The following is a 61,050-nucleotide window of genomic DNA, read 5'->3' as shown; positions in this document are numbered from 1 at the left end:
TACCCTAATTTTAAAATAAAGATTAAGTGGCAAGTTGTAATTAATTTTATCTAGACCCACAATTTACATCATTTTTTTACATATTTTTAACAACTTGTCACCTAGATTTTGTTGTGAAGGTATTGTTGTTGGAAAAATACATGTTTGTATCGTATACAAAACATACACAGTGAAAAATTAACGGACCTACTTCATTCGCAATTGATAACATGTACTATATAAATTTTAGAATATAAGAGCAAAAAATTGTGCCTTAGTGCTGTGAAATTCAAAACTAAAGATTAGAAGTAATTGGTAACATGTTTAATCTTCACTCCAATTCCACTTGTGCCCAAGAAGTGCGGTCTCTCAATCCATTTATATGTATGTGTTCAAGGGAGAATGAGAGAGTGTCCTACACTCACATACAAACCATTTCATTCTCTTTTTCAAAATTTTGTATGTTTCTCTCCTTATAACTGATTATCTAATTGGGCTAGCTTTTTGGAACATTCCAATTGGGTTTTAGTATGCAGCTTTGAATGTGACCAAAAGGGAATAAATAAAGCACCAACTCCAATGAGCCTTGGGATTTTTTGTCAACTATTAACAAGTCCAAAGTTACCATTAATTATATTTAATACCACTATATAAATATAGTTACACTCTAGGCCTTATTAATAAATTATATCTCAAGATTTTATTATACATACAACTCCTTCATAAAATATTTGTAGTAATACAAAGTTATAGATGTTAATTGCCACTTTGAAGATTACTACATCTTAATCCCTGAGTACTCGGTTTAATCCTTTAAGTTATTCATCAGATATTTATGAAATTCAATTTCATAAATATATACTTTAGTAATTCCCTACTAAGGTAGTTAGGCCTAACATTCTGAATAACCAAACCTATTAAACTTATCTCAAGGGAATATTTTATATCTCCATTAAGAGATTATGAATTCCATCTTATAAATATATGTTTCATCAACACTAAATATAGCTGTCCAACATACTGAGATTTTTATTGTAACATTAGATCTCTCTCTTGATATATCAAAGCCACATACACTTTATGATCAAGTCCATTATTCTCTCAGGATTAAGAGTTCATGTTAATAGAAGTCGTGAGATTTATTATTCATTTGATAGTCGTTAGAAGAATAATAAATCTCACAGCAATCTAATTCAATATGTCTTAACTTTTAATATATATTAACATATCAACTAGAAGTCTCCACTTCCATGATTAAGAAAAATTATCTTAGTTGATATATTATAGTCTTTACAGATGAAATGTCCAATTTCATCACCGACTACGAACTAAAATTCTGAGTTTACAAAGAACTTGTGATTTATATCTTCTCTAACTAAATCACATACTATACATTTCATGGACTATATGATAATATCCAAATATTTAATATTACCATTATTTTAGATAATAATAAAACAACTTTATTAATCACTGCATTAAGTCATACATAGCATTATATAATAGGATTTAAGGGCACTAATCCTAACAATTATGCAGTAACACTACTCTTAAAATTGCTCATTCATTTTAAAATAAATAAAACTTATCTAACTCTAGCTTACTTTACTGTTGATGGTGGAATGAAACTATTTTTCCTTGCACTTTCCTTCTTCATTAGCAAAAAATTACACCACCTCTACAACAAACTTATTTGTATCTACATTTATGATTTTTTCCTCATTTTCTCAATCTCTCTTTCTCCCTTCTATGTTTTCTTTCGGTCTAATCAAGTAGGTTGATAAATACCTTATAGATTTCCAAGTCCAAGAAGTCTTTTAGTGCTTGCTTCAATTCCAAGAGAATGACAATGTGTTTGGTTAAAAAGTCATACACTTCAAAAGCAAAAACTTATATCAATTACTATTTTTTTTCTTCTTAGTTTCACATTTACTCCTAGACCAAATCTTATGTGTGTTACTATTCTTATTTATCATTTTTTCAAATTGTTAGTACATATAAATATAATGAAATTATTGTTAATTTGACAAATTTTTTTAATTAGTTATTTAATTATATTTATTTATGCATTCAATGATTATTTTCTTCGATCTTTAAACTATTAATAATTTTTTAGAGTATTATACAATACAGTTTGTATACTAAATTGTATTTAGAATACTATTTTAGATTATTTTATATAATATAAAAGTTGTACATACAAAATAATAATAATCATTTTATTTTTTACTCCTCTCACAACAAATTTCTAGCTTCGACACTATTGACCCGCTTAGGAAAAAAAAAAAATTGGAGCCGCCATTGACTAGATAATGCTATATTTTGACGTTTTCTAACGAGGATAGAGCATGCTATAGGAATGGTTACTTTTTTTTTTTTTTTTTTTTTAGAGGGAGTTTCAACTTATGGTGTCCGTTCCTGATAATACATCAAATTAAACTCCAATTAATTCATCAAATTAAGACACCAATCAGTTTTTGGTGTAGGGAGAGATTAAACTCCAGATCTCTTATAAAACTATCAAAGATTTTACCAGTTAAACTAACTGAAACCCACGTAAAAATGGTTACTTGAATTTGGAAAATATGTATAAATGTATAATGTAAGACTTTAAAAAATATTGAATAGTCAGTATCCAGTCGAAATATTCCACTCGTGGGTGGAGCAACGCAACTTGTTAATTTTATTAATGACTTTTGTGCTTCTCGAGAGTTATCATTGCCATGATTTAAATTTATTTATTTATTGTGTGGCTAAGCCATCATGATGAATGGACTCCACTTCAAATGGATAAAAGCTTGCAGTTCTGAGTCAGAGAAACAAGCAGAATCGAACATTTGAAAGTTCTGGATTGATTCCTATTCTTGATAATAATAGAGCTCCAATGAATGTCTCTGTTTGTGGCTATTAACTCAAATGTGGAAAAAACAAAGCTAAGGTTGAAGATGAGGGCACTAGGTACCTTAGTGTGGGAGTCTCTAATTTTAGTTTTTAAATGGCGATGGATGGTTGATAATTTTTATTACGTGGGATCCTCTCATAGTTCCTAACGGCATAGTTTTATAATATTGGACATCACTTGGAAGAACTGCATAGCTTATTGTTGGGTTCCTTATCAAATTTGCTAAATCGGTTGGAGTATTTGTATTCATATTGTATAGAACTCGTTAGAAACATGATTTCAGATTACAAATTCATGTTATACATAAATTACGTTTTATAATTATTCATATTAGTTTGAATATCATACATCCAAACCTATAAAGGGTTGGACATCTCTAAGGTGAAGGAAATATGGCTTATTTCATGTTATACATAAAACATGCTTTAAAAACACGATTTCAATTATGCATAATAGACATCCAAACCTTCAGATATCTATGGTTAGTTTGGATATCTCTAAGGTAGGAATGTCTTATTTGAAAATGTTACAAAAAAATTGTCTCAAAAACATAATTTTAGTTCTACATATCATTTTGCTTATTAGGTATCCAAATTTTTGAAGGCTTGGATATTTCCAAGGTAGGAATGACTTCTTTGAATAGTATTCATGTTACACAAAAATCATGTCTTATATAGGACCATGATTTTAGTTACATATATATATCAATTTGAATATCAGACATTCAAAGGTTTGGGTTCTCTATTTTTTTTTTTTGATGAACGGTTTGGATATCTCTATTATGTGAAAGAATATGACTTATTTAATGTTATACAAAAATTGTGTCTTAGAAACACAATTTCAGGTGCTTCATGTTTGCATATTAAACATTTGGATATCTCTAAGGTAGGAATTATTTCTTTGAATAGCATTCATGTTACACAAAAATCGTGTCTTAGGAACATGATTTTAGTTATGCATCTGAATTTGAATATCAAACATCCAAATCTTTAATCTCTAAAGTGAAGGGATATGGTTTATTTCATGTTATACATAAATCAAGTCTTAGAAACAAAATTTCACTTGTTTGCATGTCAGACATCCAAATTTTTAATAGTATTATTGTTATACAAAAATAGAGATACCAAACCTTTGGATGTCTGATATTCAAATAGAGATACCCAAAAATCATGGTTTTTGGAACACAATTTCAGTTATACAAATCAATTTGGATGTCTCCAAGGATGCATGAGTCTAGTCTAACATCAAAACTTAAATCTTGTAAATTAGAGATATCCATTGTGGATGCTTGGGGGAAAGATAGGTTGAAGTTAGAAGATTGTTTCATAAGCCATGGATAATTTATAAATTTTATGGCGTTCAATTTCCCATTAAAAAAACCAAGATAACCCAATACCCAAATGTCTAAAGTCAATTTTCTGATTCCATTTCCCTTGCACTGCAAGCTTGGCTGGACCATAACCTATTGAAGAGTTCAGCTAGACCCTTCGGAAAAGGAGAAGGTTGTGTCTCTAGTTGAGCCCACCTCTTCCATTGCCCCTGAAGCCTCTCTTCACCATATATTGCCTCCATTGTCCATGCTCTTCAAGAACTGATGTAGGACATAATGTATTATTTAATTTTTGTAAATATTTAATGTTTGGTTCTAAAAGTTTAAAACAATTGGAAAATCGTGAACACAAACTTGTCTAGATATAGATCATAGAGTCTATAGATATTATTAGACAGTGTTCAAGGTGATACAAGTCAAGATTCAAGAACAAGCAAGCTGCAGAAAGAAGAATTCAGAATTTGCCTAGTTCGACCGATCGAGAGACAAGCTCAATCCATCAAGATTCGTACTTGCAGAATTTTAATTAAGCCCAAACAGCAGTTCAAGCCCAAAAATGATTAGGGTTTCAGATCTACTTTTTCTAGTATATAAAAGAAACTTTAAGCACGTTTTTAATAGGCTTTTTCAGAGAGAAGAGCGTGCCTCTTTTGTAGATCTAGGGTTTTGTATCCAAAAGCTCTCTAGAGTCTTTATTGAGTTGTATGTTGAATCTTCTGTGAGATCTAGAGGTGTTTACCTTCAATACACACTTTGAACTTTCATGATCAAGATTCACAAGTAGGAGTTGTGGTTGTTGCAAGATCAAAGAAAGAAATAGTTCGTGGACTCAGAGCTATCATGGAGTTGTGGTAGTAAGTTTTTTACTCAAGGTAGCAATACAATGTTAGTGTTCTAAGTTCTATTGTATAAACTTCAATTCTTTCATAGTAGATTGTTTTTTTTTATCTTGAGGATAGTTAGGTTAAATCCTCCCCAAGTTTTTTACCGGTTTGGTTTTACTGGGTCATCAGATCTTTGTGTTCTATATATTTTCCGCTGCTTTACATAATATGATTGTTATTGTTTTAACCTACATTTGAATAATAAACCTAAGTATTCACTTGGTTAATTAATTAGGTTAAACAATCTAGTTTTTATAGGGTTCTAAAACTTAACATTTAATTTTGGTATTTTTATGTAAAATTCGTTATTTTAGGTTTAAATTATTTATTTCCCTATTTTTAGGTGCTTTTAATAATTTTTAAGTCAAATTTGGTTCCTGTTATGGTTAGGTAATAATTAGAAGTTATTTTAGAATATATTTTCTTGTCTGTCAAGTTTTATTGAGTCCTTAAATAGGCCTCTGAGTTTGTAAACGTTTTTTGAACATTTATTCAATTAATAATAAAATTCAAACTTTTGTTTTTCTATTTTCTAGTGGATTCTAGACCCTTTTTCCTCGTGGATTCAAGGAACCCTCGTGGATTCGAGGTTATTTTATAAGCAAATGTGTTTTTTTTCCCCCTTGTTTTCTAAAAATAGGCGTGTTTTGCTTCTTGAAACTTCTACATCCCACATCAGTTGGTATTAGAGCCTTGATTTATCTTGGTCTAGTGGCTACCATATAAGACGGTAGCAATTCCAGTGATAGAAAATTTATCAAGTATTACGAGACGTACAACTAGCATTCGCAAATATATTTGTTATGATGCCGTCGTTGGAGCATGGAAACAATAGGTACTACTGCCGCGGAGACATAACTCACGGGCAACCTATTGGCAAGCAAATTTCATATAGGCCTTATAAAAGAATTGCAAGTTTTAATGGTTATTTTTATAAATAAGATTTTCTTTATTGGTTTTTTGATCTAGAGGAATTATTTTACTTTGAGAATATTTATTATGAGAGAAAAGTTAAACTTGCTTTGTATAAACTTAGTCAGTATGCCTTATGTTGATGGGAACAAATATAGTTTGATGGTATTAGACAAGGTAAAGACAAAATTCTTTCATGGACAATGATGAAAAAGATGCTTGCTATCAACTTTTATCCTTTGGATTGTGAAGAACTTTCGTTGTATACAGAACAAGATTATTAATGGCCAAAAAGTTCATACTTGAATTATTTTGAAGAGCCAAATATTCCACCATTAAAGGAAGAATTGCATGTTGAAGAAAATATTGTTCTTGAAGATTATGAAGAAGTCAAAGAGCAAAATATAGAGAACTCTGAAGAGATGAATGAAGGCCTTGTTGTGGAAGAAGATCCTAAAATCAAGATTATTGTAGAGGAGAGTAATAAGATCTTATTATAGAGAAAAATCTTGAAGTCGAGATAGTAGAGACCATTAAGGAAGAAATTGAAGATGAAAGTTTCAAGAATCTTAATGAAATCAAATCATATGATTGTCAATCTCAAGATCCTTTTATTTTGGTGGTAAGCAATACACCAAAGTTAATTGAATTTATTGGGGTTGATAGATTTGATTCAATTGTCCATTCTTATTTGGTAAATCTTTATAATTACATGAAGTCCAAGGAAAAAAAAATTCATATTGATTTGTTTATTCCATTGATGAGTTGCAAGTATGGAAAGAAGATCAAAAAGCTCAAGCATTCGAAGTATTTGTTTATTTGGAGTAAATGATTTCAAATTTCAAAGATGAACTCGATGACGAGTTTGTTTCAAGTGAAAGGGTCTGATGTAGGACATAATCTATTATTTAATTTTTGTAATTATTTAATTTTGGTATTTTAATGTAAAATTCGTTATTTAAGGTTTAGATTATTTATTTCATTGTTTTTGGGTGCTTTTAATGCTTTTTAGGTCAAACTTGGTTCCTGTTATGGTTAGGTATTAATTAGGAGTTGTTTTAGAATATATTTTTTAAGTAAACGTTTTTTGAACATTTATTCAATTAATAGAATTCAGAATTCTATCTTTATATTTTCTAGTGAATTTCAGACTCTTTCTCTTTGTAGATTCAAGGACCTTTGTGGATTCAAGGAACCCTCATGAATTCGAGGTTATTTTTATAAGCAAATGTGTTTTGTTTTTTGTTTTCTAAAAGTAGATGTATTCTACTTCATGACACTTCCACATCCCGCATCAAGAACACAGCTAACCCTTCAGAGAATGTGTGAACTTAGAATCTAAAATCAAAGTATTTGGCTATGTAATTGGCTTAATTTTCCATAATACAAAGAATACTTACTTGGAATTAAAATAGTTTACTGAATCAATTTTTTAATGTTTTCTTTTGAGGTTATTTTCAGAAACAAATGTGTTTTGTTTCTTGTTTTCTAGAAGTAGACGTATTCTATTTCTTGACGCTTCCACATTCCGTGTCAAGAACATAGCCAACCCTTCAGAGAAAGTGTGAACTTAGAATCTGAAATCAAAGTATTTGGCTATGTAATTGGCTTAATCTTGGATGATACAAAAAAATACTTACTTGGAATTAAAATAGCATACTAAATCAATTTTTTAATGTTTTGTTTTGTCACGTGGCCGTTGTGTGTACTATTTGTGTAAGTGGGTGTGTGAAACTAATACCGCCCACACTAAGTAAACTTGCACATCGGATACATATGATGACAGTACAGTCAGCCATTCATCATGCTTTAGCCTCAAGGCAAAGTTCCGGCAATAATGCCTTAACCTGTAAATACCTGAATCCTAAATTACACCATACTATTTAAGTCTAGATATTTACTACTTAAGATAAGCTAACAGGTTAGCCTAAATATAGATTTATATCTTGCATATGTACTTGCAAATTTGTTTATTACATAATGTTATTAAAAGCAGTTATCGGAGTACAAATAATACAACTTTAATTTATTCATTTCAATTCGGTAAGCTCTAAATCATAGCCCTTACTTAGTTGCCATACTTGGCCTTGTAGTCACTTTAGAGCAGATTAACAGTCTTCCCAAGCAGCTCAACAAAGTAATTAGCACTGTAACCAGTCCTTAATTTCTTGTTCAAATCGGCCACAAATCCATTTCTAAGACCATTTAAATAGTCCAAAAACCGTGCTGTAACATCATATCCTTGGTCCCATCTATCACCTTTACCTGGCTGCACCCAATGTCTAGGCACATACCCTGGCTTCAACCTCACAAAATCTGCAATTCCTTCAATCAATCCTCCTGGAGGACTTTGTCCATTACCATTCCACTGCCATATATGCGTCATTTCATGGAAAAGCACTCCTGTAATCTCCCTTTTCACATCACCGGAATAGCTAGCTATGTATCTAGCGCTGACATGAATCTCGTTGTTGACAGCATATGCGACTCCATCAATATCCTCAATGAACAAGGTCACCTTTGCTACGTTTTTTCTATCTGCAGTAGTTTTTTGCTGGAAGATTTTCCATGTGAAATTTGTAGCGTTTGTCAGTGTCTGCTTGCTGTATGTAGACCCTATTTCGTTATTGAAGCGTGTCCCACCCGTAGTACTGTTTGCGGCGGTGTTGGTAACAACGTAATCAACTGCATGGATTCCTTGAATGGCTACTAGAGTTATAACAAAAGAGAGGAGAAGAAACTTGTGGTGAACCATGACTATATAGTGCCTTTCCTTTCTTTCTTTTAGTTGGTTTTGAATAAGAAATATGGTGATGCTCTATGGTTTATATAGGAAGGTATGTAGATCTTCGTAGCAACTTGTAAGGTGATTCATGCATTCAAATAATTTGCCTTATATTTTATTAGTGGCAGGATAATTATCCCAATGTAGATTTGCACCATAATTTGCATAATTAAATAAGTTTGGCCGGATGCTTATTTAATAAAAATTTTCAAAAATTATGCTATTTGACAAAAAAATGCCAAGTTATATATATATATAGGCTCAGAATTTTTAGACCCAAATTGATCTCCAACCTACCCCACGTACTCCATGCATCTCACTCACTTTGGCCAGATATAGGCCTCTCTTTTTTTCTTTTTCTTTTTCTTTTTCATTCTACGCAAACACACTTATTTATATATATATATATATATATATATAAAAGATGAGTTCAAGTTACACTTGGTATAACCATTATAAACTTACACATTTTTTACATCATAGATCTAAGAGGTCTAATGATTAAAAAAACACAATTAAATATTTTCAAATTATTACCTAATTAATACTAGCATTCTCTCTCTCCTTATTTATTGCTTTCCATCAAATAATATTTTCTTCAACACAATCTAACAAAAAAATTTTGAAAAATAATCTCATTTTCATTGATTTCACAAAACTACCCAAAAAAAAAGTCAGCAAATAACTTTCAACTTGCTCCTTGAAATAAATAAATAAAGGAACTTAAAAAAATTTAAAAAAAAAAAAAAAACTTCAAATAGCCTATCATACACTAAACAATCAAACGTCCCATTTCACCTAAAAGCAATTTTTCAAATAGGCTAGGATGAGAGATCAATGAATATCTGTTGATATTTTTGTCAGTTTAATTGTTGTTGATAAGATGTCTTGCATGATGACATAAGAGATCATAGTGATGTTTATGCTGATATATTGTTGATCAGGAGTTATGTCCTCTCTAAGGGTTAGTTTTTGAGGCATACGCTAAGAAGGAATTGAATTAATTAATGTTGTTAATGACTTCATTCAACATCTAGGATTTATTTTGTGATTTTTGCAATCTTGCTTTTGTAAATTCCTAAATCACTAGCTATAGCAATACAAGGTGAATAATAATACATTTATAATTTTCCAGCAGTAACTTTGGTCTTCAAGAAAAATAAAAAGAAGACAAAATAAAATAAAAACCTTAGTATTCTCCTGGAGAAGTCAATTAAGTGAAGGAAGCGGGAACACGACACCCCCCTCCTCCCATGCCAAAAAAAAATACAACTGGTTCATTAGTGCTAAATTTTGACATATTCTGTGTGATGCAATCCATTTGTTATTTTGGGGAAATCCTTTATATTATTTCTGTAAACTGGGGTTTCTATTTTCTAATAAAATATTCATATTACTTATTAAGAAAAGGAAGAATAATTAAATATAGCGTTCTCTAATACTGTGTTGTATTTGTGTCTTTGGATTGTTGGGCTGGAGTTGTCTCTTATTCAAAGATTGTTACTAATAATATTAATGCTTACTTTTTGCGTCTTATTCAAGACAAAATGACCCTTATTGAGGTTTGCAGAGATTTGCTTCTTAAATTATGTGCTTGATAAGATACTTGTGATGGTAGTTTTAATACTTAATACACTTGTGTATAGGTTGGTCCACGATTCTGCTTGAACCCTATCAAGATATTTGGTGGCATCTTTGGAGGCCCTACCCTGTATGAGAATCCTTTTTTCGTATCACCAAATCAGGTATTCATTGATCTCTCATTTCATCAAAAAGCAATTGTGAAATCAATGAAAATGGGATCATTTTCAATTTTTTTTGTTAGACTGTGTTAAAGAAAATATTATTTGGTGGAAAGCAATAATAAGGTGAGAGGGAATGCTAATTTTTTTTTTTTTAATTTGGAATAGGGGAAGGGGAAACTAGATACTTAGGAGAATAGAATAAGGACTTAAACTCACACGCCAACTCCAATAATACTAGTATTAATTAGGTAATAAATTGGAAAACAATAGCATTTAATGATATTTTTTTAACCGTTAGATATCTTAAAAATTTATGATGTAAAAAATATGTAAGTTTATAAGAATTACAACAGGTGTAACTTGAACTCATCTCTATATATATAAAAGACTTTATTAACTAAAGAAAAAGGTCATGCAAAAGAATATGTGTAGTCCTAATAACAAACTCAAAGCAAGAGGGACAATTATTCAAATCAAAAGAGTAAAAAACATTACACTTAAGAGACCATTAGGCTAAAGTATGCGCTGCTACATTAGCAGGCCTAGATGCCCAAAAAATTAAAACATTACACTTAAACTTTAGGGTGTAAGAATTTTTAGCAACTTGCTACGTTGTTCTCGTATGAATTACAAATTAGCAAGGGCACTTAGTCATGATTTAGAACATTGATACTTCCTCAATTTTATTTCCTCTGGTTACATTTTCATAAGGCTGACCATTTTTTTTTTTTTGGTACTCGTACTATTCAGTACAAAAAACTGGGTCTATAAGTCCTCAATTTATTTATTTTTAAATTTTGCTGGACCTTTGGTGGCGTTTTAAAACGCCTATATAGGCCTTTGAAGAGATATTTTTTAAATGTTTTTTTAAGTTTTTTTTTTTTTTTAATAGATTAGGCTACTTTGGATAATTATAAATGCAGTGGTCTCTAGAAGATATTTAGGATAATTTCTTGGTGAAGTTCCTAATTTGTATCTATCTATTTTGAAATTAGGATTACGTCGTTGATTGATTTTTTTCAAATTAATATAATTTGGATTTTTTTTTTTGTTTTTTTAAAATGATGTGGACATCTGTACGTCTTTGCTTTGCGTAATGTTAAAAAGACAATGCATGTATGAACATTTGAAAGTGCTGTCTTGACTAATATTTGTGGAAAAATCAAAAGGTCCAAAGGTTGGGTCTGTGTTTGTGGTTGTGATTCTTGAATCAATATGTGAAAAACGAAGCATTAAAGGTAGAAATTCTTGTTGGTGGCATTGATTGAAGATTAGACACAATTAAAGATCGAAACTCTGTGTTCGTAGTTCTACTAATGCTAGCAATAAAATTTGGACACTGCATTAAACTAAGAACTTCTAAACAGATTAGCTACTGTCCAGATTGTTTAGACTTTCAATTTTCAAGTTACAAACAGATCCCCAAGTTGCACGAGAATTTAATAATTTTCTTTTCTTTTCTTTTTTAAGTTGTAATTAAGGAAGGTTGCATACAGGGGCAGAGCTAGGGGGTCGAGAGGGGGCAATTGCCCCCCGACCTCACCCAAACCCACACCCCCAAAAACATATATATATATATATATATATATATATATATATATATATATATATCTTCCTATATTTTATTTGTATATGTTTCTGTTTGCTTTAAGCTTATATTCTACATGTAATATTGTGCTACGGGGCTGTTACTTTTGGCTCTACTTGTAATGTACTTTTCTTGGTTGATGATTACCAAGAAGCTCATTATATTCCCCTAAAAATATCATTTTTAGTAATAATAGCTTTGACCTGAAATTTTATTTTGAAAATATTTTAAATTTGTCTAATATAATGAAGAGAAAAATTCTTATATGCACTCTATGTAATCTTGAAATTAAAAAATGGTATATTATCACGACATCTCCAACCTATATGCCAAAAATTTTATGTTGCTTTCTTTAATTCTTCTATAATGCTTTTAGTATAAACACAATATAGCATAAAATTAATAAACATCAATACTTTTATGATTTAAAAATAAAAAACGCCATACAATCTATTTATAAATAAAAAATTTAATGCTATGCACAAGGAAAAAAAAAGAAACAACGTAACACTTACATTATATTTTATATGCTAATCAAATTTTTTGTTTAATTAGTTAAGTATTATTTTAATTATACTCTGCCACTGGTTGCATATGTGCTTAGTTATATTGTCTTAAGAAGCTGCATGCATATGCATACTTCAAATTTCCAACTGGGCAAGCTGATAACATCCAATAAAAAGAAAGTACAAAGAGAAAAAAAAAATCTGAAAACAACCAATAAATAATAATCTCATCACATTTATTTATCTCATGAATTAACTGCATGATAGAATGATACAACATTTTATTCATAAAAATTAGCTTTTAATCAGCACTCTTATTTTGCATACTGGGCTTTGTAGTCACTCCAGAGCTGATCAACAGTCTTCCCTAGCAGTTCAACAAAGAAATTAGCACTATAACCATCCTTCAATTTCTTATTCAATTCAGCCACAAACCCATCGCTAAGACTATTGCAATAGTCCAAAAATCGAGCAGTAACATCATAGCCTTGGTCCCAGTTATTTCCTTGCCCAGGCTGCACCCAATGGCTAGGCACATACCCTGCCTTCAACCTCACATAATCAGCAATTCCTTCAATCAATCCTCCTGGAGTGTTTTGTCCATTACCATTCCACTGCCATATGTGTGTGCTTTCATGGTATAACACTCCAGTGATTTCGGTTTTCACATCGCCAGAGAATCCATTGATGTACCTTGCACTAACATGAATCTCGTTGTTGCTAGCATATGCAACTCCATCCATGTCATCGATGAACAAGCTCACTTTGGGCACGTTCTTTCTGTCCGCATCAGTGCTTTGTTTGAAGAGACTCCATATGAAATCTGTGGCAGAAATCAGTGTTTGCTTACTGTAGTCAGACCCAATCTCATTGTTAAAACGAACTCCACCAGGAGTGTTCCCAGCGTTGTTGGTGACTTCATATTCAACAGCATGGATGCCATGAGTGGCTAAGACAAGGGTTACTAGGAAAGAAACGAAAAACATTTGGTTAGCCATAGTTATCTTGTTCTTTTACTCGGTTTTGTACAAGAAATGCAATGGTGCTCTATCATTTATATAAGGAGTAAGATTTTTTAGCAACTTGCAACGTGGTCCTCTCATTAGAACTTCTTGGATACTTCCTCGATTTTATTTCCTCTGTTTACATTTATTTCATGGTCACGTATCTTGCCGGCTAAGGAATGGTAAACCTTTCCGAATCCAATTTTCGTAGCCGGAAATTTCGCACCAAATAAGAGAATGTTGACTTTGACCAATTTAGCCGAAAAAACATTGACTTCTAAGTGTGAAGGCTCAAGGCTATAGTTTGCGGTTGCATACCGCGCAACCCATGTCTCATGAAGAGATTTTTTATTTCCTTTCTCAATAATAGTTTAATTAGGCTATTTTGGATAACTAGGATAATTTGAAATGCAGTGGTCTCTAGAAGATGTCAAGGATAATTTCTTAGGTGGAGTTCCTAACTTTGTATCTATCTGTTTTGAAATTAGGAGTAGTTGATTGATATATATATATATATATATATATATATATATATATAAAATAAGTGCTGAGATAAGATTTGCACAATGGTTCTCTTATAAAATAGACTAGACAATGAGTTTGGCTTACTATATATTTTTTTTACTAAAATCTTCTTGGGTAAATTTCACTAAATACCCCTGAGGTTTGGGCAAATACCAAAGAGGTCCAAAAGTTTTCAAAACTAACCCTTTCAGTCCTTTAAGTCCAAACAAACCTAACGCCGTTAACTGCTCCTCTCATCCCTTTCTCTATCTATCCCTCTTCTCTTTCTTGACCGATAAAAATAGAAACTCTCCTGTAACTTTCTCAGTAAACAAACAGGGAAAGAAAATGCTTGAATGAATCCAACAATCAAAACCGAAAACACACAACAAAAATCACAAATTCATCAAGAACTGTGACCAAAAAAAAAAAAAAATCAGCCTCTCAACTCAAAATCCTAATCCCAAAACCAAACCTAATAAATCAAAACCTCTCTTAACCAAAAACCCAAAACATCTTCTCAAATTCACAAACACTGCTCACTCCATCACCAAAACCCCTTACCAATGGCTCTCAAGCTCAGCATCTTCATCAGCAAAGAGAAAATCTTTGCTCAAACCACAGCAAACCCAAAAAACCTTTGCTCAAACCAAAGCAAATCCACCTTGCCGATCCAAACCAAAATACACAAACCTCCGCCGCCGACCTGCCCCCGATCCAAACCAAAATCACAAAGCTCCACCGCCAACCCACAACCAATCCAAACCAAAATCCACACCTCAACCACCGACCCACCACAGACCCAAACTAAAATCACAAACTGCAATCACTAACCCACAACCAATCCAAACCAAAACCCACACCTCTGCTGCTGACCCACAAATAACCCAAACCAAAATCCACAAACAACCTCCATCGCCAACCCACAAATAACCCAAACCAAAATCCAAAAACAACCTTCACTGTTTTTGCACCGAAACCCATGAACGCTGCTTACCCACACCACAGCGTCGTCGCAAAGACCATGAGAGAGAAGAAAAGGACAAGAGAGTCAAAGAAAGGTATGAGAGTGGATGAAGGTTAAGGCAGTCAGAAAGATTGAGAAGAAAGGTCTGAGAGTGGAAGAGGGATGAAGGATTCAGAGAGAGTGAGAAGAAAGAGGGATGAGAGAAGAAAGGTTTGAGTGAGTGTAAAAGTTAAATAATGGTGTTAGGCCCATTTGGACTTAAAGGACTGAAAGGGTTAGTTTTGAAAACTTCTGGACCTCTTGGTATTTTTCCAAACCTTAGGGGTAGTTAGTAAAATTTACCCAATCTTCTTTTATTTTAATAAGAAACTCTCACATCATTCACTAACTAAATAAAATATGTAGATACTAAAACTCACTATCATTTGCCATTGTTATTTAAAACAAAATGAAATGTCTAGTTAAAAAAATGTAATGAAAGTATACCAAACCCTTAGACAATACTATTGAATTGCTAAATTTCTTTTTTCATTATCAACAATTAATCACACATTAGGGTATGTTTAGGATCCGCTTATTTTGCTGAAACTAAAATTTTTTTGCTGAAAGTACTATAAATAAAAGTAAATGTTAATTGAAATAGTATAGTTAGACTCATGAATAGTACCAAAAATTGAAGTGAGACCCATAAATAATAGCAAAAATAAGCTAAATAGTCAAATAAATTGACAAAAAAGACACTTCCAGCAAAAACTTATATCTTAGAGAAATTGTTTAGTCTCTCTTACAAAGACAATCAGGATTCGAATATTTCATATAGTATTTTTCTAGCAACCTTTCATCTTATTTCCTTCTAGAACTGTTCCCTTTTCATTTAAGAAGAAACTAATCGTAGTAAATTAAAGATCGGTTGAAGTGGTGATTCAAATTAACTTCAAACTATAATAATGAATAAATGAAGAGGTGGAACAGTAGTGGGGTTTCATAAGTTTCCTTCTTTCCTCCATCTTAGTTGTTTTGACAAAGACTGATAACTAGTCGTCTTTAATTGGCATTTTCTTTTTCTTTTGGACAGGAACTTTAATTGGCATTAATAATTTGGCATAATGGCATGTCTAGATTAATATTTGCAACAAAGTCAATTACCAAAGTCATAATCTAAAACCAAAAGATAAAAAAACTTGGTATATCTGTCACTGAAAACCAGCCAATTTAGGTGACTTGTGGACGAATTGCTGAACAAGACACCAGGTTCTAGACTTAGTCCAGATCATGATCAACGAATTTAACATAATCTAGAGCTTCTACCAGGTATTTTGATTTTTGACCGCTATTAAATTTAGAGAAATCAATGCCGAATTCCTCTGACTAAAGAAAAGCTTTCCTTTATAAAGAGTAAACTCTTAATTTTATTAAGAGTAATATAAAATGCATGATGGGTTTCTATATACAAAACATGTGTAAAGCGGATTATGATCTTCCCAAAATTTTAAACTAACTCTAGCTTAAAGTTTAATTGTAATATTTCATGGTTAAATGAATGATTTAGATTTCGTCACATCAATATTTTAAATGGAAACTAAAGTAATTTAATGGTTAATTCAAATGTTGATTATGTGTTAAAATTCCAAATATCTATTTAACTATGAATGGTTAGGATGTTAAAAAAAACTTAATTGTGAAGTTGCCCTAAAAAGTTTAGAGTATTTTTGTTGAAACACCAAAAAGTGCTAATTGAATTATAAGATATTTGACAAATAATTTGATAGTTACAATAATAAATAAAAAAATTAAACATTTTACATCCCATTTGAAAATATAAAAAATAAAAAATGTCAATTGAATTACAAGTTGTTTGAAAAAGTTTAGAGAAAGAAAGTAAGAAAGAGGAAATGTTAATGAACAGTTAGATGCCTTCAGAATCTTTTTACAAAACTGAATTTTCTTCCCCTTTTCAGCAAAAACACCTAAAGTCATTTTCATATATTTTTGGGAGGGTTTGAATATAAGCAGATCCACCTAAAAGCACGTTAGATGCTTGTGTTTGATTACAATAGACCGACCCGTAAATTGCGCGTAAATTTGGGTTGAGGGTATTAAATATCATTTCCATGCTCCGCTTACCAAAGATGACCCATCAGAGTTGACTCAGTCAAGACTGGGCCCAACCTGAGCTTCTACCCCACTTTCCCTTATCTCTCTTTTCAAGAAATATCCTTAATCTTATCATGTCTATTTCCTTAACATTCAGAGAAATTGTTCTCATTTTTTGTTACGTACATTCCGTGCACACATTGACAGGTTCATAATTTTGAGCGTAATATCTACATTATATATATATATATATGCCATTTGTTACACATATATTAATGTTCATATTTAAAATATAAAATGTGTATTAATATGCTCAACGGCAAGAGCATTTGCAAAGCTGGCTCAACAAAATTTGGAGTTTATGATGATAAATTAAGTCGGGTATCTTATATTTAAGTATAAATTATATAAATTTATATAAAATTAACCAAACTAAGGTTAATTTGATGAATAACTCCTAAACAAACTAAAGATAATTTCAAAATAGTGTCAAATGGGTGGGTTTAGTTGGATATAGGGTGGGCATAATTGAGTTGAGTATATAAAATTCATTTACTTATTTATTACCCATTTAACTAATTACTTTTAACCCAAACCCAATTTAACCCGGTTATTATGGCCAAACTCCAACCCACCCAATTACCCAATATTCAAAATTACCAAAATACTACTAGAACTTGAAATGGCCAAAGTACTTATAAAATCCTTTAAATTTACTAAAAATACTCTCTAAGAACATTTGCACCCGGTCTTGAGAATGCTATATATTTCTATATTTTAGCATCAAACCACTAAAATGATGCAATACCCGGATTGCCAATTGTAAAAAATTTTACAATGTTGCTTCAAAATCATTCTATATGTAAGATAGTAATGTGTATAATAAAAAATTAGTTTTTTTATTGTCTGATTCTTCTCTCTCCTCTTCTCATTATTTCATTTCACTTTCTTTTTCTTCCTTCTCTCTCTTGTTTTGCTCTCTTATCTTCAAACCCAAAACCCATGGTGGAAATGAACACCATCACCAAGCTACCATGGCCAAACCCACTGTCATAGGCCCACCGCGAGCCACCACCATCATAGGCCACCGCAAGCTACTTGACCAAGCTATATGGCCCGTATTCTCTCCGTCTTCTCCATGGGTCGCAGCTTCGTCACGGGTCGTGGGTGCATCAAATCTGGCGTAGGTCGTGGCTCTCTCAAGTCCAATGTGGGTTTTGGGTCCCTCAAGTCTAGCGTGAGTCATGATGGGTTGATTTATGGTTCATGGGTTTTGATTTTAGGTGGGTTTTGGGTTAGAATTTGCTATGGGTTTTGATTTATTGATGGATTTTAGGATGGGTTTTGCCTTTTGTTTCAAATTTTGTGGGTTTTATTTGTGTGAATTTTGTTTTGATTTTATTGTGGGTTCTGTGCATATGTAGGTTCATGGTAGTGGTGGGGTGGGTTGTTGCCGTGGTGATTAGGTGGGTGGTGGGTTTGGCGAGGTGGTGCTTGTATTGCAATGGTGGGTTTATGGTTTTGGGTGTTGTGTGTGTGGGTTTATCTGTGGGTCTGGTGGGTTTACTTGGTGGTCTAGTAGTGACATTATGATATGGTGGATGTTGGTCTGGCGATGGTACTGTTATGTGGTTGTTGGTTGCTTTAGAGAGGGAAAAAGAGAGGAAGAGGGAGAGAGAAATAGTAAAAAAAACAAAAAACAAAAAAAATATTTAAATAAAGTGAAAAAAATAAAATTTGGAATGTTAGGTTAGTTGGACAGAATGGCATATGCTATCAAACTACCAACATTGCTAGCAGGTCTGGTGACAAAAAGAGAACAGGCAAATTCCTTGAGGATCAAGTAAATGTATTGCAAGTTTTGTGAGGTTGAAGGCAGGTTATACAGAAAAATGAGAGGTTGATTCATCCAATGGTAATACCTTTAATAGTCATTTAATATAAAAGTTCTCTGGCTGCCAAAAAAAAAAAAATCATTTTAAGTTTTAACGAAACCATTCAAAATATTGATTATCAGGTCCACCCACCACTTTCATGGGCATTGGAGAATGATAAAATCATATTAATAGCAAGCAAGGACCTTCTGCATTCGCAGTTCACAGTATTGAAGCAACCAAAACAACAGCAATAAAAGGAAATCTTATTCCTTTGTCTTAATGTTGACATTACAATACACATAGTAACAGTTCAATCTACAAAGGATCTGGAAATCTTGCCCGCAAAACCCCAATATTCAAGCAAACTATGATTTATCAATAACTTAGTTATGACTGGAGTTTTTGAATGGCTGAAATAACTTCAGTAATGGCATGGAATTTTCTCCTTTCCTTGAGAAGTAACTTTGCCACTTCAAGAGCCCGGTGTCCACAATCTGCTCGTCTGCTAGCATCAGTGATTGATTCAATATCCTCAACATGTGCAACATCAACAATTCTCCTGTCAAAAGCAGAAGATGCCCAAAATGATCAATACTAGGAATTAATATCAACACATTAGAAAAAGAATTTCACTAGAGATTCTAAATACAGTGAACATTAGCAAAATTATCCCCCATAAGAAATATATGAACTCATTATACAGTGTCATTGCCCTTTTTTGTTGATTTACCGTATTACATCTAGAAACTACACAGTGATAACATCTTCCCTCAATAGATAATATGCAATAAAAGTGAATTACGAATGACTCCTCCTTGTCAGAAGCTAATTCATCTAACATATTTTCCATGCTTAGAAAATGTGTCCATCATTGGCATTTTACAACAAACACAGCAATCCAAAGTGAAAAGAAAATTTATTAATGAGTCTTAGTTCAATATTTTTTCTAAAGGTTTAGTATTGATTCAATATGGTCACCAAAGAAACAAAATCAGGTGCCACAGGTTTATTAAGAAATGCATTCTTCTATTGACAAGGATATTTGGCCTTTGTATTAGTGGAAATGGTTCCAGAAAATGATCAAAAAATGGGGACAAGGCTTGATTCATTGTTATAGAATATGATTATAAACAAATATCTTCAATTATGGATTAAAAATATTTTCTTAATTTCTTTACAATTTGAAAATCTTCCATCAATTAGCATTCAGAGGTGACGGTCTGTTTGAGATGCACAATACCCTTTGCCTAGGGATAGTAAGCCCTAAAAGGTGAAAGCAATATGGTTAACTTTCAAAAGCAGTGAAAGGAATGAATACTGAAAACATTTACACACAGAACACAGAAAATATATTGAAACCAAAAAATCTGTAATCAGATTTGTTACCTTATCATTTTGGCAGCACCAAATCCAAGTGTGTAATGGAACAAATCTTCCATAAATTTCTTTTGTACAAGCTGATGAAGCTCAGGATTGTTATATATTGCAGGAAGATATGCCTCACCAGAACCATCCTTGTGCTCATCCCAAAGTGCAATGAATTTCTTGTTGAAAAGATTCCAAGTATCTTCAATTGTCCTCAATATCCACTCCTTGTATGTCTGCACAATAATTCCAATATCAAATATGACCCTTAAGAATAGCTAAAGAATAAGAAGTAATAATGTAAACACCTCCAAGCAGGTAACAAGTCATGCTTTCTACAAAAGGAAACTTCAATGATAGTTTCCTAAAAAAACAAACAAAAGCAAAGAACTTCACCAAAAGAAAAAATTGTTACACCCCACCCATCAAACAGGTCTGATAGAAAGTTGTCCATCCACTACCTAATCAATTGAGAGGAAAAAAAAAAAACTATTACAAGAAATTAATAGCGACGTGGGCTTGTGCGGGAAATGTTATACAGAATAATAATGAAGGCAAGAAGCTATGTTTGTTTGTTTGCTATTTCGAAAATTAATTTTCAATTGTAATCTTTATTAGATTGCCATGTTGGAGTAAAATGGCTTATGGATAATTTGGGAGAAAATATTTTATGCCAAGTAAATAAAGGACCCTTTGGGACTACATTTTGTTGAATTTGTTGTTGTAATAGAAAGGGGTCTCTCCTATCAAGGGGGCATCTTTTTCCATGTTCCACAGATCCTTCTCTCTTTTCCCACAGAAATAACTTGGTGAAAATTTCAACATAGTTTCAAAGTCCAAACAAGAAGGGAAAGATTAGTTGAAAAAAATGAATGTCACATGTTTTTATTTACTGGCAGTCTGGCATTAGCTTCTACACTAATTATTTTACAGAAAAAGAAATGATTCTTAGAAATAGAAACCATTAAATTGAAAACAGAGAGGCTCTTGCTTGTTTTCAATAAAATTAATTACTTTTCAAAAGAAAAAATAAAGACACAGGCAGTTACTGAAATAGGACATACTTTTCTGTCATTCACTTGATCAGCATGTCCATCTTGTGCAAAGAAAGCCAAAATCAAGTTTCCAAGAAATGCTCCAATATCAAAACCCATAGGCCAATAAAATGCAAAATCCGGATCTAAAACTTGAGTTGACTCATGAGTAACCATGACAGAACTAGCGTCGAGATCTCCATGTAGAAGAGCCTGGTCTCTCTCACAGAATCTAAAGGAAAAGAAACTATTTAATATCTCATATAACACTAGAAACAATAGAACTGCTACATCTTACAAAAAGAAAATAACAACAATGAGCAAGTACAATACTTAGATTTTAACTCAGCAACTTCAAGCTTCAAAACATTACCCTCTCGAAGAGCCTCAGCATCACGATCGAGATAAGGGGAAGTCCAATGGTTATACTGAGAAACCTTGGAAGGGTCAGAAAAAACAACCTGCTCAGTGAGCCTGCATAACTCCATGTTCCCACAAAACTCAGCAACTGCATAAAGCAAGAATGAGGCATATTACAATAAGGACCATATAAATATGAGACACCATTTACATCTAATTACAACACAATCACACTTTGAATAAACTCATCAAACCCAAAACATAATTTTTTTATTCTTTCTTTTTGATAATTATAGTTAGGGGAAGTGGGATTTAAACCCTGGATGTCTTCATTGTAAACACCAAGAAGTATCTATTGAGCTGCAAGGCTCTTCGCAACCCAAGACAAAATTTAAGGAAAGTAATTCATAGTAAGAGCAAAAAGGCAAACAACAAATAAACAAATCAAAACAAGTTGTGATCAATCTTCCCAGGATAATCTTCAAGCACTCTAGACAATTTAATGTCAAAACACCTGAGTTGCAACACAAAATGTAGAAGAGAGTGCAAGCAAGACTATTGTCACCCCAATCAATTTCAAAGCAACCTATTGATAAGAATCAATCCTCTACAATCTTACTTAGATGCATCAGCACATTCAAAAAACTTAGTTAAACATTCACATGGATGGAAGTTACTTTGCAAAACTTAAACCATAGTCAGTTACAATTATATATATAGCCTAGCAAGATATGGTCATATTGTGAAATAAAGACTCACAAAGGAGAAGATCATATAATACATGCCAGATACAACAACCATACAAAATTGTGAATTGAGGTTCACACACCTGCACGTTTGTGCTCTGAGGTGGAACGATAAAGGAGGGATGTGAAATAAAGTGTCCTTGCAACGAATTTTGACGTGTTCAGCCAGCAAGGGGTATTCAATTCCCGCAATCAACCCTTTTTACACTATAATATGTGGAGGCTCCAAGTAATGCATGCCAATCAAAGACATAGTAAGATCAAAATGACAAACTTTAGGCACATGCTCAAGACTCAATCGACCCAGCTCTGTCAATGCCACTGCCTCAAAATATGCCCGTTCCATAGTCATTGACCAAGATTCCCCTATACAACGCATGTATGGAAGAGCCTGCAGAACCGCATGGCACAACAAATTACAATATAGAAGACAAAACCACGAAAGATCAAATCCAAGTCATTGAACTGGAGCACGCAGAGAGAATATATGATAAATACCGCTAGCCACAAAAGCTTAAGATATCATGATAAATTATTGAGTATCCCAAGAGCTCAAATTAATAGGGAATTCAAGTTTTAATCATTTAACCTTTATTCTAACTGTATATACCTTGACAATAACAACCAAACACCATGATTTAGCTTGATGTTCAAGTAACCAAGATTGATACTCCTTTTGATGATTATTGAGTGAGAATTGAGATTGTAAGTGAAATTTCAATTGCATAATATATGCTTGCAATAGATTAGCCGATCGTATTGAGAGTACAATTTATTCTTAATTTTGTAATTCATATGTTTCACGAAAGTAAATTACTTTTACATCTTAACCACTTTGTTCAACGTTTGTTTGGGTATTCTTCTTAGAATTGTACATGCTAAAAACTCCATTCCAAAAGAAAAAATTAAATAAAAAATGTTAGGAGTGGCAAAAATGATCCAAACCCATTAACTTGCCCGTGAACTGCATTTTATAAATCAACAATTACCCGCCCAATTAGAAATACCCAAACGAATAAAGATACATTGGTATTCCATATAGATGGGTATTAATTGGTAATTCTAATTCATTGAGTTGCCCATTTAGTAAAACTTAAAAATTTTATTTTACTCAACAATATTAACCTTTCAAAGTGATCAAAAACCCATGAAACCAAATACTCCATAACATTCAACATTACCAAAATCTACACACTACTTGTGTCAACTTGTAATTGGATTTTGACACTTCTACGAAATTCCATCACAGATATTTGAGCATTTTAAGTCAATTTATGCACCAATCATGATTTAAGTACGGTGTGGAAAATGGTGTGTCCCTAGCATTATTTTTTTGGACATTTCAAAGTTATTTTGGTCATGTTAGAAATTCAGGGATATTTAGTCATTTTGGACAGTTAGGAGTATTTGGGTCATTTTGGGCATTCCAAGGGTATTTTGGAGGTTTAGAGGTATTTTAATTTTTGGTCATTTTGGACTCTTAAGGGATATTTGGATCATTGGGGCATTTCAAAGTTTTAAAGGGTATTTTGGTCATTTTTAAGGTTCTAGTAGTCTTTTGGAGATTTAGGGTATTTTGGCTTTTCTAGAGAGTCCTAAAATATTTTGGTCATTTTAAATTTCGGGAGTTTTAAAATATTATAATTATAATTATATTTATATATAATATATATTGTGTTTATATATGCACGTGAATTTAATGATAATAATTGGTTAAATGGGTGTGTTGGGTTTTTATTAATAAGTAAATAATTGGGTTGATTCCTGCTTAAATTAAATTAAATGGCTTAGGTGAATAATGAATATTTAATATATATTTAAATGGGTAAATATATATATTCAAAACTCACCCCTACCTATTCATTTCTCTAACACCCAGCCAATAAAAATTAAAACGCAAATATGCCCAGACACAGCATTACAAACAAAATGTAGACTATTAAGGTTTTGGAATGGGAACAAACCTGCTTCATGACGAAATATCTGGCATGGCTGACTACGATGTAGACAAAATTGAGGTTGCCATCTCCGACCTCTTTAACCTTGAGGTCGCTGCCGAGCTTAGAGTAGAGAAAGGGCACGGCCTTTATGTACTCAATCAGGGACTTCTCATCCAAAGGCCTGAACTCAGGGAAAGCCATTGTGAGCAGCAATGAATATGATATAAAAAAGAAGAGGTTGAATCACTATTGGTGGAAATGTCAAAATGAAGAGTGAGATGAGACTAATGAGAGTAGGACAACTTCTTTTGATATGGTGTCTCATCCAACTATTCCATTCCCTACTCATGCTTGTAAGACATCCAGTAACCCGTGAACCACCTGGATGGTGAGAGTGGGAGGACTTTTATTAGGAAAAGAGAATAAGCAAATAGTTGGGTACATTGAATCTGGTCAATTGTAAGAGTAAGACTTAGTCCAAAGGAGAGACAAAGTTGGTATTTGGCTACATAAAATTATGTGGGTTTTTCTTGTTCAAAGATGGGAGGAACCGGATTCAGATTCTCCATTTGGAAAATTACAAAAAGATTAAAATGTTTTTAGCATGTTCCTTGAAGTTTGAACTTACAGACATAGCTACCCAAAAGGAAATTCTTTCTTATCTTAAATTGAAAATTGGGACCATTGGATATACAGCAATAAAAATCATAAATTTTGATATGCAATATAAGAATTTGATATATTAAATTTTTTTTTTTCATCTATTTATGTTTTACACAGCGAGATTAAATCTTAAAGCTCCAAAGTTCATAGACTTTCACCCAAATCATGTTGAATTTGAACCATTTCAAGATGTTTTTTTATTAACTAAACAGCAAGATTATATACTTAAAGTTTAATTTAATGTTTCTTTATACCACACTGATGGATACTTACAAAACACAGATCCAAATAGACATCCATATATTGAAGCTGTGTGATTGGGGAGAGGGGGTCAAACCACATACATGAGCAGAGAAAAAAGGGGAGTCTTGATCCTCTCAATTGCAGACTCTTCCTTTACTGACACAAAAATAGCACCATGGCTCAGCTTATGTATTTGTTGACTTCTTTGATAATCATTGCAACCATGCAAGCATTTGAAGCAGTGCAGTATGTAGTGACCAACAAGGTGGCTTCAGTTCAGTCCCTGGTGTATGTGCTTTTATAATGAGATTGAAGAGACTGCTAATGAATTTGGAGCTGGATACAGCAACTGACTGCAGAAATCTGCCACAGAAATCATTTGCAGATTCTTCCAACAGAGAATACCAGCAGAAAAGAACTGCTGAAATCTGCCACAGAAATCATTTGCAGACTCTTCCAACAGAGAATATCAGCAGAAAAGAATGTGCAGCGAATGAGCTTTGTCTGTTGTAAAGATGGCCAATGTAGCATAGACTAACAACAACAAAATTCATGTTAGCGCAAACTATATTACTGGCTAGTCAGGTGATAAAAGAGAATAGGCAGATTCCTTGAGGATCAATTAAAGGGATTGAAAGTTTGGTGAGGATCAAGGCAGGGTAAGCAAAACCACATTGGGTCTATGACAGATATCATAATTGGGATAAGAGGCAACAGCCACGTTTCTCAACTGCTGTAACAGTTTCAGGAATGGGTTTGTGGTGGAGCTCAACCACAAGAAGAGAAGGTCCTATACATCTTTAACATTTTTTATTGAGATGCTAGGTGGACTTGAGAGAGTAGATAAGCTATAGAGTGACTATTAAGGCTAAATACAGAAGCAAAGCCTGGAGCTGCATCTGCAATTACAATTCATATAAAAATGTTAAATGGCAGTTCTCTGATAATAACTATAGAATAAATGGGGAAATTCATGAATAAAGAAGAAAAATATTCATATATAGAGAGGATTCCTTCTACTCCTGCTAAAGTCACGAAAAGCATTTTCTTTTCATTTCATGGCTGCAACTTGCATAACAGAGACATTCCAGTCCAGAACCTACCATATTGTTCTGTTCTCTAAGTAAAACATAACATGCACAGCATTATATCCTAAAGGGCATTGTTGACTAGGATATCAATGACATCAGAGGAGACATCTGATTTAGCTTAAAGCATGTGCAAGATATATGACACAAGGACAAGGTCTTGAATTTCCCTACAAATGCAAATAGGTCCTATATAATTCTCATCTGACCATCTTTGAAAGGTTAATTTCAGGGCCAAGTGGCACCTGTCTTGACCAATCTGATGCTATGGTAAAACCATCCAATTAGGCTTCAACAAATTGAGTAGATCAGGGTCTTAAGTAAGAGCTGCCAAGCCATAAAAATTGGAAAACATTTATACAAACCTAATGGAGAACTTTGAGGTGAATAAGTTTTACTTCAACGTAATAAGAGCATGCACACACTTTTACTTCAACGTAATAAGAGCATGCACACACACATGGAAGCCAAGTCAATCAACATCTCTTAAGCAATTACAAAATGCCAAAAGCCAAACTTCCGAAAAGAAATACCCCTAATCACGTACCACTTCCAAATGCTGTGTTGGGCTTTTGAACAGCATCAATTAAATAGATTCTTAACTGCTAGTATCTATTATCCTTCCCTTTTCTTTTTTGTTTTGTTTTGTTTTTGTTTTTTTGACAAAAAGAACAAAGGAACTCATGAATTAAAATCCATGAACAATCAACGACTACTACACCACCTCCCTTGAGGTATATGTTTCCATCAACCTAGTAGTCTATAGTAAGTAATTGAAGAAAAAAAAAATCCCTGCTGTACAGAAAATAGAATTAAAAACATGAGCTAAGACATACATGGAAACATAAATGCCTCACAACACACCGGGCCTGTTATATCACAAAATCAAGAATAACATGATGAGACTTGAGAGCATATCCTCATCTCTGCGATGGACAAGACCACTGGAGATCCTCACAAACTTCCTAGAGTAACTCAATAATTGAATCAAGGACTCAACTACATGTGGTTTCATCTGGAAACAACGGTTTCAAAAGAGTGTAGATGTAGAAATAGTGATTAAACCCAACGGACAATAACTAACCTCTAAATAAATAAGGCTTTAAAATAATTTCAATGGAGTCTTACAATTTTTTTTTTTTTAGGGTGTGGGGTGGGAGGTGTCACTTAATGATATAGAAAGCTTTTATCATAGATAAAACATACAATAGACAAGACGACATAAACCCAAAAGCTCATCATTCATAATTATACATATGATTTTAAATAAACTATAAAGTTCAGAAGCTTGTCATTCATTGTTCATAATCATACATATGATTCTAAATAAACTAGAGAATTTAAGCCAATCATTAGGGTCCATATAATGACAGCAAATCACAAACAGTAGAAGCTTAATCCTCTTTCTCACATGCATATTATAGCCATGCTAGAAATTGCAACCCTTGCCATAAACAAGAACTCTAGTATCATCCCTGTTGATAAAAAAAACATTATTAAAAAATAAATAAACAATAAAAGGGAATACTAACATCATACCATGATCTCTAATGGCAATGAAAAATAACGCTCTAGTTAATTCAATATGTCAATAATGGTAATTAGTTCGCAATGATGATAAGAATCTCAAACTACAATCACTACAAGGTGTCAATAGCAAATTGTGTTAATACTACTGCATGATTATATTTAGTCTAACAAGAAATAAATAATTAAACATAATGGCTTTACCAAAGTTCACACACCATTGAAACATGTTTACTGAATTTAAAATTTCAAATAAGAAATTACATCAATCAATTTATTATATCAAGTAAATAACCTCATTAAACATGGAGCAAATAATGTAGGTGCTTCTCAGCCAAAGGAGAATTTAGTCCATTACCCAAGCATGTTATGCTTTGTTTATTGTTTTTTCCTTCAGTATTTTATAAGATTTATTAGTTATATCAAAGATGAAGATAGGATCATTGTAGGCAGCTTGAGCCTACAATGATCTTCTATCAGCTTCAATTCAATCTTATTAATTATCTTCCTTTCATTGTGATCTCGTTTTATTCTTAAAACCTTTGTAAGCATCAATTTGCTTTATAGATGACATCTTTTGGGCAATTCATTTTAGATCTACTCTGGAACTCAGTTATCTTTTTTCAGTCGAGGGGAAAAAAAAAAAAAAAAAAAACCTTCTTTGTTGCTTGGTTTGTTACTTCTCAACTGATCTTCATGATCTTGTGTGGTACCTCTATACATGTATTTAATCCTGTAACACCATAAACCCTAGTTATTTGCTTAGGAGAGGACCAGAAGATACTCAATTTATCTATCTTAATCAATCATGTTATCAACAAGTATGTTGAAGTCCATTCAGTATTCCTCCATTACGATTACAATGTCATGAGTCATGACACCTATATAAAAAAATAAAAAAAGAATGATTACAATGTCAAGACAAATCCTATCCTAAAGTGTGAAGGGCCTAGGAAGTAAAATAAAGTTATGGTTCTCTAGTTGGAACATCCTGGTCTTTCCAATGGAAAGATCCAGGTTTCAATTCTCCCCCCACCCCCAACTATTGATGTACCCAAAAAGTAAACAAGACGAGTCTTTTTTTTCTAGGTAAATAAGACTAGTCTTTTATTAGGGTATGTTATACATTGTTTACATAATTGTGTATTTAGCATATTATAAAGTCATGTGACTCACTTATTCATTTGGAATGTGTGTGATACCCCTATATTTATTACTCATTTTGCATTCCTCAAGGCTTCTATTCAAGAGAATCACATGGACTAATAACTAATTCAAATAAATAAATAACTAAAAAAGAAAATTTGGGTTGTAGAAAAATTAATATAAAATTACAAATGGAGAAGATTCTTTGATTTCTCTCTAAACAAGTTCTGATGAGACTCTCTAAACAAGATCTGATGAGGATCACCACCAATCCAGCTAATTTGTTCACTAAAGCTTATTCAAAGTAGAAATGTACTAGTGAAACTTAAGAACTAAAATTATAGCATGTTCATCACAATATGTCTACTTAATTGTTATCGAGGTCAATACATTAAGTCTGTGAACTGCATCTATATGAGTTGGTGAGTTAAGATGGAAACATCTGATGTAGGTTGGTCCTTCATATAACATTCAAATTTTCTATTGAATGATGTTGTGGCAAACATGAATGGAAATACTTTTAATAATTCAACCGCTACCATTCAAGTTGTTTACGATATCAAACTTTTTTTTTCCACCTTACAACCAGTGGAGGGGGGTGAACCCAATTTCTCTCAATTGAAAGAATCAGAAACCTGACATTGATTTCGACGAACTAACCTTTGTAACATAATGAAAAATGGTTTTTGGATGAACTCTTTAATGTAATAAAATATTGATGTTTTTTTTAATTTTTTTTTTTCGCTTATCTCTGGCCCCCCTAGCTTGAGATTCGGGTTCATCCTTGCCTAGTACTCAACTATGAGTTGTTCTCCTTCGATAAGAACATTTGACTTGAGTAACATTACCAATTTTGATGACAATGATTCAGATCCATGTTTGGGGTTACAACAACCTGAAGCAAATAATTTTCTAAGTTTTTTTGTCCCTGTTTTTGCTTTTGAATGTATTTAAATTTTTTTTTCCTGACCTTCAACGCATTTTTAAATAGAATGCCCATAATGTTTGAATATTCTGCTGGCAAAATTACCAATTTTAATGCTAATGAAGGAAGGATCTTTCTCAATCTTGGTCAAATACTTGTGTATTATTTTAAGAAGAGAGGTCAATTTTACAAGTAATGTTTTGAATCGGGTTCATATCTCTACAGAGTGGAATGTATCTCATTCATTTTCTTCTCAGAAGCCAGGATTGGTACCATTCTCTACCGGTATTATAACTGATTTGAAACATTTTCGGAGACTCGTTGTGAAAGTGTTGATGAAAAACTACCCTGGTAAATCTGCTAGTGAGATTTTGGAGAAGCTTTCTAACACTTTTAGGTTGTTCTTTTTGCCAGATTTTCTTGATGAGTCCACTGACAATAACTATGCCATTTTACAAGTTTTATACCCAATATTTTTCAATTTGAACGAACGTCTGAATTTTCATATGTTCATATGTTCATTCGAATTGAAGAATATCGAGTGTAAAACTTGTAAAATGGCATAGTCATTGTTAGTGGACTCGTCAAGAAAATTTGGTGAAAAGAACAACCTAAAAGTGTTAGAAAGATTCTCTAAAATCTCACTAGCAAATTTATAAGGGTAGTTTTTCATCAACACTTTCCCAACGAGTCTCCAGAAATGTTTCAAATTAGTTATAATACCGGTAGAGAATGGTACCAGTCCAGGCTTTTGAGAATAACATGGATGAGATACATTCTACTTTATAGGGATACAAACCCGATTCAAAACATCCCCTAAAAATTAACCTCTCTTCTTAAAATAATACACAAGTATTTGACCAAGAATCCTTACTCCATTAGCATTAAAATTGGTAATTTTGCCAGCAGAATATTAAAATGTTATGAGCATTCTTTTTAAGAATGTGTCGAAGGTTCGAAAAAAAAAAAAATACATTCAAAAAAAAACAAAGACAAAAAAAACTTACAAAATTATCTGCTTCAGGACGTAACCTAAACATGGATCTATTTCCACTGGAAATAGTCGGTGCCTGTTGATATGGGCACCGACTATAATCCAAACATGGATTATCGTTGGATTATAGTCCAGACATGGATTATAGTCGGTACCTAAAGCAGATTATAATCCAGATATGGATCATAGTTCAGACATGAATTATAGTCCAGACATGGATTATAGTTCAGGACGTTGTAACCCAGACATGGATTATAGTCCAGACATGAACATGGATTGTAGTTCAGGACATTGTAATCCAGACATGGATCTATTTCCTCTGGAAATAGATTATAGTCCAGACATGGATTATAGTTCAGGACATTGTAACCCATTGATCTATTTCCTTTGGAAATAGTCGGTACCTGTCGATACAAATACCGACTACAATCCAGACATGGATTATCATTGGATTATAATCCAGACATGGATTATAGTTGATCATCGACAGGTACCGACTATAATCCAGACAAAATCATCTGCTTCAGGACGTTGTAACACAGACATGGATCTGGATCATTGTCCTCAAAATGTGCTACCCAAGTCAAATGTTCCTCCTATAAAACGAAAACGTACTAGGCAGGAACGGACCCAAATATCAAGCTAGGGGCCATAGATATGCGGATAAAAAAAAAAATATCTGTGGTATTCGTAAAAAAACCATTTTTCATTCTGTTACAAAGGTTAGTTGGTCAAAATTAATGCCATGTTTTGAAGTTGAAGGAAAGAAAAAAATTTACTAGAAGCAGAATGGAGGTTGGAGGCTGCAGCGGCTGGCGTCGGAGTGGGGTGGGCAAATAAAGCAGGGCTGTGGCGGCGACTGGAGGTGCGTGACCTCTAGGTCAGTCTCTGCCTCACATGGGTGGTTGATCCGTCAGTGGGTGTGGGTCAATGGCAGTGCGGTGAGTCTCGCATGGGTGGACGACGGTTGTGGTGGCGGTGGCTTGGATGGCAGCGGCGTGGTTGGCAGTCACTCACTCATATGGTGGCGGCGGTGTGGAGTCGTCTCTCTCTTGACGAATCTTATCTTCTACTTCCTTTTATTGAAAAAAAAAACTGTTATTGAAAGAGGCAGCTAATGAGCTAAGGGGAACGACCCTGCCCCTGAAAACAGAACAAAAAATCACGATATGGATCGCTGCGTAAAATCCAAAGTTCAGAGTAGCACAGCACACAAATTCAAATAATAAATATAGCTCACAAGCACAGAAACACAGATCTACAACTACAAGCAACTAATATAGTTCACAAAAAATAAAAATAGAAAAGCTTTTTAAATTTTAAAATAGCAAAAACAATTTACAACTTAAAAAAAGACTAGCAGATCAGAGAGGAAACAAGCACCGTAAAACAGATCAGTATGAGAACAAGTATTAGGCCTCTGTTTGGTAACTGAGAAATCGCAATCCATCTCCTTTTTTCTCGGTGTCAATATCTCTCTCTATCTCGGTCTCAATCTCTCTCCCTATCTCAGTCTCAATCTCACGGTCCCTCGCCGACTCGCAATCTCTCTCTCTCTCCCCCTGCCGATCCGACGATCCCTAACTCTTTCTCCTTCCCCCTTTCTTTCTCCCTCAATTCCTCAGTTAGGGCTCAATCGTATTGTGACTTTTTGTTCTGTTTTCACTTTTCAGGGGCAGGGAACGGCGTCGTTCCCCTTTTCTGCCCTTTTTTTTTTTTTTTTTTTAAGTTTTTCGTTTTTCTTAATTACAAAATTATTATTAAAAAAAAAAAAACCCAAAACATCGTTGTTATGGTTAGTAACGGAAAATTGACAAAATTTGGATTTTAGCCTATTTTTTTCGAATTAGGTTAAGTTGTAAAGTTTGAATTGGGCTCTTAATTTTTTTTTAGTTGGGCTGGCTAGGCTATCTGGGCTGTTAAGGGATGGCCAAGGATTTAGAAAAGAGGAGCCCAACCCTAAAAAAGTGGCCCCTGACCCTTTTGGATCCCGTCCCAGGTACATTTAAGGTTCGTAGACCTAATTTAAGTGTGAGTTTAACAAAAATTATTTTTGCCAACTTATTTTACTATTTAGTTTAGTTTTGTTACTATTTATAGGTCTCATTACACTTTTTGATACTATTTATAAGTCTCACTGTACTATTTTAGCTAAATTTTACCTTTATTTACAGTACTTTCAACAAAAAGTTTTTAATTTCTGCAAAATAAGCGAATTCCAAACAAACCTTAAGTGGTGACTCCATTTCTTTTATTAGCCACAGCCATTTGGCCAATGCGTACTCCCTCGTTGCACCCACAATGTAGGATACGTTCCAAACCAAGTTTTAAATTCAAAAAACTTGTCTTTTATTGTCCGGTGTGACAAGTTAGAGTTTTCTTCTCACTTAAATATATATATATATATATATATATATATGTGTGTGTGTGTGTGTGTGTGTGTGTGTGTGTGTGTGTGTGTGTGTGTGATGTTGTGGTATGGCTGCATAATAAAGAGGGAGCTTACACAGTTAAATCCGGATATCATGTGGCAAGGACAATATGGAGGGAATGGGCTGAAAGTTCGACAGGTGTTAGGCAGCAATTATGGAAGAAATTGTGGAAAATAAGGGTGCCAAACAAAATGAAAGTATTTGCTTAGAGGGTTTGTCATGAGATACTATCAACCCGTGTAAACTTGGCCAAAAGAAATATAATTGGAGACAATTTATGCCTTTGCTATTAGAGGGCTCTAGAGACCGTGATTCATGCAATTTGGGAGTGTCTAAGGGCCCAAGATTTGTGGGCGGGTAATTCCATCATGATGCAGAAATGTGCTACTAACTTTCATGATTTTATGTAGCTTTTTGAGGTATTGTTAAACAAACTTGATGCAGTTGGGATGGAGATCTCTGTGGTGCAAGCTTGGACTGTGTGGAACTAGGGGAACTCAATGGTGCATGGCGAACAGATGAAGCATCCTTGTTGGTTGAACAGATGAGCGGCGGATTACATGGAAGAGTACAGAACAGCGCAAGAGCAGCTGGTTGTTTCGAACACAACATCAAGTGGACACCATTGGCAGCCTCCACCTTAGAATATGTATAAACTGAATTTTGATGCAGCTGTGTTCATGGAGCAGCAGTGTTCTAGGGTTGGAGCAATAATCAGAAATGCTCAAGGGGAAGTAATGGCTGGGATGTCGGCTAAGGGGTCCTATGTGAGTGATAGCAAAGAGGCTGAAGCTTTGGCATGTTGATAGGCAGTGGTTTTTGCCATGGAAGCTGGATTTTCAGAGCTTATAGTTGAAGGCGATAACAACACAGTAATGAGAGCTTTATCTGGTGTATCCTACCGTAACTCCTTGCTTGGACATATTTATGATGTTATTTATGTTTATCTGAATGGGATGAGGTAGATTTCAATCAGTTATGTTAAGAGGGGGGGGGGGGGGGAATATGGCTGCACATTCTTTAGCTAGGTATGCAAAAAATATTGATGATGTAATCTATTGGATAGAGGATTCACTGCTGCCGGCAGTGGAGACTTTGTACCAAGACTCTTTACATATTATTGAATGAATGAATGCCTTCTTTTCAATATATATATATATATATATATATATATATATATATATATATATATATATAAAACCAAAACCTCTAAAGGTCTTATAATTTTTCACGTTAGCACAATATTTAAATAAAATTATCATTTAATTTAAATAAAATAAATTTGTTTAGTTCAAACGTAACAAGAAGTGAAATTCTATCTCTCTAACAAGTCCAACTTAAACTCAAACTTATCATTATCATTTTTTTAAACCAAAATTATTTTTGTTTAATCAAAACTTAATAAGGAGTGAAACTTTATCTCTCTAACAAGTCCAACTTAAACTCAAATGTTGATAATCTATATAAAAACAAAAATTATGATAGGATTAAAAAAAAAAAGACACATTAGATTAAGAGAGAGAGAGAGAGAGAGAGAGAGAGAGAGTAAGTCCTAACTTAACTTCACTTTAGGATTAAAAAAAAATGCAAGTAATTTGATTCAACTTTCTTCTATCATTAATGAATTATATGTCGAATTCGTTTATATTGTTCTTACTAATAAAATTTCAATTCAACATATTTGGATATTTGTTTATATTGTTATTAATGAGATTTATCTTTTATGTCGAATTTTTTATTTGCTTTCATATGTGCCTGAGATTTTTTAACTGTCTTATTCTTTTGTTATGTTTAGAATTGATTTTCTTTTGAGTATTTGGATTAATCTCCATATTTGTATTGACATTGTTTTCATGGGTTTGGTTTTTGGGTTGAAAATTGAAGTTTCTACTAATAATTTTTTTTATTGTACATCATAATTGAAAGTAAGGCAGTAAAACCAGCTAAGTAGTTGTATATCAAAATAATTAAAAGATATTGAAATAGAAGTGTTTATTGAAAGTAAATTCAAAACACTTATAGTAGTAGCAGAAATTACAAGATTACAGTGATCAGGGATCAGTAGGATAAACAGTGCAAGGCTTGAAAGTTAATCCTAATTCTAGTTACAAGCTTTGTGGAAATAGTGAGATATTCTGATTTAAGGGAAGTCCTAGAGAGAATTCTAAAGGAGATCCTAAAAGAGAATTCTGAGTTTTACAATAAGAGACAACCCCCCTTATATAGGTAAATAAAGCAATACATTAAAGTGAATAATAACAATCTTCACTATTCATATCAAGACCTGTGAGGGGAATCAGGAGCACCAAATCCGAAAGGAATTAGTTGGCTTTGGAGCCGAAAGTAGTTTGGCATGTTGTGCCAAAAGTAATACCAGTGGAAATATCCAGAATAATGAAAGCAGCAGGTAAATAACTTTAACCTTGGGAGAAAACTTTATCTTGGAAAAGTCAACAAAAGAAAAAAGCTGCAGCAATGTTGGAGCGTAGTAATGGTGCCAAAATGGTTTAGCATATTGAATCAGAGGAATCAATAGGCAATGAGTCAAAAGTAGTCCACATATAAATCAAGGAATCATCATTATCAAAAAAGCATTTTCAAATAGTAACTTCTTTCCTTTATGAAGCAATGTTGGCCATTATGCAGGCTGGACAAAGAGGATGAATCAGGTAGAAGCAGCATCAGAAGGATATCTTTCATAGGGGTCCCATGAGGGACAAGGATCCCATGGGGGATTATCATTACATTTATGTTTATGATAAGTTGAATATTGGTTGCAGAAACCACAATATAACAATGGTTCATAAACAGGGTCTCTTGTGAGAAATATTCTTGGGTCATCATGGCTTGTCCACTGTAGATGAAGGACAGCAGAAGCATAGGGTTTATTTATGAAAATAGAAATTCTATCTGTACATCCAAAGAAATGGTAGCATTTCCATAATTCTTGGGTGACATATAGAATTTGATTATTGAAATAACTTCTCCAACATTCAGCAAGTGCATAGGAACGTTTATTAGAAACATAAGTGTTTCCTTCATACCATTGTCCCTGGTGAGTATAACCATTAATGAGAACAAGATGCATGGAGAGTTGAACATTCATCCAGTTATTCTTTTCTCATTTGGGTAAAGTACTCCAGCATCGGATGGAAACATAAGGGCTTTCAACATTTGTAACAGCTTTTTGAATAATATCAGGAAATTGGCTAATTTAAGCATGACTCGTCAATTTTATAAATCTAATAAAGCCAAATTCAAACATTTGAGATAGCCAAAATGGGTCATCATCTGAACCATCTTCATAATTGATCAATAGTCCGAGGAAGGGATGATCCTTTTCATGGACTCTAAAACTACTCCCAAAACATTTTCCCCATATCCTTTTCATGTAAGCACTACTGGGACCATCAGGTTCAAAGTGATTATAATAAGGGTTTTGAAATATTTGAGCTAAAGATCAAGATCTTTGGTCATAGCCTTGCTTTCAAAAATACAAGATTGTATTTCTGGAGGCAAGTTGGCAACAACACTTCTTAGCAAAGATTGGATCTTAAGACTCATTTTAGCATAATCAGTACCATTATAGTCTTTCTATCCATTGAATGGATTTCCTCTTTACCAAAAAGTTGACTAATGAGGGTTGTAATATTTGGTTTATTAGGATGGCTCTTGGAGTTAACAAGGTAGTCAATAAGGTAGTCAACAAAGGCCTCATTTTCATCAGTAGGGTCAGCAAGGTGACTTGTGCAGGCTTCAATTTGAGTAGTGAGGTTAACAAGGTGAATTTCAAGTGCTCTCATAGCTTTTTTGAAAAGCTTATGGTGATTTGATAAGAAGGCAGCTTGAAGATTGTCAAGAATGAATTTAATGGAATCTGGTAATTCACTAAAGATGCTATTATGGAATTGCAGTTCTCTAGACAAAACTTCCTGTAAAGCAATTACTATATTACTACTAGAATATGTCACCTCTGCCGAGACAAATTCTTAAAGGGATGTTGCATTACTGGATTTTACTCCAGAAGATGTGCCTTCATGCATTACAAAAGGTTGTAATGCTGGGAGCTTTTTGTTTTGAGGATAGCCCTCTGCCGATGCTTTCCCCTTATTCTTATTCTCTGCCGAAGAAGGCATTATATTCCACTTATTAGTGGTAGTATTAATATTTACTTTCTCCTGCCAAGTAAGTGAGAAGGTGTTAAACCAAGTGGCCATAGCTAATAGTTTAATGATAGAATTTTTTTTGGGAAAAAGAGAGTAAATATTATCAGTAAAGTTCTTTTTAAAAATACTTTTCAAAAACCATAGTATAGTATTAATATGACTTAGTTGTGCAAGACAACAATCTTCAAAATGAGAGGAGCAAAAAGCATTTATGGTAGGAGTGTTAGGATAAGGTAGGGACATGATATGAGTAGTGGGCCAGAATAGGGTATGACTTTGGGGTTTAATAAAAGGTGAGATTTTATCAATGCATTTTCTCTTTTGGCGGAAGTTACTAGGCATGCTAGAGTGGGGAACATCAGAGCAAACATTACTCCAAACATTACTCATCAATATTCTTTGGAAAGTATCAATTTTTGATTGTGACATTTTATCTGAAAGTTGTTCAACAATTTTCTTATTTCTAACCCCTTGCTTAAGGAAGTTGAGATGTTTAACTTTGGCATGAATTAGATTAATAGTATTATCAATGTGAGTTTCAAACTTTGAACAAAATTTAAATTTTACTTTTTGTCCAAAAGGATCAGTAGTAATTCCATCATCTTCAACAAAAAAAGGATACAATGTAGTAATAAAAGGCAAACCAAGAATCACTTTATCAATCATATTTTTAACAAGCACAGAAGGAATCTTAAAACAAACTTTGAACAAAGTGTTTTCTCTGAATATAGAGTTAGAATTGTTGAACAAACTTTTTCTATTTCTAGAACTAATGAAAAACTGCTGTTTATTTTCTAGAAAAAAATATTAATGATTTCATGACTAAGAAACACCTCAAATATTTACACATTGGTTTTGTGCAAGTTGCTATTAAACCTTTAACCAAAAAAGGAATTGATGCTTCTGTGCTTATGTGTTTACGTGATGCTAGATTTAAGAAATTTAATGATAGCAGTCTTGGTATGATTATTGCTTCTTTATATGATGGTCCTGTTTACTTTGATTGTTATCCTAATCTTGCTCTTGCTTTGGATGATCCATATATTATTAAAACTTTGATTTTGAACATATTAACATCTGGTTATGACATGGATGAAGGCAGTAAGCCTTTTACTCTTATTTACTGCATTTATTATCGATTGCTTGATTCTCAGTTAACTCCTTGTGCTAGAGGATGAGATCCTGCAGGTAAGACTATGTTAATTCAATGTTCAACCCCTAATGCTAAGATCCAAGTCCCCAAAATGATTCAATGGCAAAATATTACTCTTCCCAAAGAATGGACTTTCGAGCAAGTAGCACCACCTGTTAAACCTATTTTTGATGAACTTGATCTTACTAATATTGCACAATATGCTGATGAAACTGTTAAAATATTTTTTGATGATACCAAATGTTTTGCTAATAACAAACCTTTAAGAATCAATGAAGGAAGACATTCCTTTGTTGGATCTCAAAGTTTTGTTAAAAGAGATTCCAAAATTGATGAGTTTTTGAAAAAGAATTTTGAAAAACCTGATTTAAGGCTAAAAGGAGTTGCTAGCAACAATTCCCAAGTTAGCAATGCTTATTATTCAACTAAAACTAAATTTCCCTCTAATACTAATAAAGAAGAAGATGATGCAAAATCTGATGCTCCTTCTGGATCTGATTTTCCACCTCTTGAAACCCCTATTCACTACAATCAACTAAGAGTGATAAATTTGATGGATATAGATTTGAAATAAAAGATTTTGAAATTGATATGGTTGCTTTACATGATGAATTTTATTCTAAAGCAAACAGAGATAAAAGAAAGTATTACCAAAGTACTTTGCTCAGTCCGAAAAAGACAGAATTAAAAGGAAATGGAGAGAAAAAATAAATTTGTTAAAACAACATATTTTGTTTTTTGATTATCTTGAGAATTATTATGTTTCAAGAAATGAAGTTCATACTAATTACTTGAACGTAATAAGAAAATCCAATTTTGTTAAACAAGACAAGACCATTGTTAGGTCTAGTCATCCACCCCTTGAAACTGTTTTGATCACTTGTAAAAATGATAAAGAAGGCACTGAGGTGAAAGCCTCTCCTTTCAAAATTGCTGATGATAAAACTCTTGTTTTTGTCATTATTGAACAAAACAATTTTGCTAATGAATCTTTGCATATTATTGGTCAACAACTTGATTGTATTGAAGAAAAAATTGTTGAAAAAACTGTTATCTCAAAACCTGAGAAACCTTTGATTGATCTACCCTGTCAAAGAGAAAAAATTAATTTTAAAACTTCTCAGAGTAAGACTTTGGACATAGTTGCCTCCCAAGGATCAACTCTTGAAAACGTTGAAAAAATGCTTGCTGATTTAAAAGTTAAAACAGAGCAGACTTCTACTTCCAAAAATGTTGCTTGTGCTATTTCAAGAAATGAGAAAGAAATTGTCTCTGAAGAAGACACAAATTCTGACTCATTATCTTCTGTTGCTTTCAAAAATGTTTTTGATGATGGTTTAAGTTTACCTGAAATTAAAAGATTTGTTGGAAAACCCAATCCCATGTCTTTTACAAAAAACTGGTATTCAAAACCAACTGCTCCTAATATACAGTTTGAAGAAAGATCTTTTCAAACTCAATTTTCTATTCTTGCTGAAAAGCTTTATGAATGGAATATTGATGGTTTGTCTTAACAAGAAATTATTAACAAAATGGCTCACATGTTTATGGTTGGTATTGCATACATAGACAATCATGATAATCTTGATCACCCTGATATTGTTGATTTGCTTGCTACTAGTTTTACTGGTTCTCTTCGAGATTAGTGGTATTCACATCTCACAGAAGAATCCAGAGAATCTATTAAATATGCTGTTAAGAGAGACAATGACGGTATGCCCATTTTTTATGAAAATATTAATCGAGGTATTCCTGATGGTGTCAATACGTTGGTCCATACCATTCTTAAACATTTTGTTGGTACTCCATCTAATATTTCATCCTGAATTTCTGATTATTTGAATAATTTGAGATGTCCTACTATGTCTGATTACAAATAGTACTAAGATGTGTTCATTTCCAGAGTTATGCTCAGGAAAGATTCCACGAAGCCTTATTGAAAAGAGAGGTTTATTGATGGTCTACCTCCTATCTTTGCTCATAAGGTAAAAAATGAATTAATTGGTAAAAATGATTCTATTGATAATGATAATTTAACTTATGGTGATCTCTTCAGCACTATTAAAAAACTTGGAATTAATATGTGTAATGATGAAAATAGTTAAAACAACAATTAAAATCTAAAAAGAAAGCCAAATATGAAATGGATAATTTCTGTGAATAATATGGTTTACCTCCTATTGCCCATTCCAAGCAAAAGAGAAAAAGTAAACATGATAAGGTTCACAAAAGTTATTCTCATAAAAAGTATAAAAGATACAAAAACCACTTTGTTAAACCCAATGATTTTTATGCTAAAAAGAAATCTACTTTTAGAAAATATGATAAACAAAATCAGGTAAAGGCAAATGCTTTAACTGTGGCAAATTTGACCATTTCAGTAAAGACTGTAACCAAAAGCTCGGAAAATTGAAGAACAAATTGAATTTGTTAAACATTAATGATGATGATTAAAATGAATTGTTCCAGATTCTTGAAAAAACTGCTTTGACTGATTCATTTGAAGAGGATTTCTCCTCCTCATCTGGCTCTGATACCATAAAGGGGGAAGGACGACAACGCAGAAGGCAGAAGCACAACAGATATTTAATAATTCAAAGTAAATGATAATTGAAAGTAAGGCAGTAGAACTAGCCAAACAGTTATATATCAAAATAATTAAAAAAATATTGAAACAGAAGTGTTTATTGAAAGTAAATTCAAAACACTTACAGTAGTAGTAGCAATTACAAGATTACAGTGATCAGGGATTAGTAGGATAACACAGCACAAGGCTTGAAAGCTAGTCCTAGTTCTAGTTACAAGCTTTGTGGAAATAGTGAGATATTCTGATTTAAGGGAGGTCCTAGAGAGAGTTCTAAAGGAGATTTTAGAAGAGAATTATGAGTTTTACAATAAGGGACAACCCCCTTTTTATAGGTAAATAAAACAATACATTAAAGTGAATAGTAACATTTTTCACTATTCATAACAGGACTCGTGAGGGGTATCAGGAGTAACAGGAGTGCCAAATCCGAAAGGAATCAGTTGGCTTTGGAGCCGAAAGTAGTTTGGCATGTTGTGCCAAAAGCAATACTGGTGGAAATATCCACAATAATGAAAGCAACGGGTAAATAACTTTAACCTTTAGAGAAAACTTTATGGAACGTAATGTCAACAAAAGAGGAAAGCTACAACAATGTTGGAGCGTAATGTTGGTGCCAAAATGGTTTGGCATATTGAGCGAAAAGTAGTCAACATAAAAACAAGGAATCATCATTATTAAGAAAGCATCTTCAGCAAATAGTAACTAGTGAGATCATCATCATGCTCCTAAATCAGGAGTATTTTCCTCATCATATTCTTCATCATGCCCAAACCAATTTTTTGGATAAGGTTTGGGGTATGGATAATAAGGACTTTCTGCAACAGAGCCTTCTTCATTAGAGTTTCTGTTAGCAACATCCTTTTCTTCTCTAATCTTTTTTTCGAGAAGAGCACACAAAACTTCCTTGCTTAGACCATCATAAGAATCCTTAGGCACTTTGGAGGATGAAGTAGATGGTGTGTCAGCATGAGTCAGAGGCTTAGGGGACGATCTTCGATAAACATTATCCATGATTTGTGAAACATAACCAAATTTGTCCCACCATTTAACATACTAGTGTCTGGTAAGAATGTCATCTTCTTTTTCATATTGCCATTTTAAAATCCAAGGGACTCGAAAATGTTTAACAAAATGGAGGAGAGCAAGAAACTTGGCATTATGATCATTTGTCTTAAGATTTTTTTCAAAAGACTTGAAACAGTCAAATAAAGGTTTGGGGAAAATTATTAGGACCAAATTGATTCCACCAATGAGTGAACCAAAGAGGCAAATTAGCAGAATCATCAAATTCTTTATCGAAATTAATAAACCATGAATGAGTCATTGTTTCATTCTAATGGAGCATGAATCTAGACCAGGCAATAATGTAATCATAATATGAATCTGGAACAAGATGCTTAGAAAGTCTTCTTGTTGAGGAAGGGGAGTGGCCCCATTTGTCTTCAGGAATAATATTCTAATTTTTTGTCACCATGTTCTGGAATCTAGTGAAACATTGGAGGGAAGTAGCTTTTTGCAATCTGCAGTGGATGCTTGGTTGTAGACTGGTTTGGTTCAATAAAAAACAGGTTTTGGAAATATTGTTTTTTGATATATTGGGAAGCGTTGGGTTTTCTTGGATAAATAGTTTGAACAGGTTGGTTAACAGGGGTCAAAGCATAGAGATCATAGGCAGAAGCCAAAACAGATGAGTAATTAGGTTTAGGAATTGTTCCTAAGGGGGTAAAACGGTTAATAATTTCACTAGGGGAGACAAGCTCTTTTTTCACAATTTGGTTGGGTGTTGGAGCAGGATTTTTGTCCTTGGATCTTCTACTTGCCATTGTGGCACTACAAAAATTCACGGGTAAGAAAATCAGGAATAGAGTTTTGGGAACCTTTAATGTATTCAATATTAAAATAAAAAACACTTAAAATAGTTTGTCATCTTGCAAAAATAAGTTTTGAAGCAATATTCTCAACATCTTTCTCAATAACATATTTTGCACTTTTGCAATCAATTCGTAATAAAAAATTTTGATTCAACAAATCACCTTGAGATTTTGAAATGCATAGTACTATAGATAACATTTCTTTCTTTATAGTGCTATAGTTTAATTGGGCAGTATTCCAGACTCCAAAGTAGAAGCGAACAATTTGTTCAGATGAGTCTGGTGAAGCTTTTTGTTTCAAAATACCTCCATAACCAATGTTAGAGGCGTTAGTTTCAACAATTTTGAAGGCATTAACAGTTGGGATACCAAGACAAGGCAAAGTTTTAACATGAGATTTAATTTGTTTAACAAGAGAAATATGAATATCAGTCCAAGGAGGAGGATTACTTTGTAACCGGTCAAAAAGTGGTTTACATTGTTTCCTCAGATCTTAGTAAAAATCTGCAACATAGTTTAAGGAACCAAGAAATCTTTGGGGTTGAGTTTTGTCAATAATTTCATCAGAAAATTTGTCAGCAAATTGAATAGCTCTATCAATAGGACGGATCTGGCCTTCAAAAATATCATAGCCAAGAAATCTTACTTTGGTTTGAAATAGTTTGATTTTCTTAGCAGAGACAACAAGACCACTTCTTTTGATGGTTTCTAGAAACGAGTACAAATGTTTCCAGTGTTCATCAATAGAATTGGAGAAGATTAAAACATTATCAATATAAACAATAGTGAAATGACTGAAAGAATTGAAGATATCATTCATAATATTTTGGAAATCACTAGGAGCATTTTTTAGAGCAAAAGGCATAACATTCCACTTATAGTGACCAAAAGGAGTGGTGAAAGCAATTTTGTATCTATCTTTATCATTAATCTGGATTTGCCAAAACTTGGATTTCATATCAAACTTAGAGAAGACCATCGCATTACTCAATATATGAACTAGATCATTCTTATTTGGGATAGGGTACCTAATCCATTCTAAAACCTTGTTCAGAGGTTTGTAGTTTATCACAAGGCGAGGGGTTCCTCTCTCAAGCTCAGCATTTTTCTGGACAGAAAAAGCAGTATAAGACCAGGGAGATTTGCTATTCCTTATCAGTCTTTTCTTGAGTAAATCGTTAATCTCAGTTTTGCAAAATTCAACAGTTTCAGCATTCATTTGAATAGAACGAGCTTTAGTAGGAATATTCTTTTCATTGAAATCTTTAACATAAGGCAAGTCAACAATATGTTTCTTTCTATACCAGAAAGCATTAGGAATTTCAAAACAAACATCATTTAACAATCTTTTCTAAAAATTATCAATTTTGGATTGTAATAATTTATCAGAAAGTTGTTCAACAATTTTCTTGTATCTAACCTCTTGTTTAAGGAAGTTGAGATGTTTAACTTTAGCATGAATTAGATTAAAAGCATTATTATTTTTAAATGTTGAACAAAATTTGAATTTTACTTTTTGTTCAAAAGGATCAGTAGTAATTCCATCATCTTTAACAAAGAAATGATATAAAGTAGCAATAAAAGGAAGCCCCAATATCACTTTGTCAGTCATGTTTTCAACAAGCATAGAGGGTATCTTAAAACAAACATTATTATGGCAAACATGAGCATTATTCAATTCATACTTGATTTTCATTTTAGTCCCATTAGCAGAAACCAATCTTTCAGTAGATTTTTCAAAATATTTTGAAGGAATCAATCCTTCTTGGATACAGTTAACATTAGCACCAAAATCAATCATAGCAATAGTTTTAAAAGCATAATCATGAGAAACGACTATCTTGACTTTAGTGAACCATTTTGGAAGCATCATATGTTTAACAAGAGAAAGTTGATTATCAATCAAGTTTATCAAAGTATTATCAGAAACATTACCAGAAGGGGAAGCTTGTTGAGTGGATTCATCTCCATCTTTTTGCTCATCATTATCAAACTAGTGTTTATACATATTAATTTTGGGAATTAACAATTCTTGTTTAAGATCAACATTATCATTTTTTATAGTTTTTTCATCATTTTTTAACTGGATTATTTCTTGTTTAATAGAATTAATTTCATGTTGAAGATCTTTAACAGTTAATTCTTTGGTTTTCGTTTCATTAAATCTCTCCAAAGGTTCTTCAAAACTTACGTTAGATTTAAGTTTTTTAACATTTTTATCTCTTGTTAAGTTTTTGTTTGAACTTATCAAGAAATTCTTTTTGTAAAACAGGGTTTTCAATTTTACTTATTATGGTTAATAATAAATTATCTAGTTCTTCTTTCTTTGTTAACACATTAACAAATTTAATCATATTACAACAAGAATTTCTGCAACCAAGTTTAATATTAGGAGAATTAGAAGTATCACTACAGCACAATATTTAAATAAAATTATTATTTTATTTATATAAAATTATTTTTTTTAGCCCAAACTTAACAAAGAGTGAAACTATATCTCTCTAACAAGTCCAACTTAAACTCAAACTCATCATTTTTTTTAAACAAAATTATTTTTGTTTAATTCTAACTTAACAATGAGTGAAACTCTATCTCTCTAACAAGTCCAACTTAAACTCAAACTCAAACGTTGATATTATTATTATTATTATCTCTCTACTTCACTAATGTGATATTTTATGATAGGGTGCAAATTTATAGCCATGGATTATTCTTTTGAATGTAACTCAATCTTTTTATTATATTCTATTTTTTGGTCATATATATTTTGTTTTGTTTCAATAATTTCTAAGTCATGAATCATTTGATTCTTTAATATCTTTTGGTCTTTCAGAAGTTTTAATATCTGAATTTTTAAGTTATTTTTTGCAGTATCTAAAATTATCTGACAAATTTTTTGTAAGCCATTACATGTTCAAGCAATGACTTCTTCATCAAATTGTAACACAAATTGAAGTCCTACAAGAGCAAATCATGTAATAGTGTAGTTTCTTAATCAATTTAAGATTTTATAAAATTATTTTAGCCTACCTCACAAATAGGTAGGTTCCCGTGCATTAGGGCTGTTCACGGGTTGGGTCAGATCGGGTTTGGGTCTGACCCACACCTGATTGGACTTTTTGGTCGAGCCTAACGGAGCGAGTCATCGGTTGAGCGGGTTGAAGCCTCGGGTGATTTTGGGTCTCAAGCACAACAACATTTCAAAACCCAGAAAAATCTTCTAAAAAAAACCAGAACAATATTAAAAAAAAAAAAAAACCAAGACAGTCTTCTCAAAATCCAAACCAAAAACCCTAGATCTGTGAGACTAAAACAAAATCAAAACCTAGAACAATCTTAAAAAAAAAAAACCTAGAATAAAGAAATTAAAATCCAAACCAAAAACCCCAGATCTATGACTAAAACGAAAAAGAGAAGATTAAACCAACAACACCACTACCACTCCCTTGCTTACCACCAACCAACACATCCATCACAAGATCAATAAAATAGAACCTTTTTTACTGACCCACCATCAAAATGCATAGATTAGAGTATCAAGAGGGAGATTTCAAGTTGATCAAAGGAGGCTTGTGGAGTTTGAGACTCAACCAAGGACGGAGTGCAACAACGAAGGGGCAACATCGGCAATAGGCTCGTGGAACTTGAATCAGTGCCGGTGGACTGGGCAACGTCGGCAAGAAGGCTATGGGTTAGGGGCGGCGACAAGGCCCACCTTGGTGATGGCGGCAGCAAGGAGGCTAGGTTAGGGATTTGAGTGTGAGATTAGAGAAAGTGAGAATGAGAGATGAGAGAAAGTGAAAGAAATTTTTCTGAAACTCAACAGACCCATCAGGCCATCACCGTGTTTTTTCTTTCTAAAAATTTTGGGTCGGGCGGGTCGGTTTACACGGGTTGGAAATCAAGGGACCCGAAATCGACCCAAAAAAACTGAATTTCAAAATTAATTGACCCGCACCCAAACCGTATGGACATTTGGATCTGTCTGTGGGCCTTCAGGTCGAATGGGTGGGCCAAGTCAACAGGGTTGCTAGATAGCCTTACCGTGCATAGCACGGGTTAGCGACTAGTATACTATATAATAAAAGTTGGGCTTAGACGCTGTAGTTGTGGCTACACCATATTGTAGAAATTTTTTTTAGATTTTTAGATTTAAAAATATATATATATATATATATATATATATAATTATTCATCTCCTATAATTTCTATGTTGATAAAAATCTTAATTTGATTACAATCCAAATTCTTCATCTTATCCATGTAATCCTTATTATCCATGTAATCCTTATTTTTTTACGTGGTGTATTATAAAAAGAAAAATTTTATATAAGAAGGCTATATATTACTAATAAAATTCTAATCAATATTGCAGAATTTAAAAAGGTTAGTTCAACTCACGTTGCTATTTTTTTTTTATATCCAAAACAAATTGTAGCTAATAGGTGTAGTAATATAACCTAAATGAAAAAAAAAAAGATTAGATGAACATGAAGATTTTGGATTGTAATCAAATTAAGAAGAAATAGATGAAGAATAGGATTTGGATTGCAATTAAATTAAGATTTTTATTGACTTTTAGAAACTATAGGATAAGAAGATAAGAAAAAAAAAGTATATCTATTTTTTTTACAGTCCAAATTCTTCATCTAATCTTTGTAATCCTTTTTTTTTTTTTTTTTTTTGTAGTGTATTATAAAGAAAAGGCAACAATTTTCTTATTTTTTTAATTACAACACTACACGTAAAAAGAAAAATTTTATATAAAAAAAGTTATATATTACTAATAAAAGTCTAATCAATATTGCAGGTTTTTGTTTTAGATTTAAAATGATAAGACACATAAAAAAAACCTTAGGAACATGGATAAGATAATTAATTTACTTCGATTAGGATCGTGTAAGAAATTGTGTCATATGATAGAATAAAAAAAAGTTTATATCACAAAATATTAAAAAGAAAAAGTAAAACCGAGTAAAAACAAAAGTTGATATTAACTAAGTTTTTGTGTTTATCCAAAAAGAATGAAGGGAATTTAGTGTTTTATTAAAACACTAAAAGTTGTTAAATAGAACTTTAATAGATCTTTAGAACAAAATCATATACTATGTTGCTGTTTTTCACATTGCCTATTTTTTTTATACGTGTCTTATCATTTTTTATATTTAAAGTGTTAAGACGCAAATAAAAAAAAAGAAAAAAGAAAACTTAGAAACGTGGATAAGATAGCTAATTTACTTAGATTAGGATACTATAACCATTAGTATTTTGTTTAAAATTTAAAATTATAGATAAAAAATAATTTTAGAAAAAAATACATGCTATTTGTTTTTTGGATAGAAACATTTTTTAACAATATATAATTGATTAGAATTTCACATAGGATAGGTTTTTCTTTAATTCCAAACCATCTAATAATCTCTCTTATAATTTAACTTCAATATAATTTGAATTCTATGTCTAAATAGAACTCCCTAAGTCCTAACTTCCAAGTTTTTTGGATATATATGCATCCTAAGTGATGAGTTTTAGTGTTTTACGTTTTTTTTTAAACGTTAATTATGATAATTTTTTTTTATACATATATGTTTTTCCTAATAATTCTATTTCTCTTATAATTCCTAAATTGATTAGAAATCTAACATCTTCACAATTGAAAATTCTCTAATTATACAGTTTTTTAGTGTATTCTTATATATTTACATGCAAAACTTCTTCATTTACGGCTTCTTTCTTTTTCTTTTTCTTTTTTTTTATTTTATTTTAAATCTTTTGGAGATAGAAACACTACTTATTGTTCTCATCAATTTTTTCTCTTCCCATTATTAATGATAAGTTTGTATCTCTCTTTTAATTTGCAGCAGACTATAATTTTCGTTATTTATTTAGCCAATGTGTATTAAAATTAACATAAACTTAATTTTAAAAAATCTAATTTAGATAATGTCAAAGCAAAAAAAAAGAAAAAAAAAAGGATAAAGTAACCCAAAAAGAATATATTTTACATAATGAAATATTTTGCAAAAACATAAATGACAAATTCAAATCCACATAAATTTGAAGAAAAGCATACAAATTTTGTTTCATGATATTCAGAAAAAATAATATACAAAAAAAAAGAATAAATCATCTTATGCATTCTAAAAAAAAACATATTTATTGCACTCTTTTAATAAGTTATTACTTATATATATGTGTGTGCGCGAGCGTGCGCGCCTGCGCACTTCATAGTACCTTAGTTTTACACTATGAATTTATTATATAACTTAAAAGTAAAATATTTATTTATTTTTATTATCTAATTTTAAGTAAATTGACAAGAAAAAAAAATTTAAATATGATTTTTGATTAAGCCATGTATGGGCATAGTGCTAGTGGCAAATAAAGCATCTCAGTTTTTTTGGAGAAAAATCAAAACTGCAACCTATGTCTTTCAGCCTAGCAAAATGTCTATTTACTCATTATTTAATTTTTTTTCAGAGTCAATAGTTTTTCCGTGCATCACATGGGTTAACAACTAGTTTTATCTATTTATCAAATATGTTGCATTAAACATGCTTATGATGATTATAATTGTAGATGCTCAAGCAGTGCAGTGGCATCGAGCTACAATCTTGGAATGTGTTAAGGTATTACATGGGCTACTTATGTTTTTTTTGCTTGATATAAATAAAAAAGTTGGGTTCAAGCATTAGCCTAGTTGTATCAGCATCTTTTGTGGTGCCTAGTGTCTGAGGTTCAAACCCCACCTTCCCCCTCCTCCACCATTTACTTTAGCAATCAATTTTTTTTTTTATCTATTTATCTTTATTCACAATAATGACCAATTATTTGGTCCATGTCTTGCATTATTTTTGTTAAATGTGGTAAATCAAGTAGATTTGTTTATTTATTTGATAAAAGCCAAAAATTAGGTAGGTTTATTATTATCTATCTATCTATCTATCTATCTATCTATCTATATATATATATATATATATATATATATATATATATATATATATATATATATATATATATATATATAATCGAATCCTTTGAAACTCCCACAATTTTCCACATCATCATTTTAATTTATAAAAAAAATTTAATTTTTTTAAACTAAATAGTAAAAGAGTCCTAACATGAATCTCTCTCTTTTTTCCTTAATTCTAAACTTTTTTTTTTTTTTATGTGAATCTTTCTTTTTTCTTTTTTGGAAACCTAAAGTGAGTCATTTAAAAAAAAAAAAAAAAATTCTAACATGACATCATCATTTTAATTTATTAAAAAATTTTAAAATTTTAAGCTAAATAGTGAGAGAGTCCTAGCAGGAGTCTCTCTATTATTATTTTTTTACTTGAATCTTTCTTTTTTCTTTTTTTGAAACCTAAAGTGAGTCATTTAAAAAAAAAAAATTCAAACGTAAGTATCTAAAAAAGTCAAAAATTTCAATTTTATATTATATATAGATAATAATAATGATGTGGCAAGCTCTAAGAATATGAGAATGCAATTTATAGATCTACTATTAAGATAACATAGATTAGATTGGTGGTGGATAGTAGATTTAATTGCAATTGAGTATTATGTGAAGTCATCACCATAAAATAGCCCACACCAGAATATGTTATATGAAACCAATGATATGAAAGAAAAAGAATTTTTCTAAACCATCATATCAAACAAAAAATTACTTATTTTCATTTATTTTCAAGTTATACATTTTTTAAAACTAAATCATAAACCTTTAAGCAAAATAAGCAGTTTTAATTTTTATTTAACTATCCCGTGCATCGCATGGGTTAACGACGAGTTATTATTATTTTTAAAGCAGTAGATTTATTTATTTTTGATAGGCGGTTATTATGGGCAATTGAAATGTATTAAAAAATAAATAAAAAAGATTCAGAAGAAAAGAATGTTGGTCTAGCATTAGTATAAATAGAAAGGGAAAGCATAACAAACCCTAAAATCTGTTTGCATATTCTCTTTTCTTAGGAAAAAGAAAGTCTAGACGAAAATCAAAAGCTTCAAAACCCTAGCGGTTCAGTGATGTCGAGTGATGGGGGATTTTCGTTGAAGATCGCCTTGTGTGGGTGTTTGATTGACGCATCATGTTACAAGTCAGAGTGGTTTGTGATTAAAGTCCTCGATCCAGATTGCCATCCTCTTCATCGTCGTTCTTCTTCTAGACCTAGATCTTGACTTTCCAAGGCTAGGTCCAAGTCCAAGGGGTGATTGGAACTCTATTCCTCTCATGAAGTTTAATAAAAGATGGGAACCTTGCACTTTGGTCCTTCACAATAAGTTATATGTGTTGGGTGGTTTCTGACGGTGAACTAAAAATTAAACCAACTCCAATTCGTCCATAAGAGTTGTCAGTAAAGAAAGGTTGTCCCAACATAAGAAGGTCGTCCATAGTAAGACAACCATTCATGGGCGTGAGGGTTGTCTGTGAGGAAAGCACATGGACGACCCCCTAACACTTGGAGAAATTCCAAGTGTATTTTATCCACACAAACTAGCAAATCGAACCACGCGAGTAAGACCCCGGTTTGTCACTGTATCTTCTAATTGAATACTCAACTTCCAATGACAATTATAAAAGATGAAGATAAAATATAACTCCCTTAGCGGTTGTGAAAGTTATCCTTGAACCCTCTGACCTCCTCAAATACAGGGGAAGTTACAAATCAAATAACCGTTTCGAGAGCACTCTGTATAAACACCCATTCAGACCAGATGAAGGTAAGTACAAAGCAACTCCTGAAAAGTTGGAATTCTAGAATAAAAGAAAGAAACTAGCTTTGGCATCAGAGGGTTCTTGGCCGGTCTACCCCGGTCATCTTTGATCACTTGTTCTTTTCTTCAAGCCTTCCAAACAGTCACAAGCCCTTTGAAGCCCGAAGCATCCAGTTTACTTATTTTCTTTGCAAAAGGTACCTTTCCCATTCCCGCTGAAGCTGGCTGGATGGAGGAGTTTGATCCAAGCCTACAAGAATGGAAAGCTTTGCCCAATCCTCCCTTTGGAATTTACTCCGTTCCTGCCATTGCCGTACCTCTCCATGCTAAAAAAAGATTCTGGTTGCTTATTATAGTGATTTGAAGCATTATTATCTTGAGTTCTATATCTATGATGTGATGAGTCGATCTTGGACTATATTTGGGTCTGGGTCTTGGTCTGGGCACCGCTGCATTGATGATTCTATTCCTTTGACGGGAAGAGTTGTTATGCTTGGTAATACTCTGATCTTCAAGAAGATGAGATTTGCACTATATATGCTTACAATTTGGATTTGGATGTGATAAACCATGGCTTTTTCAGTGCTCGCTCAATCCTTGATGATGCTGATACAGAAGCACCTGGTTTGATCCATTTAGGTGGTCGTAAATTCTGCCTCCTCTTACCCTCCTCCTCCAATGGTAGTTACTACCTTAATTGTCTTGCACTTCACCTTGAACAAGATGACTCCGACTACTACTATGACTCCAAGTTTATGACCATCTCCATTCTGTCCAACCAAATGTATGCCCTGCCGCGCTACATAGACTTATGGGATAACGTCTTGCTGTAAGCTTCCTAATTCTATTTCCCCTTAATCTAGCACTATATAGTATACAATCATCTTTTTCTTTTTTCTTTTTAATTATTATTATTATTATTATTATTATTTTAAAATTTGTACCCCTCTAATTTGCGGGGATGAGAATGACGACTTTTATATATCAAAGAAAAAGAAACCAAAGTTAGCAAGTTTAGAGCTATGTGTGATTAAACAATAATTTTTAGTTTTCTTAAAAATACGTGTGGATGAAAAAGCACGTAAAAATACGTGTAATGTTGTTTAAAAACTAAATACATGTGTTTAAACATGTGTACCAAACAAACCCTAAGATCAATAAGGGTAGTAGGTTGCTTCCTTGCATTATCAAACAGGTATACTCTTTTCCCCCTTTTCCGGTACAAATATAATCCTATTTCAGACAAAAAGACCCTTGGAGTGGGTTTCACATCTTCTAAAGGTGTAGTCATATGGGTTCAAATAATTTACTTTGTGGATGATTTTGTCATTTCCTTCTTTTTAAAAAAAAACAAAAAAAAATTTAATATGGGTTCAAAAGATCAACTTAGTAGACATAACCAACTATGACTATGAATGTCATTCATTTTGTTTAATTTTTTTTTCCTTTTGTGTGGGCGAGGAGGGGAGAGGAGGGTTGTAAAGTTGGATGATTGACTCAGATAAGATAAAAAGTGAATCTTTTGGTCATATCCTAATCAAATGGCTAGGGTTTATGGTGTTACGAGTAAACCAATATGAAAAAACAGGGAGACTAAATAGAATTGGGATCTTTCATTGATCGAGAGAATCAATTACAATGAGAGTGAATGAATTACAAATTGGAATGAACTGAATGAATAATAATCTACTCTATTCTATGTTTATATACAAAATGTAAGATAACTAACTTTACAAGTTGGTGCCAAAATCTGTTATTTGAAAACTTCCAAAAGTTGTACACGTGGCAAGTCCAAGTAACTAACTCCTGGATTTGTGGAATTAACTGTCTCAACGTTCTTGGATGAAGAACTCATGATGTGGCATAGACTCAATCAATTCCAAGACTGCTGAGCTAATTCTGTTCTCTGATGCAAGCTTCACTGCCTGAGTAGTGCACACCTCATCAGCAAATGTTGTGTTGCTTGCTGCCCTCGTGGCCTGTCTAATGCTTTTAGCATCAGTAGCAGCTGCACTACCTGCTGTACCACTAGCTAATTGTGTGCAAGACTTCTTTGCAGTCTTAATGCTCCCCCTTAAGAGTATATCTCTTGCCTTTTGATCAGTTACATCAGTATAAGGATATTCAACCTTAGAAGCAAAAATATTGATAATTCCCAACCTTTTTATCAACCTTAAGAAACTTTCCATTCCCAAGGCCTTGGTAAAAACATCTGCTAGTTGGTTTTTAGTTGAAACATGATGCGAACTTCAATCGACACGCTTTGAGACCCAACAAAAATATTGGAATATTTAACCCAAGAAAGCTAAAATTCAGATTTATGATAGAAACCCTGACCCAACGTTTATAATCGAAACGCGAACCAAAGGTATAAATTGACCTTGACCCAATGATTATAAAGAATCACGAACTAAAGGTATAAAGTTTGAACGCCACAAGGAAGAATCCTTGATAAGTTCACAGTTCTTGAAGAACCAAAAGAGAGCAAAGCCTCACCTTTTCTGAATTTTATTCAACAATATTCTGAAAAACGTTTACAGACTTCAGAGCCTATTTAAGGACTCCACAAAACTTGACAGACAAGAAAATATATTCTGAAATAACTCCTAATTGATACCTTACCATATCAGGAATCAAGTTTGACCTAAAAAGCATTAAATGCACCTAAAAACAAGGAAAATACCTAAGAAACGTACTAAATAATAAAACCCTAAATAAAAGCTGATTTGGTCCGAAATTAGCGAGATCCAAAATAGGAAAAAATCTGCCTTTAAGCGATACGGAAGTGGAAAGTCAATCAGCCATTAATTCATGCCATAAATCACTCCCAATTAAGTCAGATCAGCCCTAAATAGCTTGAATTAAATTTACTACACTTTCATCTTCCTTTGGGCCAAGCTTGGAACATCCTACGTTAGAATTAGCCCAAATCTCTTGAATCAGCCCATTAAGTGCTTCTTGGATCTTCTTGGATCTTGCTCTTGTAATAGGCCCAACTGGAACATGCAATGGATCCTTAAATGCTTGTTGATTCTCATATATTCAAACTTAGAAGCAAAAATATTGATAATTCCCAACCTTTTTATCAACCTTAAGAAACTTTCCACTCCCAAGGCCTTGGTAAAAACATCTGCTAGTTGGTTTTTAGTTGAAACATAGAAGGTTTTGAGTGTACCATCAAGGATCCTATTCCTCAGAGTATGGCAGTCAGCTTCTATGTTTTTTGATCTCTCATGAAACACTGGATTTGCTGCTATATGAATTGCTGCCTGGTTGTCACAGTACATCAAAGTAGGCTTATCACGGTTGACATGTAAATCTTGTAGCAAATGCAAAATCCAAGTCAATTCATAGGTGGTTGTTACCATGGCCTTGTATTCAGCCTCTGCACTGGATCGAGACACAATGCTTTGTTTCTTAGATCTCCAAGACACTAAAGCATCTCCAAGGAGCACACAATAGCCTGTTAGAGACTTCCTTGTGTCAGGGCACCCTGCCCAGTCAGCATCATAGTATGCTTTCAAATGTAGATCAGATTTAGTGGGGAAGAAAACTCCTTGACCAGGTGTTCCTTTGATGTATTGAAGGATTCTAGAGGCTGCTTTCATGTGTGGTGCTCTAGGCTGTGCCAAGAATTGGCTAAGCCTATGCACTGCATATGTTATATCCGGCCTGCTCAAAGTCAAGTACATAAGCTTGCCTATAAGCCTTCTATACTGCCCTGGATTAGAAAGCAAGTCTCCACTACCCTTAGATAACTTCAGCTGCTGTTCCATTGGGCTTTGGACTGGTTTACATCCTGTCATACCAGTTTCCTCAAGGACTTTCAAGGCATACTTCCTTTGGTTTAAGCTGATCCCATTCTTGTTTCTTGCAATTTCCAAACCCAAGAAATACTTAAGTGACCCTAAATCCTTAATCCAAACTTCTGATCCAAAACAGATTTGAGAGAAGCAACACAAGTGAGATCATTGCCAGTGATTACCATATCATCAACATATACAAGTAGAGCAGTGAACAAAGATCCTTTACTATGGACAAATAGAGAATGATTAGCTTGTGATTGAACAAAACCAAGCTCCTTGATTGTTGTTGGCAGCTTAATGTACCACTGCCTTGAAGCTTGCCTCAATCCATAAAGGGACTTAACCAATTTACACACCTTGGGAATAGTAGAAGAGGCTGATACACACTCCCCCTTACTGTGAAAACCAGGGGGCAATGTCATGTAGACTTCTTCATCCAAATCCCCATGTAAAAAGGCATTATTGATGTCTAATTGGTGTAAAGGCCACTGCTTGGTAGCAACAAGAGCAAGCAAGACTCGGACTGAAACAGTCTTAGCAACTGGAGAGAAAGTTTCAAGGAAATCAAGCCCTTCCCTTTGAGTGTATCCTTTAGCAACTAGCCTGACTTTGAATCTTTCAACACTCCCATCTGGGTTAAGCTTGACTTTGTAAACCCATTTGTAGCCAATGGGAGTTTTACCAGGAGGCAAGGTAGTCACAACCCAAGTGTGATTCAGCTCAAGGGCTTGAATTTCTTTGTCCATGGCAGCCCTCCAAAGTGGATCTTGAACAGCTTGGGAAAAAGTGGCAGGTTCTTTCGGGCTGGACCTAACTACTAGCAAGTAAGAATGATAGCATGGCTCTAAATGAGAATAAGTAAGACATTGACCAATGTCATAGGGAGCACCAGCTGCAATAGTAGCGCAAGCATAGTCCTGCAAATATGCAGGAGGTCTGATATCTCTAGCAGACTTTCTCAGAGGCACTGGAGGCACTGAAGCAACTGGTGAAGGAGAAGAAGGCATTGGATCAAGAACAGGCACCTATATAGGACTAGAAGAAGGAATTTGGGAAGAAGGTAAAGCATTAGGAGTAAACTGAAAAGAAGAAGAATGAGAATTAGCAACTTCCAAGGAAGATGGATCAGAGATGCTAATAGGAGTAACAAAGTTATCAATACCAGTAGGACAAGAGGCTGCAACATCAGAGTGAAGAAAAGGATTTGCAATAGAGGGTGAAACAGAAGCAAAAGGGAAAGAATGCTCATGAAAAACCACATCCCTAGAAAAAAACACCCTATTGTTGGACAAATCTAGAACCTTATATCGTTTGACCCCAAAAGGATATCCCAAAAAAACACATTTAACAGCTCTAGGGGCAAATTTAGACCTATGATTAGAAAGGGCGGAAGCAAAACATAGGCAACCAAAAACTCTTAAATGTGCATAGCTAGGAGAATGACCAAATAATACCTCAAAAGGAATTTGATTTGACAAAGCAGATGAGGGAATTCTATTGATCAAATAGACAGCTGCTAGTATAGCATGACCCCACAAATGCAAAGGCAAATGGGATTGAAACATGAGAGCTCTTGCCACATTTAAGATGTGTTGGTGTTTCCTCTCAACAATTGCATTTTGTTGAGGGGTTTCAACACAACTTAAATGAGGCAAGATGCCTTTTTTAGCAAAAAAAATCTTTCATGATGAACTCAGTCCCATTGTCAGACCTTAAGATTTTAATTTTCTTAGAAAATTGAGTTTCCACCATAGTGCAAAATTGTTCCAAAACAGATTGCGTTTGAGATTTTTGCTTTAACAAATATACCCAAGTGCATCTAGAGTAGTCATCAACAATGGTTAAAAAATATTTGCAATTATCAATAGTAGAAATTGAGAAAGGTCCCCACAAATCACAATGAATCAGCTCAAAACAAGATTGAGACAAATGTGAACTTTTATTAAAGGGTAAACGTTTTTGCTTTGCAAGTGGACAAATGTCACACTCAAAGTTCTCAACAGGAATGAAACTAGAAACATCACTTGGTTTTATTGAAGCTAATTTAGCATTGGACAAGTGACCCAATCTAAAGTGCTAGATGGGAATTTGTGAACTATTTACAAAAGTAGCAATGACAGGTGTAGAAGTATAGCCCTTGTCCAGTAAGTAGAGCCCATTGCTTTCTCTACCCAGACCAAGTGTGCTCCAATGAGCAAGGTCCTGAATAAAGCATAAAGTTCCAAGAAAAATGAGGCAACAGGCAGTGGACTTAGCTAATTGACTGACAGAAATGATATTAAAGCTAAATGATGGAACACAAAGAACATTGTGAAGTATAAGATGTTTAGAAATTTTCACAATGCCAATATGAGTAACAGAAGCAACTTCTCCATTTGGTAAATTGACAAAAGTGTTCAAGGTAGAAGTGATAGTAGTGAAACATTCAATGGAATGTATCGTGTGATCTGTGGCCCTTGTGTCAATGACCCAGTCTGAGGCTTGAAAGGCTTTTCTATTAATTGTTTTAGCAGAAAAGATGGAATGTTGCAAGGAAGGAATCAAAGGATTACCTGACATTGTGTCAACAAAAGGAGAATAAGCACTATCTAAGGATGTCAAGGCTATGGAAGGCACACCAGTTGCAGCAGGTACACCAGTAACTCCAGATAGCATGCTAAATACTGCAGCACTTGTACTAACACTTGCAACATGGTGATTAGCACCTTGATCATGTCCAGAGTTAAAAAGAGCCAACAATTGCTCACATTGTGCTTTAGAAATAGGGCACTGAGCAGCTGCATTAGAAGGTACTTCCACAGCTTGACCTTGAGGATAAGAAACTTGATTAGCATTGGAATTAGGCTTCCCTTTGTGCTTGTAACCTGGTGGATACCCGTGTAGCTTATAACACTTGTCTACAGTGTGTCCAAGCATGTTACAATGAGTACACAAAGGTCTCTCCTTCTTAGGACCACCTCTATTACCTGAATTCCCCTTAGCATTGGCATACATTGCCATTGAATCAGGCCTAGGTGTGAAGGTAGAGCTATGACCAATGCCTTTATGAGATTCTTCTTGGAGAATAAGAGCATACACTTTGCTCATTGAAGGAAATGGCTCAAGCATGAGAATGTGACTCCTCACTGTCTCAAAGCTCTCATTTAGCCCCATTAAAAACCTCATCACATAAGATTTCTCATGTGCAATGCTCAGGATTTTCATTGCTCCACATGTGCAAACTGGTAGAGGTTCATAATGAATCAATTGATCCTAAATCTTCTTGAACTTAGAGTAATACTCTGTCACCGTTAATTGTCCCTGAGTAATTTATGAAATTTCTTGCTGGAGATTATAGATTTTTGGTCAATTTCCCTGTGAAAAGACACGCTGCAACTCAAGCCACATCTCCCTCGCAGTCTCACAGTACATAATACTGCTTGAAACATCAACATGCATGGAGTTAATCAACCAAGACAGTACCATTGTATTGCAACTTTCCCAATCTTCGTACAAAGGAGATTCAATCTTAGGTTTAACGATCTTGCCATTCACGAATCCTATCTTTTTCTTGGCAGTTAGAGCTAGAACCATAGCCCTAGATCAAGATTGATAGTTCTTCATCCCCAACAATGGTTGAGTGACTAAGATGTTTCCTGGATTTTTAGTTGCACTAAGGAAAAATTGATTGGGAGAATGAGACTCAGTGTTGGATTGAGGAATTTGCTGCGTGGATTGATTATGCACAGGTTCAGATTCACTTCCTTCAACAGAAGCCATTGATGCCTTTTACGAGCTTGAATGGAAATGAAGGAAAAGAAAAGAAAACCTTCAAGGTTCAATTTCTTGAAGTAATCTCTGTTTGTTAAGCAAGAAAAAAAATTGTAGCAAATCTAGCACACACTAGGGCTCTGATACCATGAAAAAACAGGGAGACTAAATAGAATTGGGATCTTTCATTGATTGAGAGAATCAATTACAATGAGAGTGAATGAATTACAAATTGGAATGAACTGAATGAATAATAATCTACTCTATTCTCTGTTTATATACAAAAGGTAAGATAACTAACTTTACAAGTTGGTGCCAAAATCTGTTATTTGAAAACTTCCAGAAGCTGTACACGTGGCAAGTCCAAGTAACTAACTTCTGGATTTGTGGAATTAACTGTCTCAACGTTCCTGGATGAAGAACTCATGATGTGGCATAGACTCAATCAATTCCAAGACTGCTGAGCTAATTCTGTTCTTTGATGCAAGCTTCACTGCCTGAGTAGTGCACACCTCATCAGCAAATGCTGTGTTGCTTGCTGCCCTCGTGGCCTGTCTAATGCTCTTAGCATCAGTAGCAGCTGCACTACCTGCTGTACCACTAGCTAATTGTGTGCAAGACTTCTTTGCAGTCTTAATATGATCTAGGTAGTCCTTCATTTTATCACTAATTAGGTCCCTTTATCTCATGGTTCAGGGAAAAAATGGAGAAAATTTATAGTAGCAAATGTTTTGTATTGAGGTTCTGTTTTGACACTAGTACTGGAGTTGTTGATTACACTGCATATCGTTGCTTGATAAACAGAATTGTTTACGGGTTAAAGTTAAACCAAAATTAAGATAACAGCAACAATAACAAACAATTAGAACCAAGTTATATTCTTGATATTTTTTCCCCTTAAAAGAAAAAACAGAACCAGAACTTTATTTTACTTTCTAGTTCCTAGGCCCTTCACACTTTAGGACAGGATTTTTTTATGAAAATTGTAATCATTATGGAGGAATACTGAATGGACACCAACATACTTGTCGGTGACTAGAAAACTTTGAGAGGTAAAGTGTTATTTGTCACAATTAGTAAGAGCCTGAGAGGTTTTATAGCCGCTGGAATGATACTTAAAGCACGCTTCATGTTTTTCAACCCTTCTGGATGCAACTGTAGAATATGTTTAGCAATTCTTTTTCAACATGTTTCAGCGCAATTAAGAGATGATGGGTTACACAAGTGATATTGTTTGTATAGATTAGCCTAACTAACAATGGATGAACATGTAGCTCATGTTAGTTGGCACCTTGGAAAAATCAAGAGTTGCGATCCAGTACAAGGCTTGTGGCATAAAAAAAGGGTCCTTTAATAGCTATTTCCACCAATCTAATTTATACCAACTATTTTCTTTATAGGGTAGTCTTAAATCTTTGTTACATGTATGGTGGATCATTTCTATTCGTATAAC

The 61,050-nt window shown here is 33.3% G+C and overlaps 1 protein-coding gene and 2 pseudogenes across 1 annotated transcript; all 3 read right to left on the bottom strand.

The window, feature by feature from the left end:
- Positions 1–7,827: 7,827 nt before the first annotated feature.
- Positions 7,828–8,801, bottom strand: LOC142644751 (uncharacterized; annotated as a pseudogene).
- Positions 8,802–12,846: 4,045 nt separating this feature from the next.
- LOC142642216 (uncharacterized) lies at positions 12,847–13,752 on the bottom strand. Its single transcript, XM_075816554.1, has one exon. The coding sequence runs from the start codon at positions 13,627–13,629 to the stop codon at positions 12,946–12,948; it is 684 nt and encodes a 227-aa protein (XP_075672669.1). The 5' UTR covers positions 13,630–13,752; the 3' UTR covers positions 12,847–12,945.
- A 5,489-nt stretch (positions 13,753–19,241) lies between these two features.
- LOC142643170 (methylthioribose kinase-like) lies at positions 19,242–32,759 on the bottom strand (annotated as a pseudogene).
- Positions 32,760–61,050: the final 28,291 nt, after the last annotated feature.

This window comes from Castanea sativa, chromosome 7 (assembly GCF_040712315.1).
Source record: "Castanea sativa cultivar Marrone di Chiusa Pesio chromosome 7, ASM4071231v1".
NCBI classification, from domain to species: Eukaryota; Viridiplantae; Streptophyta; class Magnoliopsida; order Fagales; family Fagaceae; genus Castanea; species Castanea sativa.
The sequence above is the reverse complement of the archived record's forward strand: the minus strand, read 5'-3'. Positions and strand labels throughout refer to the sequence as shown.

Excerpts from the sequence above, each read along its gene's own strand:
- LOC142642216 (XM_075816554.1), bottom strand. The coding sequence starts at position 13,629 with ATGGCTAACCAAATGTTTTTCGTTTCTTTCCTAGTAACCCTTGTCTTA.